The 72,089-nt window shown below is 36.1% G+C and overlaps 6 protein-coding genes across 6 annotated transcripts; 4 read left to right on the top strand and 2 right to left on the bottom strand.

The window, feature by feature from the left end:
- Window positions 1-21,575: 21,575 nt before the first annotated feature.
- Window positions 21,576-29,122, bottom strand: LOC136997940 (uncharacterized). Its single transcript, XM_067349415.1, has 8 exons — window positions 28,978-29,122; window positions 28,846-28,894; window positions 24,040-24,258; window positions 23,358-23,765; window positions 22,713-22,939; window positions 22,452-22,611; window positions 22,269-22,365; window positions 21,576-22,144 (listed from the first exon to the last, which is right to left on the bottom strand). The coding sequence occupies exons 3-8, from the start codon at window positions 24,236-24,238 to the stop codon at window positions 22,066-22,068; spliced, it is 1,170 nt and encodes a 389-aa protein (XP_067205516.1). The 5' UTR covers window positions 24,239-24,258; window positions 28,846-28,894; window positions 28,978-29,122; the 3' UTR covers window positions 21,576-22,065.
- A 3,872-nt stretch (window positions 29,123-32,994) lies between these two features.
- Window positions 32,995-34,692, top strand: LOC136997709 (uncharacterized). The gene has a single exon (XM_067348767.1). It carries the CDS (start codon window positions 32,999-33,001, stop codon window positions 33,689-33,691), a length of 693 nt encoding a protein of 230 aa, XP_067204868.1. The 5' UTR covers window positions 32,995-32,998; the 3' UTR covers window positions 33,692-34,692.
- Window positions 33,819-35,481, top strand: LOC136997652 (uncharacterized). The gene is made up of 3 exons (XM_067348670.1): window positions 33,819-34,495; window positions 34,712-35,353; window positions 35,397-35,481. The coding sequence occupies exons 1-3, from the start codon at window positions 33,819-33,821 to the stop codon at window positions 35,479-35,481; spliced, it is 1,404 nt and encodes a 467-aa protein (XP_067204771.1).
- LOC136997708 (uncharacterized) lies at window positions 35,316-37,388 on the top strand. Its single transcript, XM_067348766.1, has one exon. The coding sequence runs from the start codon at window positions 35,544-35,546 to the stop codon at window positions 36,324-36,326; it is 783 nt and encodes a 260-aa protein (XP_067204867.1). The 5' UTR covers window positions 35,316-35,543; the 3' UTR covers window positions 36,327-37,388.
- Window positions 37,389-38,044: 656 nt separating this feature from the next.
- Window positions 38,045-39,533, bottom strand: LOC136997707 (uncharacterized). Its single transcript, XM_067348765.1, has one exon. The coding sequence runs from the start codon at window positions 39,138-39,140 to the stop codon at window positions 38,046-38,048; it is 1,095 nt and encodes a 364-aa protein (XP_067204866.1). The 5' UTR covers window positions 39,141-39,533; the 3' UTR covers window position 38,045.
- Window positions 39,534-51,520: 11,987 nt separating this feature from the next.
- LOC136997710 (uncharacterized) lies at window positions 51,521-52,716 on the top strand. The gene is made up of 3 exons (XM_067348769.1): window positions 51,521-51,736; window positions 51,808-51,973; window positions 52,047-52,716. The coding sequence occupies exons 1-3, from the start codon at window positions 51,536-51,538 to the stop codon at window positions 52,130-52,132; spliced, it is 453 nt and encodes a 150-aa protein (XP_067204870.1). The 5' UTR covers window positions 51,521-51,535; the 3' UTR covers window positions 52,133-52,716.
- The last annotated feature ends 19,373 nt before the right edge of the window (window positions 52,717-72,089 follow it).

Here is a 72,089-nt window from a genome sequence, read left to right on the forward strand (position 1 = left end):
TCTTATTATACAAAAATATATCGATATTCGCTTGACACATGAAAGTAAATGTTCCAAAGATGATTCTAAAAGAATCAGAATGCGTAATAATAAGCTAACGATTTTCAGTGGTCAATAATAAATAATACATATATTAACTGATTTATAAGCGTTATGTTATATAAATAAAAAACATTTTATATAGAAAATATTGTTATTATTAATATAAACATTTTCCTCCTCTTCTCTATTTATATCGTTCTCCTGAAATCTTCATCTCCCCACTTAACTCTAAAAATCAACAGCACATGCGCGATTGAATAAGGATGCTGATGGGTCTCTCGTTTTCTGTCTCTTTCTATCGGCTCACTCATTTTTACCTAGCTCCCCTCTACTCTATCTATATAAGCTCTTTGGTCATAACGTGGTTGTATCAGAGAGAAGACTGAGAGTGGACATGCCCACATTTTTCGTGTTTCTGTGGGCTAGCGCCTCTATGTGCACAAAACGTGCACATTGAACTACGTAGCCAATGTCCACGAATCCCGTAGGTAATGTCCACGATCTTTTGGGTCTCTTCCGTGCTATGTCCACGACTTTTTGGTTCCGATATGTGCTATATCGGAAATATGGCTACTGTAACGTCCCCATATTTTAGCGAGTAGATTTCCACTCGTAAATTTTTGTTTTAAACTTTCTAGTTTATCACCTCTTGGAATTATCGCTCGCTGTATCAATAGTGCCCGACACATGTCGCCAGAAAGGCGCAACACGAAACCTTTCGCGTAACGTAAACCCCTTGTTGCGTTTCAAAGCGTACGACTGTAAATTATCTGTCGTCACTCTCAAAACTTAGGTTCGGATATCACCTATGGTTTTATGTTAACCATACCACTCTCAAAACTTAGGTTCGAGTATCGCCTGCAGTTTTATATAAACCATGCCTCGAACATCCGATATTCAAAAGCGAGATTACATCCATGTGCGGTCCTATTGCATAGGACAAACCTTTGTCTCTGAAGATCCAGAGGAGTATAAATACGGGCCCTGCGAAGCCGCCGAGTCAGTCAGTATTCAATTTTTCAGTAAGCCGTCAATATTCAGTCAGAGAGTCAGTTTCGGTCAAGTTGTTAGTTTTCGCAGTCGCAATTTCAATTCTAACTCAGTCTCGGTCTAATTCTAATTCTAATTCTAATTCTAGTTCTAGTTTCGTCCTAGTTCAATACGGTTAATTTAAGTTCGGTTTATCAATTTTATACGTTCAATTACTTAATCCGCGAACTGCGCGTTCCATTTCTAGAACATAAGTGCTTATATGTTTGTAAGAATTCTTATCTTATAAGTTCATTTGAGTGTAATTTCATTTATTAACCAATGTACTCTTATTTTCATTTATAATTACATTTATTTGGTTGCTTTGAGAATTTTATCTTTAATTTCAAATCCTTAAACATTATTCCAATTTAGCGTGCGATCCTTAAATTCCAACGAACAATAAAAGGTAAAGACGTGTCGCGAAATAACTCTAGTGCAGTGATTCCTCGACCGCAAGATAACCAGCAACAATGACGCATCTGAAGATTCATCTCTACACGACTATCAGCCTGCTATTGGAAGATCGATCCTGGAACCGATCGGGCGCCTTACAATTAGATTGAGTCATCACTGACTTCAGGTACCATACAAGTCGACACCGGTGAGTCCGTTCCAAATTTATTTGCATGGGAAGGTTTAAAGTTAAAATCTGAGCAAGAGAAAATGCCAGATACCGAAGTAACATCTTTGCGCCCAGACTCAAATTGTAATTGTCGTTTCGTGTACTGTATCTTGGATAACGCGTGCTTGAATAGAAATACTGGCACGATATTGTGCCTCAATTGTTATCACGATTTATCAGAACCAACGCGCAATGATTTTGAACACGTCCTCGGATATCATTTGAATATCGGTTCTATAGTTCCATTAGCAAAGTGTCGTGTTTGTGGCCAGAACGTATCTCAACCTTTTCCAGTCCGTCACTGTCTCGCGTGTCTCAATCATTTTATAAGCCTAACAAATCAATTAACTCGAGAAGGACGAAGTGTTGTTAATCTTCTTGACCCTACCAGCGTTCTACTTGGCGGAGGCCCGGAATACGTACGTTAGTTATAACCAGCTTATTAAATCAACCGTCTGATTAATCGAATCCTAAATAATTGATATGTGTGTGGGGAAACGTTACGCTTGTCGGTCGCCTCGATTGGAATATCTTTATAGGTACTCCTTAGCTAGTTGCGTTCGTGAAACCAGCTTCGTGAATCCTACGGCAAAAGAGCGTCTTTGCAAAAAATGCATCGCTAGCGAACCGAATATAAAAGTTTATTCGTAGTTTTAAATGATAGGCATTACGCATCCGTCGGGCGTCGCCGCCCAAGATTACATTGCATTATTTGCCATCGCTACCTCGCGTTGATTCAACCGATTTCCGAGTGTCACGAATGCGAAGACAGGTACCTTAATTATATGCAAAATCTCGCTGAAAACGGAGAAAGTTTTTATGATCAGCGAGACCCAATGTTACTCTCTTAAATTTTCGGTCAAAATACATTTGATGCATTCTAATGGTATTAAGCGATTCTTTTATTTCAACTGCAAGATAATAAAACTTAAATAATTACACGTCAGTCACAATGGTTGATTACTATTTCTTACTACGTTGCTGTATTATTATCATATTCATTTTCTTGTGGTCTTACTCGGATTCATTATTCGTCTCTATCTAAATTAACTATTCATTAAAATACGGTCCTAATTATTACTATACACGTTGTTTTGCAGAGTCGCAACAAAATATCGATGCGATACTCTGCTTTCCTTAAGATTTATTATTTGAATTTATTATTCATTAGAATACGGTCCTAATTATCGTTCATATACGCTGTTCGTGTAAGGAGCAACAAAATATCAATGCGATACTGCTTCCCTTACGATCTCTCATTCAAATTCGCTATCCATTAGAAAGGGATTTTGGTTACGATTTTTATATTAAACACAACATTTGTGTTTCACGTTCTTTTCTGATCTTTTACTTTTCATTGGTTCGTGAATCTTACCGATTGAGTCTCGCGTAAAGGTGCGAACACTACGTGTTACCGCCAGGTCTATATAGTTGCCCCCCCCCCCTAACGCAAATCGTAAAAACATTTATATATTCGGATTGTACATTGTTTGTACATGAATGTACTATGATTTTTATTGTTTGTACATTTTTCGTTAATTTAAAAAAAAATTACAAAGTTTTCGTAACTGTGCCAATGATAGTTAGCCCCCTCTATGTCGCAATTACGTCACGTAAACTATAACTTATGAATTTATCGTGCTTAATCGTTTGTACGTCGTTTGTACATTATTAATAATCGGTTAAATTTATAATTCCAACATTTGTTTTTGTTTAAAACGCAAGATAAATAATTTTTATTTGAATATGGCGGGTACGGAGTACGGAGCGGGTGCGCATGCGTGTGCGTGCGTATGCGCGCCTGTGCGTGCATATGCGTGTATGTGCGTGCGTGTGTGTGCTGCATGTATCGTGTAGGTGTGTATGCGAGTGAGTGGTGGGTGTGTACGCGCGTGTGTATATACACAACACAGCATATACCCACACATATGCACACATCCACTCACACACACAGCATCACATTAGACGGCATTATATCACGGCTATGTCATCACAGCATAGCAAAAGTTAAAAGTTAAAGACTTTTAAAATATCTCTAGACGAAAAACTATTAATTTTTAAGCTTTGTTTCCATTGAGACTTTCGATCAGCATCAATAAATGATACTGCAATTTCGGCGAATTTAACCACTTTTCATAATGTTTGTGCGGGGTCCTTTTATAGAAATCTTTTAATTATGATTAAAAATTATTTGAATCAATTTTGAAAAGATAGATTTCCTCACAATGTTTTTAGTTCGTGCTTTACGAAACAAATAATTATCGCTAGCCAATCAAAATCTTTGTCGTTGCGACAAATGTAGACATCTCTCGTCAATGCTGCTCTATGTTTTTTTCACAATGTTTTGTTCATCTCCACTCTTTTAAGGTTCACAGTAGTCATATATGTAGTCATCTATGGCTTAGTTTACACCGATTGTTTAGTACGCGTACCAAATACTAAATCTGCTTCTCCGATAGGTATAAATCGTTTAGTGTAAAATCTACACCAATCAAAGAAGCTGATTTAGTACTTGGTACACGTACTAAACAATCGGTAAATATTCGCGCACATGATCCCCTTTTAATAAAATTTAGAATAAATTACATTGTCTTGTTGGCATTTGATTCTATTGATGTAAAATATTGTGATTTATCCATAACCGCTGTGGATAATATTTGTATTATAGAATCGAATGGACAAGTATTTCTTGCAAAATAGGGTTGTTTATCAATTAAAATCGGTTGATTGACGTTATAACCATTTTTTAAAAGCATTAATTTTTTAATATCTTTAATACGATTGTTACGATGACGAATATCTGGTTCAGATTTGTAATAATAACTACATCTTTTCTTTACATTTTCTTTCTCTTCACTTAATTTTTGATCACTGATTTGATTATTAATATTATTATATACAATTTCTTCAATGTTAGGAGATTTTAAGAAATTTCGACAGTTTTTCTGATTTTCTATACTCGATAATATTGATGCTGATCGAAAGTCTCAATAGGAACAAAGTTTAAAAATTAATAGTTTTTTGTCTAGAGATATTTTAAAAGTCTTTAACTTTTAACTTTTGCTATGCTGTGATGACATAGCCGTGATATAATGCCGTCTAATGTGATGCTGTGTGTGTGAGTGGGTGTGTGCGTATGTGTGGGTATATGCTGTGTTGTTGTGTATACACACGCACGTACACACCCACCACTCACTCGCATACACACCTACACGATACATGCAGCACACACACGCACGCACATACACACATATGCACGCACAGGCGCGCATACGCACGCAGACGCATGCGCACCCGCTCCGTACTCCGTACCCGCCATATTCAAATAAAAATTATTTATCTTGCGTTTTAAACAAAAACAAATGTTGGAATTATAAATTTAACCGATTATTAATAATGTACAAACGACGTACAAACGATTAAGCACGATAAATTCATAAGTTATAGTTTACGTGATGTAATTGCGACATAGGGGGGGCTAACTATCATTGGCACAGTTACGAAAACTTTGTAATTTTTTTTAAATTAACGAAAAATGTACAAACAATAAAAATCATAGTACATTCATGTACAAACAATGTACAATCCGAATATATAAATGTTTTTACGATTTGCGTTAGAGGGGGGGCCAACTATATAGACCTGTTACCGCCACCGCGCCGGGACGTGACACTACAAAGTGTCGGTAATGCATACTTGTAAAACATGATTATGTATATCAATCAGATTTGAAATATAAATACACACGTATTGTAAATACATGTATTGTAGCATTTATTTTTGCATTTACAGTTTATTTAGCAAAAGATCAGTTATTTTCAATAACCTGTGTAATTTGAAAATGTACATTTAAATTATTTTAATAAATTACTTCTATAATTTTGTGTGTGTGTGTGCGTGCGCGTGTGTAAATAAAATGTTGCATTTTTGTCAATATTTAAAAAGATGATAAACTCTTATAGATATTTCATACAGTAATGACCAATAACTTATTTTGAATAGTAAAAGCCAGGGTTGGGAGTTTACACGTAAACTATAATAGATGCAAAAATACTCGCATATTAAACACGAATGCAAGCTAAACAGTAAAAACAATCTTTTCATCTATAATTTGAGAAGACTATAGTTATGAACCGTCGCAAGAAAGTGTGCAAATTGTAATCTTGAATTTTAGAGTACAATTTACGAAAAATTACGACATAATGTAAAATAAACAAAGATATACATTTTTAATTAACAATCTAACACATATAAAGGAAAGACTCAAATGATAGCTATCACATAATATAATAGAAGGGCATTGAGAGCCGTCGGGGATGTTAGTGCGGAATTTTAATTTTTCTTAAAGAAATTAATTTATTAGTCTACGTGAGACAGTTAACTTTGTACACCGATTTCTGGTTCGAGATACTTAAAGTGTATGAAAATTTTAGTACATTGTTCTCACATATGGAGAATCAGTATGTACTGATAGGAATTATTAGAAAGAAAGGAAGAGAGAAAAAATATCAGAGAAAGCTTCCCGGCTTAGCCACTCGCGCCCTGATATTTTTTCTCTCTTCCTTTCTTTCTAATAATTTCTATCAGTACATACTTAATCAATAGACCATGTTATTTCATAATCGGGATATGATGCTATTATTTTTCCATCACAATACAAATATTTATGTTTTCTTAACAAGCTTGCCAATCTTTTTACCAAATGTGGAAAATCAAATGATGCGTAATATTTTTTTTCATTATGTATAAAATATGTCTTATCTGAGTGCACACCAAGTTGAGCATAAGCGCTTTGATGGACCTTGATCGCACGTTATAAGTCGTACATTAGCACCCGTTTTGCTCAATCTATCTAAGCATTCTTTCATTAAAATCACTATTTCTTCCGCTTTCATACATTTTCCTGGGAGAAAATATGCTAGCGGTTGAAGCCATGGATGAAGCGCATTTATACTATCCACACAAAATACAAATACGCATTTTGTTCTTTCACTTTTCCTTCCTAAAGGCCCAAGATCAACGAGTCCTTCTATTTGATCCAGACTAAATGAGTATTCTTCATATGATTTTATATACATTTCATCCCATTTTAAAGCACAAACTCTTTGTTCTACAGGCAACTTTGAAATTTTTTCCTGCAATTTGTGGAATAGAACATCACAAAATCCTGGTATTATATTAAATTCTTCGTGCCATCTTCTAATAGTTTGTTCTGCAGGAAAATTGCAACCTGCCTTTTGTAAACGACGCAATGCAGATGCCGAATAATAAAAAAGCTACTTCAAAAGAGTTTTTTCTTCCTCTGTATATGCCGCATGTGGAGTATAGAGTTGTTAATTAATCATTGCTTTTGCAACGGGATGCAGATTTTGTTCATTAATTAAATTTTGTATTTTCTTTTTGTTATTTTTTTTATTTATTTTTTTCTTAGGTACTTGGCGACGTTGTAAACGCAATTTTAAACGCTTTATAGTCTGCCGCAAACGAATATTTTCACGTTTTAAACTTTTAATTATCTTTTCTGGATTATATTCTTTTTCACAATTTTGTCATTAACAGATCACACTTATCAATGTTTTCATATCTTTCAGGTTCTAAATGCATCCATTCTGTAATATCTTCCTCTTCTAATGATTTGTCAAAATTTAATTTTGCTGGAAGATAAGTTTGTTTGAATCGATCTAATAATTGCTTATTTATTTTATCATTATGATCGATATTAAATGATGTTCCTGCAATTGCGTTATTATATGTATTTCCTACTTCTTCCATTTCTTTTATTTGGTTTTGTTCTTTTTTTGCTCTTTGCATCTCTCCTATTTCCATAGCTGCCTCAGATTTTTCTTCTAAATTTATCAAATCATTAAATCGAATTGGCACAGCATCGCGTTTTAATGTTTTCTTGCCTTCTCCCTTAAATGAGTTAGCATTAAATGATCTGCACACAGACCAGCACGACGAAATGAATTGACAGTCCATTTTTCTAATTTAATATTCCCTAAAATAAAGTAATGAAAAACGATTGACAAATAGTAAATATTTTGAAAGTACTTTCAAAACATAATTATTTTATTTTCAAATAATAAATGAGATAATAATTGAGGGCGCGGATCAAAGAACTCGCTCTGCGCTCAAATCGTGTAAAAGTATTGTCTAAACGTCTCAGAGCATGACAATTTTGAAAGTCGCAGAATTAATTTTTTTTTAATATAGACTTGTAGAGTACGACGAGACGAAACTTTTTTTTTTTGCTTTTTTTTGTTCGATGCTTATTTTTAATAATAAAAATAAAAAACTGAAAAATTTTTATCCCCAAATTCAATAAGATTTTAAGATATAAATCGTCGTAATTTGGCCAAATTTTATTGAAATCATTTCAAATTTGGTATACGCATGCAGTATAGTCTAGCGATGCCTACAAAATAATAAAGAAGCTGAAAATCGCCTATTGTTTAATAATAATTAATTGCAAATTGAGGCCAATCGGTAACCATGTTTTTTTAGTTTCGCCGACAAAAAGTATCGAGGGAACTTGAAATTTGGAACAACTTCCAGTGATACATTTGTTCCTCACCACTGAAGGAAGATTTCTGGAAATTTTCAGATCGATTCATTGAAAATTTGCGGATATATGCATTTTATAAGAAAACATGCGACGCCAGCAATGATAGCTTCGTGAGCGCTGAGCACCATCAGGCAGCGTACTCGTCGTTCGGTTTTCCAGGACTCGATTTTATAATGATTTTTTACAACTTTAACTATTGTTATTTGTTAAATTACTATCGTCCTAAAAACCGCGTCTCTGGAGTGTATGTGAAATATTTCGAAATAATAATAATAAAAGTATTTAATTAAGAAACCGTATAAATAATAGTTCATCATTTCGATATTTCGTGGGAAGTGAGCGATTGTTCAAATGTATAACCATTAAAAAATCATTATAAAATCGAGTCCTGGAAATCCGAACGGCGAGTACGCTGCCTGATGGTGCTCAGCGCTCACAAAGCTATCATTGCCGGTGTCGCATGTTTTCTTATAAAATGCATATTTCCGCAAATTTTCAATGAATCAATCTGAAAATTTCCAGAAATCTTCCTTCAGTAGTGAGGAACAAATGTATCACTGGAAGTTGTTCCAAATTTTAAGTTCCCTCGATACTTTTTGTCGGCGAAACTAAAAAAACATGGTTACCGATTGGCCTCAATTTGCAATTAATTATTATTAAACAATAGGCGATTTTCAGCTTCTTTATTGTTTTGTAGGCATCGCTAGACTATACTGCATGCGTATACCAAATTTCAAACAATTTCAATAAAGTTTGGCCAAATTACGACGATTTATATCTTAAAATCTTATTGAATTTAAGGATAAAAATTTTTCAGTTTTTTATTTTTATTATTAAAAATAAGCATCGAACAAAAAAACTGCAAATAGAAAAAAGTTCCGTCTCGTCGATCTCTACAAGCCTATATTTAAAAAAATTAATGTTGCGACTTTCAAAATTTTCATGCTCTGAGACATTTGGACAATACTTTTACAGGATTTCAAGCGCTAGGCGAATTCTTTGATTCGGGCCGTCAATTCTATCTATCTGTTACGCTCGGTCGACCCGCTGAACTTATTTTTAGCCGAGCGCGCGTCACACAGGTACAGCGTTTCGTGTGTGCGTGAGATGTGCTTGGGCTCGAAATCCCGCTGATCTTATCCGCACGCGCTTATATTGTACTTTATTGAACTATTCTTTAATGTTTTTTTTATAAACTTCTTATATCAAAAAGTTTAATTTTTTGTGAAATCTTTACATATTCAGCAAGCACTAAAATACATATTGATGCGCGAAAGATGCCGAGATCATCTCTCTATTGCGCAATATATAATTACCAGGAAAATATCAGAATAACAAAAGTCTTAATTTATTTTATCCATAAATTCGTAATACGTTCTTTAGCCTATTAAAAATCAAATATCAAATAACTTTGCTCCACAAGATATCAAAACTCGAATTAAGAGTATCATTTTTAAATCATTTTGTAAACAAATTTAAGATTGCTACTTTTACTTATACATTCGACAGCAAAATTAAAGTATCACTCATTCTGCTCTCTAAAAATAGGCAAATTTCGAATGAGTGTAACTTTGTCAAAAATGATCATAATGAAATATTCCATATTCAAATTTTAAATTTGAAATCTTTACTTTTCAGATTGGTACTTTATTAAAGTTACTGATTTTTTACGAAACTATACGGATACAAATAAAGAATGCAAAATGCGTTAAATTTCAAAATTTTTGTATGAACTTTGCAAAGTTCCATGACATAAATTAAAAATCGCACACAAATGCGGTTTATAGCTTTTGAAAGTGTTAATATTGAAACAAAAATGATTTTTTTTACTTTAACATTGAATAATTTGTTGAAAAAATTGCACAACGTTCAAACGAATAAATTAAAGGTAAAGATTTACGCTTTCAAATACTGATCTTAAAAGTAAAGCTTTCAAGTTGTAAAATGCTTCTCAGAACATTTTATTATGCCTACTTTTGACGAAGTTATAAATTCTCTTGAAATTTGGAGGGCAGAACGGGTGATGCTTTAATTTTGCTGTTAAGTGTGTATACATCAACACATTATCATTGGATATATTTATATCATTTAAAGAAACATTTCTTATTTTTATAAACACGATTTCAAAAATATGCAAAAGTATGCTTTTAAAAAATAACTTATAAACAAAACTTACCACTGTTGCGTCCATAATTTTTGTCTTGTATCTTGCTTTGATGGAAATCTAAATAAATGTGAACCTGTAGTATATCGTCCGTTACGACAGTTTTTATAAGCACATTTATCATAAATTGTTTCCATTGTCCACTGATTATTTATTATACTTTATTTAATAAATGTTAAATATGTTTCATAAACTTTTTAAATATAAAACTAAAAAACTATATAAATTAAAGGATAAAGTTCCGATTAGCGGAACCCTCCGATTTTTTTGAAACTACACTATTTTTTGTATTTTTGCACGTTGATTACGAATATGATAATGAAAATCGCCGACAAGGTCATTTTCAAGGTCAAAACATTAAAAAACTGAAAAAATATCACTTTTTTAACATTATTTCAATAAATATTGACGTAACAAACAAATGTTTCAAATAAAAGTTGTAGTTCTTGTAAAAATACATTATTTATGTTCTATGCATTTTTTGTGTAAAACTGATAATTTTCGAGAAAATTGACGTTAAAGATTAAAAACTTTGGTAAACAGGTAGGCCTTAGCTTGCATGCGCATGCCGTTCAAGAATGTAGCGGCGTGTGTGCGTATACAATTTATGTATATTTATTAAATCTTTGCCTTGCTAAAAATCTAATGAGTCTACAATATACTAGAAATACTAGATACTGAAAAGATTAGCAAGATCCCAACGCAAGGTGTGTGCGCGCAGAAAGTTTATATGAATTAAATCTTTGCCTTACTAAAAGTATGATGAGTCTACTATATACTAAAAATTTTAAATACAGGAAAGATTAGCAAGACCCCAACGCAAGGTGTGTGCGCGCAGAAAGTTTATATGAATTAAATCTTCGCCTTACTAAAAGTATGAGTCTACAATATACTAAAAATATTAGATACTGAAAAGATTAGCAAGACCCCTACGCAAGGTGAAGAGCATATTGTGTTTGAAAGTTATTTTAAAATTTTATAATAGTGAATAGCCATGTAATAGGCGGGGGGAGGGGCAGAGCCCCTCCCCCTGCACCCTCCTCCCCGCCAGCGCCTTCTGCTCCCTCGGGGGGGCTTCGCCCCCCCTAACCCTCCTTTTTTCGTCCCCCCGAACCCCCCCTACCTGTTTACCAAAGTTTTTAATCTTTAACGTCAATTTTCTCGAAATTTATCAGTTTTACACAAAAAATGCATAGGACATAAATGATGTATTTTTACAAAAACTACAACTTTTATTTGAAACATTTTTTTGTTACATCAATATCTCTCGAAATAGTCTCAAAAAAGTGATATTTTTTTCACTTTTTCTCACCTTGTTTTGACCTTGAAAATGACCTCGTCGGCAATTTTCATTATCATATTCGTAATCAGCGCGCCAAACTACATAAAATAGTGGAGTTTCAAAAAAATCGGAGGGTTCCGCTAATCGGAACTCCACCCAAATTAAATAACAATTAAACAGAAATAAAAAAAAATATAAAAACGATATTTTATAAAACGATAATATTGCAAAATGAGAAATGTGAAACGAAGCTGCACGGTAATACACAGACTTTCCGTTGCACACTTACTATGAGCGTAGCGTATTTATCTCAATTTTTACCGAGATGCTCGCTGTTTACTTGTTTTGCTAGGACAGTGCTCGGAATTTGTTGAACATTTCAGCCGATTTCCGCGGTATACCCCTTTTTTGTCTCCATACCGCGCTTGCTGCAGCCGCTAGGGTCAACGCCGCCGAGCGTTAGGAGCGGCACTATTTAATTATGAGTGGATTCTTCTCCCTATTTATTAAAATTTTAACAAATTTATTAAAATTTATTAAAAATAAATTTATTATTAAATTTATTAAGTGAAAATATTTCAATAGATTTCCACGTCACCCATGAGGTACTAATGCTGACGCGTTTTTTTAAAAGTGGTTTTTCCAGTAGATCCGCTCCACTGAAGATAAAAATGCGTCAGCATTAGTATCTCATGGATGATGTGGAAATCTATTGAAATATTTTTACTTAATAAATTTAATAATAAATTTATTTTTAATAAATTTTAATAAATTTTTTAAAATTTTAATAAATAGGGAGAAGAATCCACTCATAATTAAATAGTGCCGCTCCTAACGCTCGGCGGCGTTGATCCACTGATCTCTATATTACACTGGATGGCGTATGCTGTACAAAATGTGTGTTACGATTTGAAGACCCGGCAGCCATATTTGATACAGTAAAATATGCATCTTTCGGCGGTAAAATTCAAATGACGGTAATAATATAAACAACGATTAAAAAAATATTTTTATTGTTCACAAGTAGAAAAGGTAGTAGTATGAGTAAATGTGCATAAATATAAAATAATATTAAAAAATATAATAATTCTAAATGAACAATATATAGGAAAATATGTTAAAAATATGTTTTGTAGAAAAAAATTAAAAGTCGATGATTTTTTTCAAAATTTTTATTTTCAAACTTTTTGCAATAAACGCAAACTGATTTGTATTCTCCAAATAATGTTGGAATACTACCAATGCGTAAACATTTCTTATTTGTTCCTTCTTAAAAACATTTTTTTTCAAAGTGGTCTGAACATAATAAAGAATGATTCTTTGGTACAAACTTTGATCCGAGATTCATGTTCTGCAACCATAACTGCAATATTTCCTTATCTTTCAGAGGAAACCTTCACAAAAAATATTCCACAATATTAATTTTGAAAAAGATATGACATTAAATGCAATAAAAAATTTACATAACCTGTAAGGCATAAATATGTGGATATGTAACTTATATACTTACTTATGATGTGTTCTACCCTCGATCCCTTGTTTTGAACCACAATATGTACACGATGATACCATTTTTGTAGCATGAGTAAAAATTTTGTTCAACTAACTCGATACGACGTACATACGACAGTTGGAATCTCAACCTCAACTGACCTCAACAGTGGACGCTACCATATTTGCATATTTTACTTTATCAAAGATGGCTACCGTAACAAGCTGTCCTATTCGATACGCCATCCAGTGTAATATAGAGATCAGTGCGTTGATCCCAGCGGCTGCAGCGAGCGCGGTGTGGAGAAGAAAGAAGGTGTATACCGCGGAAATCGGCAGAAATGTTCAACAAATTCCGAGAACTGTGCTAGGAGATTGTTTTATAAAACTATAATCTCTCTCAGGACTGTCGATGATATATATATACTGTGAGTCACAAAATTATTCGCTCAGTCGAGAATGCAACAAAGATGAATGAAATAATGAGACAACAAAGGACTTTTTGAAATTTTTTAATTTGGAAATACATAATTTACAGTTCAATATAACAGAATTGTAAAAAAATTTGGAACATTGTGGTTTATAATTACAGAAAAACAGGTTATAACAATTCTTTACACGTTTCCACGTCACAAAATTATTCGCTTATTTTGTAGAAATTATTATTTTAATAAAATTTATACTTAGTGAGATACCCTTTTTGTTTTATAGCTTCGGCAAGTCTTTTTGGCATCGATCCTACTATTTTTTTCAAATAATTGCTGTCTATTTTTTGCCATTCCTTTTGTAATCTATTTTGCAACTCAGTTTTGCTTGTAATAGAATGTTTGCGAATTTTTTCCGTAATACTCTTCGAACTGTTTCGTGGGAAACTTCTTTTTCAGAGAAATTTTGAAGAAGTGAGTTTATTCGGGGAGCACTTATCTTCGGATTTTCTTTAACTTTTCTAACTACAAACGCTCTTCTGAAGAATTTAATAATTTCTTTCTACCACGGCCTGTTTTATTTTCTATTTGTCCTTCTTCTTCGTATTGTTTAATAACGTATCGCGCCGTCAAATAACTTTTACAAACAATACTTCCAATTTCTCTTAAAGATTTACTATTTTTTCAATAAAAAATAATTAATTTCCTAACTTCAAGATTTGTTTCTTTGCTTTTTCTGCCCATGATAATGAATTATTGAAACGAGAAGTTAAAAATTGAAATCGATGCTTACTGAATGCTTTTCTATGCTATACTGACTATCTTAAGCAACAATCAGAAACAAATACCCATCGAAGTTAGTAAACTGCATTTGTTTTAGTCGGTTCATAGCGTGAGCGAATAATTTTGTGACGTGAAATCGTGTAAAGAATTGTTATGACCTGCTTTTCTGTAATTATAAACCACAATGTTTCAAATTTTTTTTACGATTCTGTTATATTGAACTGTAAATTATGAATTTCCAAATTAAAAAATTTCAAAAAGTCCTTTGTTGTCTCATTATTTCATTCATTTTTGTTGCATATTTTTATTTATCAATCTTTTATAAATAACATTTTTTAAATAATTTTTGACAATATCTGATTTATAAAGGATTGGTAAATACACAATTTTTAAAAAGAGCAATTTTTAGGGTAGTCATATTTTAAAAAATAAACAAGTATTCGATCCGACCAATATAATTTCAAGTTTTATGACACGGTTTTTTTCAATTGATATACAATATTTGTTTTAGAAAAAATTAAAGTCTTCCAGAACAAGCACACAAAATTTTGTGTATGTGTAGTGTTAAGAATATAGAATTAGATTTTAAAACTTAATTGTTAAATGAAACTTTGTGCGGTGCACACTTGCTTGCGGTGGTTCATGACTATAGTCCTCTCAAATTATAAATAAAAAGATTATTTTTACTGTCTAGCTTGCATTCGTGTTTAATATGTATTTTTACATCTATTATAGTTTACGTGTAAACGCCCAACCCTGGCTTTTAATATTCAAAATAAGTTATTGGTCATTACTGTATGAAATATCTATAAGAGTTTATCATCTTTTTAAATATTGATAAAAATGCAATACTTTATTTACACACGCGCACGCACACACACACACACACACACACACACACACACACACACACACACACACAAAATTATAAAAGTAATTTATTAAAATAATTTAAATGTACATTTTCAAATTACACAGGTTATTGAAAATAACTGATCTTTTGCTAAATAAACTGTAAATGCGAAAATAAATGCTACAATACATGTATTTACAATACGTGTGTATTTATATTTCGAATCTGATTGATATACATAATCATGTTTTACAAGTATGCATTACCGACACTTTGTAGATATAGCACATATCGGAACTAAAAAGTCGTGGACATAGCACGGAAGAGACCCAAAAGATCGTGGACATTACCTACGGGATTCGTGGACATTGGCTACGTAGTTCAATGTGCACGTTTTGTGCATAAAGAGGCGCTAGCCCACAGAAACACGTAAAATGCGGGCATGTCCACTCTCAGTCTTCTCTCTGCTAATACAACCAGAGAGAAGACTGAGAGTGGACATGCCCGCATTTTACGTGTTTCTGTGGGCTAGCGCCTCTTTATGCACAAAACGTGCACATTGAACTACGTAGCCAATGTCCACGAATCCCGTAGGTAATGTCCACGATCTTTTGGGTCTCTTCCGTGCTATGTCCACGACTTTTTAGTTCCGATATGTGCTATATCTACAAAGTGTCGGTAATGCATACTTGTAAAACATGATTATGTATATCAATCAGATTCGAAATATAAATACACACGTATTGTAAATACATGTATTGTAGCATTTATTTTCGCATTTACAGTTTATTTAGCAAAAGATCAGTTATTTTCAATAACCTGTGTAATTTGAAAATGTACATTTAAATTATTTTAATAAATTACTTTTATAATTTTGTGTGTGTGTGTGTGTGCGTGCGCGTGTGTAAATAAAATGTTGCATTTTTGTCAATATTTAAAAAGATGATAAACTCTTATAGATATTTCATACAGTAATGACCAATAACTTATTTTGAATAGTAAAAGCCAGGGTTGGGCGTTTACACGTAAACTATAATAGATGCAAAAATACTCGCATATTAAACACGAATGCAAGCTGAACAGAAAATACAATCTTTTCATCTATAATTTGGGAGGACTATAGTCATGAACCGTCGCAAGCAAGTGTGCAAATTGTGCACCGCACAAAGTTTCATTTAACAATTAAGTTTTAAAATTTAATTCTATATTCTTAACACTACACATACACAAAATTTTGTGTGCTTGTTCTGGAAGACTTTAATTTCTTCTAAAACAAATATTGTATATCAATTGAAAAGAACCGTGTCATAAAACTTGAAACTATATTGGTCGGATCAAATACTTGTTTATTTTTTAAAATATGACTACCCTAAAAATTGTTTTTTTTTTAAATTGTGTATTTACCAATCGTTTATAAATCAAAAATTATTTTAAGAATATCTTATTTATAAAAGATTGGTAAATAAAAATATGCAACAAAAATGAATGAAATAATGAGACAACAAAGGACTTTTTAAAATTTTTTAATTTGGAAATACATAATTTACAATTCAATATAACAGAATCGTAAAAAAAATTTGAAACATTGTGGTTTATAATTACAGAAAAACAGGTTATAACAATTCTTTGCACGTTTTCACGTCACAAAATTATTCGCTCACGCTACGAACCGACTAAAACAAATGCAGTCTACAAACTTCGATGGGTATTTGTTTCTGATTGTTGCTTAAGATAGTCAGTATAACATAGAAAAGCATTCAGTAAGCATCGATTTCCATTTATAACTTCTCGTTTCAATAATTCATTATCGTGGGCAGAAAAAGCAAAGAAACAAATCTAGAAGTTAGGAAATTAATTATTTTTTATTGGAAAAATGGTAAATCTTTAAGAGAAATTGGAAGTATTGTTTGCAAAAGTTATTCGACGGTGCGATCAGGGCCGCGTTTGTAAAATTTGTGCCCAGGGGCTTGTGATCTTCGAGCGCCTCGATCTAGCCTCCCTCTCCCAATGAGTAAACAGTAAATAATTAACATTTTAAATATTAATATAACTCTACCAAAACACACTTAAGAAGATAATTAAAAATGGAACATTTTTTTATGAATATATAGAAGCTGCGGCGCCCCTGACGCTTCGGCGCCCAGGGGCTCAAGCTCCAAAAGCCCATAGGTAAACGCGCTACTAAGTGCGATACGTTATTAAACGATACGAAGAAAGACGAATAGAAAATAAAACAGGTTATGGTAGAAAGAAATTATTAAATTCCTCAGAAGTGCGTTTGTAGTTAGGAAAGTTAAAGAAAATCCGAAAATAAGTGCTCCGCGAATAAACTCACTTCTTCAAAATTTCTCTGAAAAAGAAGAATTCCCTGTGTGTTACAATGAATCAATTTAAAAATTTCCAGAAATCTTCCTTTAGTAGTGAGGAACAAATGTCTCACTGGAAGTTGTTTCAAATTTCAAGTTCCCTCGATACTTTTTGTCGGCAAAACTAAAAAAACGTGCCCAGTGAGAAATGAAGTGTCGATCCGACATCAAATCGACGTCGATATGCGGGTTCGAAATGGGATCGAAGTTGACATCGACATCGATCTGTTTTTGTCTTTCATTTCGATGTTTTATCGACTGCGTAATCGACGTCTAGTCGATGTTGATTTCTATTGAGCAGATAAATATTACGGGAAATAATTAAATTTAATATATATATATAGTTAGACAGAATCAATATTTATTTTAGACAATAAAAACAATTGCTTTAATCATTAAAATATAATAAACTAGTCTATATAATAATACTTAAAAATTGGCTAAAATTTTGTATTCCGTTATTTTAATCATCGTTTTAGAAAATAAGTCATAGTTTATATATTAGTAAATAATGAATTGATTCTAACAAAAAAAAATTATTTTTTTTTTCAAAGATAGTTTCTCTAAATCAAAAGTTCCTTTTTCCTACAAAACAACATCGCTCAATAAAAAATGTACATTTCTCCAAAAATTAGAAAAACTTTTGACTTTAAAAAATTTCAATAAAACAAAACTTGCAAAATTTTTACTCTGTTATTAAAAAATAAACGTATTTGAATATTACAGCGCTTTTCAATGAAAAATTAATATAATAACATATCTCCATTTAGAGTAAACCAATCTTTCGAAAAAATTAATGACTTATAAAATTATAGCTAAGGTCTTCACTTCATAAAAGCTTCTTTTGCCAAATGCGCATCATTGGCGACTCTCATGCAAATTATAAATATTTCAGCACCAAAGTGTTCCAAATTGTTGACTTTTGTGTTTTGTGTCTAATGAAAAAGTAGTACGCACAAGAGCCGCAATTTTTGTTAGATATATAAGTTGTGACGATGCGTTTCACACACCGTCCCTAAAGCACCCAACCGCCAGAAAATAGGCTCGACGTCTATGACGCCCACGAGCGCTCGCGCCCATGCGACGCCCCAGCGTGGGGACCGCTCCCACCGCGCGATCGATACTCACAGGTGGGAGACCCGAGCCGGGTATAAAAGCCGGCTCGGCCAGCATAACGGCACCTGTCCCGATCCGAAGTCCTGCCTAAGCACTGCCTCAGGGAGCTCCCGAGGCAGTCAATAGCATTTCCGTTCCCGCCGAAGAGAGGTTGCTCCCTCTTCGAAGCCAGAGTGCTCCCGGTGTTCGGCCTTCCGCTACTTCCGTCGACGAAAAGAGGTTGCTCCCTCTTCGAAGCCAGGGTGCTCCCGGCGTTCGACTTTCCGCTATTCCCGCCGACAGAGAGAGGTTGCTCCCTCTCCGAAGCCAGGGTGCTCCCGGTGTTCGGCCTTCCGCTACTTCCGTCGACGGAGAGAGGTTGCTCCCTCTTCGAAGCCAGGGTGCTCCCGGCGTTCGACTTTCCGCTATTCCCGCCGACGGAGAGAGGTTGCTCCCTCTCCGAAGCCAGGGTGCTCCCGGTGTTCGGCCTTCCCATACTTCCGTCGACAAAGAGAGGTTGCTCCCTCTTCGAAGCCAGGGTGCTCCCGGCGTTCGACTCTCGCCGCTTCCGCCGACGAAGAGCGGTTACTCCCTCTCCGCGACCGGAGTATTGCCGGTATTCAGACGCGTAAAAACTAGTACCCCCCGCACGCGAATTGTAAAGGCTTCCGCCTATCCTTCGCGACGCAACTCGCGCAGCCGCGCAACCATTGTAAATAGTAGATAAGATGAAATAGTAAAGACTTTGAGTTAGATCAAATCGAGTTACATCAGTCTGGACTTCCCCTTCTCTCGAACCCTGACTCCGGCGAGCCGATCCGCGGCGTCGAGAAAGGAGCCCCGTTACAATAGATGCAAACATAATAACTGACATCACGGATGGATCTGAGTATAAAAGAGTTAATATTGACAGAGAGCAGTATGATCTCACGCTTATGCTGAGTACTGATGGAGCTTGCATTAAAAAAAGTTCGAAGGTTGATTTATGGCCGATATCTTTCATGATAGCCGAGGTTCCACCACGTCTGAGGCGTCTTTTCATGGTGTATGTAGGGATATGGTATGCTGAATCAAAGCCAGAAATGAATACGTATCTAAGACTATTATGTTTAAAACTCCAGTCTTGCTTCGAACAAGGAGGTCTCACTTGGACCTATACTAAGAATAACAAGATCTTTAGAAGTAAAGTAAGAGCTCCTTTGATAGTAGCCGATGCTCTAGCCAGAGCAATGATTTTAAAGATGCAAAATCATAATAGCAAATATGGGTGTCAGACGTGTGAAATTAAAACGCAAAGGATAAGACAGCCTCAGCCAGGGAAGAGACATCGTCGTGTTTATAAATTTAGTCCCCATGGATGCATTATTTGAACAAAGGAGAGGATGTTTGCATTTGGAAGGCATGCCGAGATTGCTCATAAAATTATTAAGAGTTTAAAAGGAAGAACAGTGGTGCATATCTTGCCAGGAGCAGATGAAAGTACAATAGTATTTGATGAATTTATGCATCTATTGTGTTTAGGTGTAATCAAACAGGTTCTTCTTTTATGGACAGAAAAGTCAGGCGAGTGGAGCATTAAGAAGTACATTGACACTATTGATGATTTCTTAGTAAAGATGAAACCACCTAACACATTTGGTCGTTTACCAAGAGAACTGAAAATTCGCAAATTTTGGAAAGCATATGAATATTTATATTGGGGACTGTTTTATTCTATCTTCGCTGTAAGAGATTTCTTACCTGATAAATATTTTCAACATTGGATATTACTTGTTATATCCTTAAATTCATTACTGCAAGAGCAAATACGTATTGACCCTGATTTAGAAAGGACAGAGGTTTTACTTAGAAGATTTGTAAGTGAATTTGAAAATCTGTATGGAGAGGCTGAACTTACTTATAATTTGCATCAGATTCTGCATGTAGTTTTAAATATTCGACGATGGGGTCCAATATGGGGCAACAGTGCCTACGCTTTCGAAAGTTTTATTGGAATTCTGGCCAAAATGATTCCCCACCAACACATAAACGTTACATAAACGTTTAAAAACCGTTTTTCGGTTGTTGATCTGCTGAATGGTTTGTTTCCCAAACGATAAGAACGATCGGTGTAGAGCGGTAAGTTAAAAACGTCGCATGTACGTTTCGGAAACGTTTACATCCAACTATATTTGCACATTCTGCATTGATGAGAGACAAAAATTCTCCAATTGTCTACAGCCCTAGCCCCTTAGCGTGCACTTAGCATCATCGGCACACAGCGGCTATTATGCAAGTTTTTATCGATAAGCGAGCTCGACACTCGCATTTATTCTTGCGTAATAACATCTACGACCATTCATGCAATCTGATTGGCTCTGTATGGGGTGATCCGATTCGAGGTTCTTACGAGCGGCGTGCAAGGAAACAATTTCATTACGGAAGTGCAAACGCTTCACTACAGTGCACATTTCATTAAAGTTGCAATTATTGTCAACCGTTCCAGTTACCTAGACGCTGAATTCTTTGTGCGCGGATTCGCCATTGTTTCTCATTTATCGTGGATACAGTATAGATAAGGACAGGTTTTTAACTCGCATCACATTGCGTCATTTTCTCTTATAACTTCTCTAACCTGCCTTGTGATTTCCTTATATAACCTCTCATCTGCCTCAATTACATATTAAGAAGAAACCAATAATGAATGGTAAGTGTTATTTTTGTAATTTTTTAGCGGTACATTTTTATTGGATATAAATATATGTGTGTGTGTGTGTGTGTGTGTGTGTGTATGTGTAGTATAAAGAAACGTGATAATAATATTTTGTACATCACAATACTAATTGCTCTATTATTTAATGTGCCAACGAAGAATGCAACATTCTATTTTTTAAACCGTCAAAATTCAGTGAAAGATATTAGAAATTTGTAGTTAAAATCCCATACAGCACACAAACGTTGAATCAATATCTAAAAAACGTAGAATTGCAACATTATGAATGTTTCAGCAACGTTGCGAAATATAGATTCAATGTTGAAAAAATATTGAAGAAATGTCTAATGTCCGCTGAATTGCAATGTCTGCAAGACAAGAAACATTGATTCAATATTGATTCAACATTTAATCAATGCAGAATTTATATATATTATACATTATAATAATGTTTTGAAAAATTGAACAAAATAAATGTTTAAAATTAATTTTTATTTAAATATATATATTACATTGCAGCATAATATATTTTATATTATTTTATATTATATTTTGATAATTATATATTATATCACTTGTTTTTTATTGAACACACAAATCATCTTAAATCGTCATAAATATTATCTTAAATCGTCATAAGTCATCTTAAATCGTCATAAATCATCTTCGGCATCATCGTGATTGCTGCATATCTGCATATTTTTGTTTTCATCAAGTGAAATAGAAGATTTTCTATAAATAAATAATAATTACATACATTATAGCAACACACTTTTTTATAGCTAATAAATAAATATATATTTGCATATTTATACATATTTATTGTTTATATATGTATATAAAGTTATATACATACTTTCTCTCTCGACGAGCTTTGGCCTGTACTAGCCATTTCGCTATAAATTTGGCAACTTCCTCCTCAGTCACGTCCTTGTAATGAATGCGGACAGTTTCTATTATAAATTTAATCAAATTAATACCAGTTTTCGATAAGCTGACAAATACTAAAAAAAATTTATAGTAATAATAAAAAATTTACTAAGTATGATTTTGTACAAAGTCAATTCCTGGAAAGCCTTTTTCTTTTTTATTCCGGCAAAACTGTACATTTCGGCCAAAGAGTTAGACATCAATTTTTTAAGTATATTAATAGTGCAAGAATGCACATCAACACCTCCTAGGCCTTTTAATGTATGTACCTATGATTATAAAGATAAATAATTTCAGAAATGTTCGAAGTGTTCTTGACATCGATTAACATTATTATTTTTAAATTAAATTGAGTTAGAAAATAACATACCATACTTTCAAAAAACTCATTGTCTTCCAATTTATTTTCTAGAGTATTAAGTGCTAATTCATCGCACAAAGGCAATCCCAATTCTTTTGTATTTAAAGTGTTAATATCCCCCTCACGTTTGTAATAAGAAATTAAACGACGTTCTTCAAGAATCTCCATCCTTTCATCTATCGTATTTATTTTATATAGAATAATATTTAGTTTGCGCAAAATTTCTTTTTGAAAATCTGTACAAAAAAATAAATTTTAAGTCTTTTATATGCAACAATAATAAAAAAATAAATAGGCTAATCAATATCAGCAATAATAAATAATGATTTCGTGTAAGAAACAGTTATCGGTTTAAAACATTTTGCATATTTCATATATTATTAATAATTTCTAAAAAAGGGATATTTTATTATCTTAAAATGGTATTTTTTTTTTATATGATAAAAACATATATTATAAATATTTAGTCTGTCTCGGTGTCCAAAGAGAAAACAAACAAATAAAAACTCAAATCATAAAGATAACTTAGTTGTAATAAATATTAAAAAATGATTTTTTTGCAGATTTATTTCTGCTTAACAATTTCTCCATTTAAAAAAGAAAAGTTGTAAAAAATTATTTGTTTTTATTATTCTTAACTGACAAAATATTTACCTGTATTATATGATAGAGATTGTTGTTTCGAGCATAAGATGTCAGATTCAATGTTATCAGAAGATATCTTTGAACCATGTTTTTTAAAATCATAAAGTGATGAACTTGCCATAAAAGTACTGTTTTCTTGAAGTTCATTGTTACACTTCTGTTTCAATATGTTTTCCGGTACGCTCGAAATAGTGTTTGACTGTTCCTTTGCTATTTGCAATATGGGCAAAGGCGGTATTTCTTTACAGGTTTTTTTTTGCTTGTGACATGATTCATTTTCGAAATCAGAAGTATAGTAATTTCTTTTCTTTGCTCGCTCACGTCTAGATATTTTTTTTTCAATGTCATTTTTCCCAGAATCAATATCGGAAAATTGTTCAGCGATTTTCAATTTTTTTATGCCATTTGCATGTGTATCTAAAATAATATAGTAATTAATGAAGTACTTGCCTATTGCTTACCATACAGAAAGAAATTGACAGCTGATATAAAGTTAAAAAGATACAACAAATTTTTCTCTCTCTTTATAACATCAATTTTAGCGAAAATTTTCTACTAGTGGGGGAAAAGTACACATAAATGTAAATGTCAATATACACATCATATATATATATATATAAACACATTAAAAAAAAAAAAGGACATTAATCAATAAGTTAAAATGTGAACTTAATAATGTTAAATACAGTACCTGTTGTACCAAAAATTCGTAATATATTATATGACGGCCATATTAATGGATTCGGATCTTCTTGATTAAAAATAGCCTGATTAATCTTTGCTTGTTTTGTATAACTTGGCCAATAACATTTTTTATTATCACAATAAATCCATGACGTGGGGGCAAGTTGGATCCCATCCTCGAACTCCACAATCGAAAATATTCCCATTTTATTTATGAATTAAAACACTATGTAACAAAGATAAAAAATACTATTGTTAGACCAAAATAAACTTCATTATTATAAGTAATAAAATATGATGAAAATCGAGAAACAGATATTATATTTATAATAGTATATTTATAGTATATTTATAGTATATTACATAGTATATGGATGTTAGAAGAAATAATCAATAAAGTATGTAGATAAGAAAAAATGTATATATACAATAAATTTATTCGCGTATAAATCATTAAATTATTTATTTCAACTAGTGAGGATTTTATGAAAATTGGATGTATGGATTCGAGTACGTTTTTTATTTTGAATCTGTTGATATGTTTGGTTTGGTTGATAGTTATTCTGCAATTGGCGTAATTCAGAAATATGTTGAGGTTTATTTTCCAAATACATTTTTATGTATTTGTCCATATTTAATGACCATGAATTCTGCGCAAAAAAATTATTATAGTACTTTTAATATCAATAATCTGTACATATATATATGTGTGTGTGTGTAATTTGGATAGATATAGAATTGATGCTAGATCATAAAATTACATGAAAAATTAATATAAGAGATAGCATATATACATGCTAGATTATAAAATTACATGCAAAATTAATATAAGAGATAGCATATATGTATACTGAATTTAAAATTATAATAAAAGTATGTAGCAAATTAATAATGTACATTTTGTAGACTTACTTTTTAAAATATAAAAAAATTTTTTGTTTTTCAACATTTTACAAAAGGAAAAATTGTCTTAAAATTTGTTCAAGAATATGGCATTGCAAGGACAGTACATTGTTTTGAATCACCCTGTATATTTATATTGCAAAAGTCTCGCATACAAGCAAGCAAATGCGCGTCAAGATTATTATTATTTTTACATTATGTAGTATGTAATAGCGGAAACATAAATAATTTTTTATCGTACCGCATCAGCCATAATTTCCCTGCTATTTTTGATATAGGATATACATGTAAGTTTACATCTTTTGTAACAATTGCGATATTAAGCATACGTGATGCTATTGGAGACGAATATACGTTTTCTATCGGTATTAATTTTGCTCCAATTACGTAAATTCTATTATCATCATAGCTTTCGATAATATTAGAAATTACTATAGCTGTACCATCATTTAAAATACAAGTATTATTTCTTTTATCTTTACAATGTATTGCATATAGATCGTTAAAACATCGTTTATATTGAACTTTTACTCTAATTTCATCAGAGAGTGGTCCATTAAAATGCACATTCTTAAATAAAAATTTATTTCCTTGCAAAAATCGTTTACTTGTTGTTGACTCATAACCTACTATTAGATTTTCTTCATATCTTCGTACTAACTGTTGAAGGGGTTTTTCATTTTTTCTTAAATGTCTCTTTATAGTTGACATATAATTTTCGAAGCGAAATGCACTAAACATATCTAACGGACCGAACTTCTTAACATCGGCACATATATGTAACATATTATGTATGTTATAAGTGACATATTCTTTGCCGTAGATAATAGAAAACGTTGTGACAAAATGCTCTAATAAACTCTGTGCATAATCTGTATATTGTGTAATCAGAGTAGGATTGACAAGAATCGTAATAGCTACATGTAGTGTAAGAAAATAAACGTACATATTTTGTGATAAATGATTTTTTAATACGATTGGCCCGGTATGCAGCAAAAATTGTCTGTATTCAGTTGCTTTCCATTGCAGAGCATGTTTGAGACCTCGTGGTTTTCGAACAAAATCATTTGGACATCTTTTTTTAAACAATTCTAGTATTTCCGATATTTTCGCAATTGTACGTGAGCCTAATCGCACATTATTGGGTCCTTTTAACCAAAGCCACAATAATTTTTTCATCACCCCCAAGCAAATTAAATGCATATAATCTAATGGTACATTTGTTACCAATCCAAAATTGGGAATTTCATTTAAAATAGATATACCACTTTGAAAATTTTTGTATTCTTCATTCTTAAACTTGTTGTCAGTTCTTAGAGCATTCTGTAATGTTCCTCCCGGAAAGCAAACCTTTGATTCAATCCACTCCCTTCGAATAGTGCATTTCCGACAACAATTGTAACCAGTATGCTGTTTAATTGATAAAACATAAGCTGCAGCAGGAGCGTCACAAATTAAAGCGGAGATATTAATTGTAATTTGTATGTTATTATATAAAAATCCATTTCGATTTAATTCGACAGCTTCATCAACAAATGGTCGCAAAAATTCTTCAGCATGTGTTGGCTTATTTTTTCCACAAAAACATCCGACAATATAAACTTGTTTAGAAACATTATCCGAGCATAAAATTGGCCAAAAGACTGAGCCCTCAATATTTTTTGACAATGGCAATCCATCAATATTAATTAAAAGACAAACAGTTTCATCGTTTCTAATGTTTTTACGATGTTTCAATAATGCTTCAAGAGCTCTTTTTAAACCAAAATGATAATAATTGCCTCCACTTATAGGCACAATATTTGTCGTTCTAGGCGTTTGTAATAAACTTCTGCTATCTTTTGGAAAGTTACAACTTGTATGCTTATTTAAGATAGGTAATAGTGCATTAATGGCATTATGAGGAATTCTAAATTTAATGGCCCATTCTTGAATTTCGCGTTTGAATTCGATTTTATTATCTAAAAGAATTCTATCGAAGTTTGTAGACAAAGAATTATTCAAGCTATTTGAATTGCCTTCGCTATAACTTTTATCATTGTTACTGTTCATTGTCATATCATTGTTATTATCGTCACTAATGTTAAGTACTACTTTATGATTGCCATCACATTGAACCGATTCATTAAACGTTTTTTCCTCCAACTAAATAGCATTTCTCTCTCTAAATATAAGTAAATAAAGATAATTAAGTAATGAATGTAAATATCTTCAATTAAACTAAAAGAACTTTAAATTAACATTTTATAAAAGTAATCTGACTATTAACGATATCATATTAACATAATCTATAATAATTGTTCATGACAAAAACAATTTTTTTTTAATTATACTTAAAAATTACATTTATTTACATCAATATGATATCACAGACGTTTCGGCCTTGGCTTAGGCCTTTCTCAATGTGATTAAAACGGTTTTGTTACATTAAAATATGGAGCGTGAAATTAACATAATATCTTATTAATACAGTTTTTTACTATAATCTAAAAAGTAATAGTTTCTGACCATAGTTGGTTTATATCTTGACTAAGGTTTTTAACACTCTTTTACAAAGTCTCAACTAAGTTGAAATTGAGAATTGACACATGGCTAAAAAATGACCATCCAATTTTTCTTAATAAACTCTTATTCTTATTGGGACTCCTTTTACATTCACTGATGGTTTTTTTGAACAAGTAACATATAATTCATCAATACTGCATCGATCGCCGGATTGCGTTTATATATCACCGTTTCAACATGCGTCGGAGAGAAATTGCGAATGAGAATAGATAATGCGAACATTACTTTTTAGATTATAGTAAAAAACTGTATTAATAAGATATGTTAATTTCACGCTCCATATTTTAATGTAACAAAACCGTTTTAATCACATTGAGAAAGGCCTAAGCCAAGGCCGAAACATCTGTGATATCATATTAATGTAAATAAATAAATAAACGCGAACATCTAGCTTAGGTTCTTAACAGCTTTATACTCTTCTTATCTTTTAGGATAAAACTAAAGAGCCGATTGATATATTTTTTTAATTTTAAAAATTACACTTTTATTTACTCCAAATATACACATAATCTAATGGTATATTTTTCAGTAAATATTATTAACAGTGACATTGCATTGTTATATTTTCCACTCAACAATGTAAGTGTAATATAAAATATATTGTATATAACAGTTATATTTTTGAGTAGAAAATTACAACATTAATGTATACTGGATCGAAAGAACTAGAAAATAATTCATCTAACAATTCATCATTAAATCATGACAAATATAACACATACTGTATTACTTCATTTTTGGTGTAAATATTATTCTGTACATCAGACCAATGTGAGCATTCTGGCATATTTAATAACATATCGTAATCAAACTGGGTTTCCTGATCGATTATACGTCTTAAGTGCCGTTCTGAATATTTTTTTACCTTTTTATTCGGTTGAGTAGTCATTATATTTATTTTCTATTCAAAAATTAATTAAGTAATGTGTATAGAACATTTTAGATCTTAGAAGTTATTTTATATATACAGATTGGACCATTTCAATCTATCTACATTCTTTCTTATCTTGGTTGACAAAAACCATATATAAATATATAGATAGGAACCAAAAGTTACATGTAAAAGTTTATATAAACTTCTCTAATCTTTTAATTAAGATTACAAATAAAAGTTTCATATTATAAATAATATGTAATGAGCATGCACATAACCTCTTTATCATTCTCATTAGCATCCTTTTTTCCAGTACAAAAATACAAAATACAGCTTTTTGTAATATTCATGCATAATATACATAACCTCTAAAACCGGTTAATTACATTACTGTACTTTGAAAGTTATACATAGATTTATTGAAAAAACAGGAAGAATAACATAACAAAAAAGAAAAAACGAGAAACTTACAAGTCTAGATGTAATTATGTGTGAGATAACTCTTTGGGTTTGAAGCACTCTAAAAAAAAATTAACCACACTGTTATTATTTCATTTCACAGAAAGACAAATCATGTATATATTTGATATAAAATATAAATACCTGCTTTTAACTCTTTTCCGATATAGAAATACTTTGAACAACGCAGTAGATAATTATATCGCACTATACACACCACGTGCACACAAAAAGCGAACTTTGAAACGAATTACAGAACTCGAGTTAGTTAGATTAGATACGGTGTGACTCTGAGAGGTCTGCCCTCTTACGGCCATCTGGTTCGGAGCAGAACAACGAGTTGAGTCGATCCGATCAAACGGTTAGATTAGACCGACGACGTGCCTCATTATTTAAAAGAAGGATCATGTGTGTGTGTGTGTGTGTGTATATATATATATATATGTATACACATGACAAAATTATTATTATATATTGCTCCTTTAAAAAAAACCAACAAATTAATATACATATTTAAATTAATATATTTTTTAGAATTTTACATGATATAATAAATTATATATATATATAATTATATTATTATTTCTTATTAATAATTATTGTAATAATTATTATATTATTTCAAAAGATAATAATTGTTAAATGTTGTTTCTACGTTATAGCAACATTTAATAATCAATATAGAAAACTCAACATAGATTCAATGTTGAAAAAACCTTTACACTTCAACATTCAACATTGCAACGTCTCAGCAACGTTATTTCAACTTTCTGTGCTGTATGGGAATGGTACGTATATATATCCGTATATATATCCGATATTAAACTTCATTACATTTATTAAATTCTAAGCAAGTAATGAGTTATAAAACAATATAAATTAATTTAAATTAATAAGGAATATTATTCCTAATAACTGCTTTTAATATATACAAATGACGATTTATAAAAAGAAAATTAATTATAATAATTGTAACAACATTCAATATACATTTATTCAAAAATTCAGTAATCTGTTGTAAGTCATCAACAGTGTTCAGTTCAAGAAAGTAGATATTAAAATTATTAATATTATTACATTTTATAATCTTTTTATTAAAATATTAAAAGTAAGCAAAAACAGTAAGCAAAAATAGAATTGTATATTTATTTGAATTAAAATTAAAATTAAAATTATATTTAAAATAATGGATTATTATGGTATTTACAATCACAGTCGTAATATTAATAAAAATCTGGAAGTATATATACACACATTTTTAGGCATAATTGCATTTGAATTATGTAACATCGAGTCATATAATTTATAAAATTTTTAGATTGTTGAGAAATCAATAAATGAAATTAATGGCACCACTTTTTATGCCTCCCTCGAAACAATAAAACTTTTGTATGAAACATTTTTCAATAATAGCCTCAGTTTTCGAAAAATTTCAATGAATCGTTTAAAATGAGATATCGTGTATATGTACTGAATCTCTGTTATTTTACTAATTACAAATGATTTATAACAATATTCTTTTGGGGTGAATTATGACTGTTTTTTTTGTTTTTTCCCTGAAAGGTATACATTTTTTTAAATATAATTATTTGAAATGACTGATTTGCACAAACGATCTATTGGAGAACGTAGGCTAAGAAGATGTGCCAAAGCTGAAACTGAAAAGGCATTTGCTCATATATTAGAAGATAATGAAGACATTTTGGAAGCAATTACAGCAGAATGTGTAAATTATTGCACTGAGAATAAAGATATCTGTCAAGATTCCATGAATACCAGTAAATCTGTACATAGCAATGAAGATTTGCAGTTTTCAAAGCAAATAAATGATGAACATGGTGAATATCTTTATGTGAGACATGATCTGCAAGCAAGTATTAAATCACATGAAAGCTCAGATAATGAAGATGAAGAAAACGATGATGATGAGAGTAGTTATACTATGATGATTCTAACCCAGGGGCAATGAGGGGGGTGCGGGTGAAGAGGGGAAGAGGGGTATCGGATAACAGTGGAGGGGGTAATAACGTCATCGTTTTTAGAGGAGAGGGGGTAAATGTGGAGTGGTAGGGGTATCAGATTACAATAATTTCCGGAAGATAAGGATTGTTAATACAAATCGCGAGATAAGGATTCCCGGAAAAGATAAGGATTGTTTATTGGAAAGAGAACTGTTTACATCCTATGGTTTTTTTCTACACATCAAAGTAGAGCGCCATGTTGTTGGAATCGCAATGTTTATAGTATGTAGGTTCGTGCAGGTTTACGGATTGCGTCATCGCTGTATTTTAGAACAAAAGCCCATAGCAACAGGCAGCCACGTCAACATTTTTCGGCGCCATGTTGTTAGATTTCAATTTTGTATGCAACAAAATAATTCCCGGAAGAGATAAGATGAGGATTGTTAATACAAATCGATAGTTTTAATCAGTGTCGTGTGCAACAAGCGGGTATATAAAGCATGTGAAAAAGAATAGGGAACCATCAGTCGTTCGAAATCATTGTGAAAATCACTAGTTCGCTGTGACGTTTACTAGCAACGATGTTTTGCACCATGTCAACCGTGAATAATCAGATCAACGAACAGCAGAGTGCGAAGAAGCTGCAATTACCCAACGTGTAAGTTGACTCTCTTACTATTTGCACTTTTAAACTCACCGCCATTGTTACACTTTGAACTCACGCAAGCTTTTATCCACAGAAATAAAAGTAATTCACCAAGTAATTCACCAAGAAGCATGATCACGCCTCCCAATTTGAGCAATTTTAGCTAGAAGATACCCGTTGACAAAAACCGGCTATAAATATCTGGATATCGGAATCAATATTTCTACGCCGAGCCACATAGAAATCGCTCTCGGTGACAACCATGGCAGAGAGATACATTTTACATACAACATGTGGAAGATCCTCCTGGATCAACGACATGCCATCCACCATTTCTTTAACAATGATGAAGACAAAGCACATGCATCATCTCAAACCATCGAACATGTCACGCTACGGTTTGGAAAGATAAATAATCTAAAAGTGCTGCGTCTGGAAACATCAACGGTGTGTTTAGCAATGTCACACAACACCATATATAACATGATCACTCTCGAGTATTGTGTGGATCGTATCGTTCAATCGTTGAACAACGTCACTAGTATGGTCGACATCAAGTTCACACACTTTCGAAAAATCGCGAGCGGTGCGAAGGATCCCATCGCGGTGATACGTGAGAGCGAATCGTTCGATAAGAATGATATAATCGATTGTGAGCTGTTAGCTCAGGTCTTTGGATCGCAATAATTCTAGCATATCACATACTTTATTGTTAAAATATTTTCACCATCATAATGTATTTATTAGATGCATCTGTTTAATAAATATTATTTCAATTAAATTATTTTTTATTATCTCGACTATATACCTTTCTCACCCTATCCGCTATACCGACTTATCCTACAACGCGCGCATCAAAGTAGAGTGTCTGTTTAAATCGCGTCATCGCTGTATTTTAGAACAAAGAGGTAGCATTTGAGCGCTGTTTCTTAGAGGGTGTGATAAGGATTGTTAATACAAATTGTAGGCATCGCCATGTTGCTAGATGCGTCATCGTGTTTGGAGGAGAGGGGGTAATTTTGGAATGGTAGGGGGTATCAGATCACAATAATTCCCGGAAGAGATAAGGATTGTTAATGCAAACATGAACCATCGTTATGCTTATAGTTAGTGTCGTGTGTAACAAACGGGTATATAAAGCGAGTGAGAAAAATATGAATCTTCAAAATCATTCGCAATGGAGAAGGAGCGCGATCTTACCGTACGAGCAGCGAATATCAAAACGACGGGAGAGTTCCTTCCATGGGACTACGAGTGCAACGAGTACCTCGATTCTCTCAAGGAACAATGTCGCAAGAGGCAACGCACCGGAGTAGTCAACTCTCTGGTGGCGCAAATTGCGCGTCTGGAGGGTGTGAGGGACGCCCTGCACGAGCGTTTCGTACCCATCGGTGCTGGATACGGTGGATACGAGAAGAAGGGCTACACGTGGAAGGAGATCGAGACGGCGTTTAGGAACCGTGTGCTGACCGGTGCGATTATCAATCAAAACTACATCGATCCTCATGAATTTTTGAAAAACGTGTGAAATACGGTTATCGAGCGGATCCAGGGCGTCATGGTGGAACACAACAGCGTCAAGATTAACACTGCGTTCAACGGGGAATTCGTCGCGGGCGACAAGACTGCCGTGAAGACCATCGCCACGAAGAACTGCGAGCTCTTTCCAACATCTGATCTACAAGAATGGTACACGAGGCATGTGGTTGACACCATCTTGACATCCCTGGAGGAGTTTCAGGAACGCGATAGTGGATGGACGTTGTCGCGTATCCTGAATCTCACCGTCAATGTGAACAAGTTCAATCCTCTGCGCGCGGGATGCAACATCGAGTTACCGCGGAAAATTATGCTGAAAAGGGCGGTAGTCAATGTTAAATCAAACGATAATGCATGCTTTGCGTGGGCAGTCGTAGCCGCTTTATATCCAGCGGAAAAACATCCGGAAAGAACGATAGAATACCCACATTACTCGACGGTGCTCAACCTGTGCGGCATCGAGTTCCCCATGACGCTTCCGCAAATAACAAAATTTGAGAAACTAAACGCCATCTTCGTCAACGTCTTCACCACCGAAGACTCAAAAATCGTCCCTCTGCGGCTCGCCGACGACAAAAAGGAGAAGCACGTCAACCTGCTCTACGTGTGTAAAAACAATAATGCACACTTTGTATACATCAAAAACTTGTCGCGGTTGGTGAGCTCACAACTGAGCAAGCACGCAAATAAAAAGTACATTTGCGATCGGTAAGTAAAAACACATTTATAGAATAATTCGAAACTTTATTCACAGTATTAATCATACAAATTATTACAGGTGTCTACACTACTTTTATACACGGGAGAAATTATCGGCGCACAGCGTCGACTGCGGGAAAATGAACGACTGCGCCGTCGTTCTCCCCAGCGAGGACGACGAGTGGCTGACGTTCCGGAATTACAATCGAAAGGAGCGGCTCCCGTTCGTAGTGTACGCCGATCTCGAATGTACGCTCGAGAAAAAGGTGGATCAGGACGGTACTACTTACGCCTACCAACATCACAGAGCCTATAGCGTAGGATTTTATGCAAGTTGCACGTACGATAATTCTTTATCTAGTTTTAAGTCGTATCGCGGTGAGGATTGCGTGGCGTGGTTCGTCAACGAACTTCACGATTTGGCGCGCCGTGTGAAAGCGATCCTCACCACCGTCGTCCCCATGGCGGATCTTACGCGGGAGGAATCGGAAAAATTCCGTAGCACCGCGACGTGCCACGTGTGCGAGAAACCGTTTACACCGGACGATACGCGGGTGCGCGATCATTGTCATCTCACCGGGCGTTACCGCGGTGCCGCACACTCGTCGTGCAATCTAAATTACAAAGACTCCCACGTTATCCCGGTGATATTTCACAATTTATCCGGTTACGACGCGCATTTCATTATTAAAGACGTTGCCAATGCCTTTGAAGGCAACGTCGAATTGTTACCGCTGACGAAAGAGCGATACATTTCTTTTACAAAAAATGTTAAAGATACCATGGATCAAAAATCAAAATTGTGTATAAAATTACGGTTTATTGATTCGTTTAAATTTCTCAGTACAAGTCTCGACAAATTGGCATCATATTTAACTATAGATAAATTAAAGATTACACGATCGGAATTCAATCATTTATCCGCGGAACATTTCAATTTGCTTACTCGGAAAGGTGTGTTTCCCTACGAGTACGTCGACAGCGTCGACAAGCTCCGGGACACAAGCCTGCCATCGCGCGAATCGTTTTACAGCTTGCTCACCGGAGAAACGGTATCCGAGAGTGATTACGCGCACACGACAAACGTCTGGCAAACATTTTCAATCGAAGATCTAGGCCAATACAGCGATTTGTATTTGAAAACAGACGTTCTTTTGTTGGCGGATATTTTTCAAAATTTTCGAAACATGTCTATAAAGAGTTACGGTTTAGATCCCGCTCATTACTACACTCTACCGGGATACACGTGGGACGCTATGATGAAGTACACGCGCGTAAAATTCGAGTTGCTCACGGACATCGATATGGTGCTGTTTGTCGAGCGCGGTATACGCGGCGGTCTCAGCCAATGCTCCAACCGATACGCCGCCGCCAACAACAAATACATGCCATCCTACGACCCATCGGAACCGTCGTCGTACCTAATGTACTATGATGTAAACAACTTGTACGGCTGGGCGATGTGTCAACCGTTGCCCTACGCCAAATTTCGATGGGTCGATGATGTCGAAAACTTTAACGTAATGTCCGTTGCATCCGATTCGGCTACCGGTTATGTGCTGGAAGTCGATCTCGAGTACCCGGTGAATCTTCACGATGCGCACTCCGATCTGCCGTTCTGCCCGACGCGCGATAAGCCGCCCGGCAAGCGGGAGATCAAATTACTCGCCACGCTGTGCGATAAGCAGCGTTATGTCATCCACTACCGTAATCTGCAGCAATGCGTGCGACACGGTCTGCGAATTGCAAAGATTCACCGCGTACTGCAATTCGCGCAATCTCCATGGCTTCGCGGATACATAGAACTAAATACACAGTTTCGGACACGGGCGACAAACGATTTCGAGAAAAATTTATACAAATTGATGAACAACGCGGTTTTCGGCAAAACTATGGAGAATGTGCGAAATCACACGGATGTACGACTCGTTACACAGTGGGAGGGACGGTACGGAGCGGAGGCTATGATCGCGAAACCGAATTTCCACAGCCGAAGCGTGTTCTCGGAGAATCTGATTGCCGTAGAGTTGCGAAAACTCGAAGTGAAATTCGACAAGCCGATCTACGTGGGTATGTGCATCCTCGACATATCCAAGACCTGCTTGTACGAGTTCCACTACGAGTACATGGCGCCTCTCTACCGCGACAATTGCAAAATTATGTATACCGATACCGACAGTCTGATATACCTTCTGCACTGCGAGGACGCGTATCGGGATATGAAACGCGATATATCCAAATTCGACACGAGCGACTACTCCGAGGACAACGTTTACGGTATGCCGCGCGCCAACAAGAAAGTACCCGGTCTGATGAAAGACGAGAACAACGGCGCGATCATGACGGAATTTGTCGGACTGAGAGCGAAGATGTACGCGTTGAGAGTCACCGGTCAAAAAGACACCAAAAAGGTTAAAGGTGTAAAAAAGAGTGTAGACGCTAGAACGATAACGTTCGACGATTACACTCGGTGTCTCAACGCCGAAATCGAGCTGACGCGGCGTCAATCGTGCATCCGCTCAAAGTTGCACGAGGTGTACACCGTGTCGGAGTCGAAGCTCGCGCTCAGTCCGTACGACGATAAGCGGTACGTCGTATCCGGTTCCACCGACACTCTACCATGGGGACATCACGAGATACATTTGTAAATAATGCGTAGTAATTTATATAGTTTAATATTTTATGTATTATTGTTATTAGTTTTTTAAATGTATATATTGTAACATATTGTAGTAATAAAGAACACCATTGTATATATATGTATAATAGTTTATTATAATACAATGTAAAATATACACAGTTTATTACAATACATCGTCTTTATTTATCCAAGAGTTGTGCGAATTGTCGAATCCCAACCACTTTACAAACACCTTATCGTCCTTTCGGCGCAACACCTTCTCCACGAGATAAACGTCGGGTTGAGCGGTCTTGAGCAATTCGTGCTCGTAAAAGCCTCCCGCGACCTGATCTCCGCGATAATCTTTAATCAGATACGTCACAGGATTGGTACGTTGCACCGTGGCGATCTTAAACACCTCCGTCGACCAATTCGGCGTGTATCCTTTCTCGAATACAGTTTTGAATTTGCTCACGCGCACCGAATCACCCACCCTGAATTTCGCCGGTGCGGCAATTTTTATGTTACTGTACACGGTGTTCAAGAGTCCCTTTGCGATCGCGGGAGTGACATCGATCGGACGCATACCGATCGTACGATGTTTACGACCGTTGTATTCCGAGACCAATCGCGGTAAATCGTCGATCCACTTGTACGATCCCACGAGTAAAAAACTTCCACATTTCGTTCTTCAACGTGCGATTGAATCGTTCCACCACCGAAGCCTTCATGACCGAGTATGTCGAATAATGATTGATGCCGTGTTTCTTGACAAGATTTTGGAAATCTCTGTTGTAAAATTCTTTTCCATGGTCGGTCTGCAAGTTTTTCGGAATTCTCTCCCTAAATATCGCGGAAAATGCTTTGGACGTTTCGATTCCACCTTTGGTCTTTAAGGGCACGGCCCACGCGTACTTGCTCAGCACATCGATAACGGTTAGAATGTAGTTGCAGCCGCCGTTGGATCGCGAGTACGGTCTCATCTCGACAATGTCAGCCTGCCACAAATCGTCGTATCCTTTCACGACGACTGGCCGACGCGTAAAGTTTCTTCTCGCCGGTGCATGGAGCTCGTCCACGAGCGATCTCCTCTCCAGGCTCACCGCTTCCTTCTTGCTCATTGTGATTCGTTTTGCTTCTTCTTCTTCATCGCATCATCGTAGTATTCGATGAAATTTTTGCAGCTTGTTACGACAGTGTACTAGAAGACTCCGAGGAGGAATTTTCGGTGTTTTTGAAAGAATCTATCCTACCGATATTGATGCAAAAGTTGTGCTCTTCCATCGAGTAGCGCCACACTCTCGTCGAGGAGACCTCTCAGATCGTGAATCTGTCGTTCCAACGCCATGTATCTGGTCTCGATGTAATCGTCGTGGTCCCTCTTCCAGGTCCGCTCGGTATTCTCCGAATCTTCGAGTCGCGAAAGTACTTCTCGCTTAAAATTTTCATGGAGCATACGATCTCGATTCGCACGATCGCTCATAAGCTTGAGGTGATGATCCAGATGCAGCTTGTTGACAGCGTCGGTGTCCGCTTCAGGGTCGGCGAGATGTCTGATTACGCGTGACTTGGCGTTGAAAACCTCACCATCCTTGCAGAGACAATTCTCGCGCACGTAATTCTTCGAGACTCCGCCGCTCTGTCTCGTCACCCTGACGCTTCCTCCTCCTAACTGTAGTCCGAATTTGTTGATAGACATTCCTGTAGCATCACACGAGCAATACTGGCGATAGTTGAAAAGCTGTGATTAATTTATAATCAGACCGGCTTCGCGCAGTTCTTCGATAATCGAGAGAAACTCGTTATCGTGCGCGTTGTTTCCCGCCTGACGGGAGGCGTCCAGCAATCGAAGGCGATCCACCAATTCGTTCGGATCATCCCAGTGCACGTAATCGACCGCGTTGTCGGTCACAGTCATGGTCTGTGGTACGTTACACTTGGGTAACGTGCGACCCACACCTCTCCTGTCGAGATGTGCAACACCTCCACCTTTCTTAGATATCAGAGGTGTGATGATATGTTTGTATTTGTATCCTTTGTTTCCCAAAACAGGTAAATGCGCGTTATGACCGCGTCTGTGAGCGTTAGTAGCGAGTAGTATGCTCTTGTACTTTTGTTTGTCATCCTCCGTACACAGCGTATCGTCGGGAAGTCTTTTGAATATTAATTCAAACAGGCCGGGTGTGCCAGCGTATTTCACACCGTCCACGATCACATTGTCGTCTTTATCAATGTCGAAGACCTTGTCTCCGAGAAACGTTCCCGCATCGTTAAAGTATACACCGTACACGTTGTCGATCCCTCTCTTCTTGTCACCGCTCAAGAGCTCCCCGATGTACTCTTGACCCAGCGGACCCATTTGGCCGTACAGAGCTTCCCGACCATCGGACGTTTGCATCGTCTGTCTCACGGATGTTACGAAAGACGGGTCCGTGGTTTCGAACACGTTTTCGGTCGGTAAATATGTCGGCGCTTCAAACACCAATTTTTGCGGCTGGAACGGAGTCGAGGCTTGTATCGGTGGCGTCAATGGGGTCTGTATCGGTGTCGTCAACGAGGTACGCTTGATTTTCTTCTTCTTCTCAGAGCTTGTCCGCTTTCGTTTGATGTCCGGTTCGTTTTTAATCTCGAGATCGTCAACCGAATCATCGTCACCCTTGATGTTCTCGACGATTCGTTTCAACGGCTCTACGATCGGTTTCAACCGTTTCTCCAATTGCACCTCTTGCTCCACTCTACCCGTCTTCAACGTCCGATGCTTCTTGCGAATCGACTCGCTCGTACGAGCGATTTCCTTCGCGATCTTCTCCCTCTCGTCGATATCTTTCGTGTCGAGCGTCATCGTCAACGTCTCGAGAACAACTAACCATTCCGCGGTACCGCAAACTCGTTAAAACCACGTCTGTAACGTCCATCGTTAATCGCACTATCCTTGTCTATCACTAAAAATCCGTACTTGTGCTGCCAACATGCGTGACACAATGTACCGAAATCTTCGTACGTCATGTCCGTATTCACATGATCGTTGTAGACGTGCTTAAGGTTTGTTCCATCCTGCTTGAATATTACGAATAAATTCGCGTTGTCGCGCACGAGATGTTTCGGTATTTTTGCATACGTTTGGCATAGATAAAAACAATCGACCTTCGAATGTCGACCCATAGCAAAGTACTCACGTATCGCATTCTGCTTGTCGCACGCTATATCGTCGAAGACGAATACGGAATTCGGTAACGCCTCGCTGTGCGGTACAATTGCGTTGTTGTCCGAGAATGTAAAGTAGCCGATTTCATCGATCGATCCGAGCAATCTTTCGAGATATCGATACTTTGGTTGATTCAACGATTTCGAGTACACGTACACGTTTTCGAAACGTACACCGTTCGGACTTTCCAGCAGACTAATCATTACATTGGTTTTACCGCAATTCGAGGGACCGCAAATGATACCGCGTATCGTGTTTGGCAGCATTTTACCGTGTCTGCACGCCTTCTCACAAACCCCTTGCGTCTTATCATCCATGTTTTTCACACGGATCGTGTACGGTTGTTGTACAAATTTCATTTTTTTTACCAGACTCTTTCTCATCCTTGTTATTACGCGACGAGTGCGCAGCATCGGTTGTTGGAAAGAGCGGTGCTCGGATATTTGTCGCTAGATCTAAAATATCTCTATTTCCATACATGATTCGGACATTATCCTGAAAAAAAAAATATTGTTTCAAACACACGATTAGCGATACACGTTTGCGACATTCACCTCCTTCCGTTCCTTCTTATTATCCCGGTTATTCATTGTACTTTGTCGTCCGACAAACTTTGATATTCTACTGGTTAATGATCGATACGCGCCTCCTATTTATAGGTGAGCGCTGTCGAAACACACCTCAGTTGGAAATATGATTTACACGCGATACGTTAGAATTCGCGCTCTATGAAACGATACAAGGGTGCCGGTTTACTGAACAGTGTGATAAATCGACTACCGTTGGAGCTGCATATACCCGGCTACCAATTTTGCGGGCCGGGGACTCGTCTGCGGAAACGACTCGCGCGAGGGGATCGAGGTATCAATCCGTTGGACGCGGCGTGTCGCGATCACGACATCGCGTACTCGCAAAACCGCGAATCAGCGGACCGCCACGCAGCCGATCGCGTTCTCGCCGATAAAGCGCGGGTGCGGATCACCGCTGCGGACGCGACTCTCGGTGAGAGGGCTGCTGCTACCGCCGTATGGGCTGCTATGAAAGCAAAGACGAAATTGGGGATGGGTATGACAAAGAGAAAGAAGAAGAAGACCAAGAGGAGAACGCTTCCGACGGCGAAACGCGGTGGTATGTTACCGTTGTTACCGCTCTTGGGAGTCATCGGTTCGCTTGCCGGTGGAGCGGCGGGTGTTGCAAAGGCGGTGAACGACTCTAAGGCCGCGCGACGACAACTCGAAGAGACGAAACGTCACAATAAAGCAATGGAAGGACGGGGGATTTATCTCGCTCCGTACAAGCGGGGCAAAGGATTGAAGAGAAAAAAAAAAACGTCGAAAAAACGATAGAGATGCCCACGGGTGCCACCACCAATCTACAGTTGTTACAAATAGCGAAGCGTATGCGAATACCGTATTTCCGAGGTGTCTACATGCGTAACGCTTTACCCGACAAGATACATAAAAATGAGAGCGGTATCGTAAATTTGGACGATGTCGACGGGCCGGGCACGCATTGGGTGGCGTACGCCAAGAGAGACGATCGCGCCGTATACTTTGACAGCTTTGGCAATTTGCAACCGCCGAAGGAGCTTACACGCTACCTCGGAGACACCGATACAACGATAACGTACAATCGCACGGTCTATCAGACGTACGATCAAACGATCTGCGGACAATTGTGCCTCCTGTTCCTTCAGAAAATAGATATAAAAATCGATCCGCCATCGATCGACATCAGTCGTCGATGGAATCTCGGCAATGTCGCTGACGCTCACTCTAAGCGGTAAAAGCAGCGTTCTCACGGTGGATTATTTTCCACCGATAGACTTGAGCGATGGAGACTACGAGCTCGGCCTAACCACGATGGAGACCTACAACACGATTCCGAACGTGACGGTAGCGAACAATAAATTTTATTTCGACGACAATGACGAAGAAATTACAATTCCCGAAGGATCGTACGAATTGGACGCCATTGCTTCTTATCTGAAACGCGTGATACTGCAAAAACGAGGAAAAAGTGAAGAACAAGATTATCCATTGTCACTTCGTCCCAACGTTAATACCATGAAGAGTGAAATCATGTGCGCTTTTCGAATAAATTTCGCCAAACCGAATACCATCGGACCGCTGTTTGGATTTTCGACGGGTCGTATACTGGAACCGAGAAAGTTGCACGAATCAGACTCCTCGGTAAACATCGTCAACGTAAACATTATTCGAGTGGAATGCAGCATTACCGCGGGTGCGTACGCCAACGACAGGTTGGTGCACACGATACACGAATTTTCACCGAACGTACCTCCGGGATATAAAGTCTCGGAAACACCGGCGCAAATCATTTACCTTCCGGTCATCGCGAGGAGCGTTACCGATATCACCTTGCGCGTGGTGGATCAAGACGGACGATTGATCGATTTTCGCGGAGAGGAGATTACCATTAGACTGCACTTGCGGCGACGTGGTGCGAGGAAATGCTCGTGTTGAACGAACAGCGAGTGATTGAGAGAACAACAAAAATTGGGAAAACATCGCCATTCAAGAGGCTCAGTACGACGAACGTAAACTTTTTACAATCGTTGGGATTCGTTGTGAGAAACGCTTAAAGAGATGGATATACTTGACATCGCTGACGAGCCCGTCTTCGACGAGCGTATCGTGAAATATGAGATGCACACGTACAATCCGTACGCTAACACGACGTTGGGACACAGCGACGAGATACGAATACCGATACAGCAACAGGATTTGTACACGTTACCGTGTGAGAGTTTTCTCTACATTGAAGGAAAACTCGTTACTTCTGCCGATGAGAATAGAGATAACGTGTGTATAATGGGTAATAATTGTGTCGCGTTCATGTTTGATGAAATGCGATACGAGCTCGACGGAGTTGAAATCGATCGTAACAGAAACGTTGGAATAACGAGCACGATCAAAAACTATGTATCGCTGACGATGGAGAAGAGTAAGACGCTGAAATACGCATCGTGGAATCCGGATGGAAATCCGTTGCTCGATGGAAACTTTAATTTTTGCGTTCCGCTCAATACTCTTTTAGGATTCTGCGAGGACTACAAACGGATTGTAATCAACGCTCGTCACGAACTTGTATTGATACGATCGCGCAACGATAATAATTCTCTCGTTGGACGAGTCGGTACGAATCCAACGATCGAACTACTCAAGATACAGTGGCGAATGCCGCATGTATCTCTGAGCGAAGTCAACAAGCTGTCTCTTCTTCGAACTTTGGAAAGCGGAAGATATCTGAGCGTGTGCTTCCGTTCGTGGGATCTGTACGAGTTTCCTCTGCTGCAGAATACAACGAAGCATTCCTGGGCGGTCAAAGCTGCGACGCAATTGGAAAAACCGCGATACGTAATCTTTGCTCTCCAAACCGGTCGAAAAAACGTACTGTCTGAAAACGCTACGCAATTTGACGCTTGTAAACTCACCAATGTGAGACTGCATCTGAATTCAGATTTTTATCCGTACGACGACATGAATTTGGATTTCGACAAGAGTCGATACGCTATACTGTACAATATGTATGCGCGTTTCCGCAAAGCCTATTATGGACAGGACGATACGTATTTGGACATTGATGAATTCTCGAAAGCCGGTCCGTTCGTAGTCATAGATTGTTCGCGACAAAACGACTCTGTCAAGAGCGCCACCGTTGACGTGCGAATAGAATTTGATTGTAAGGAAAATATACCGGCTAACACCACCGCCTATTGTCTCATTATACACGATCGAATGGTCGAATATAATCCGCTGAACAACATTGTGCGCAGACTCGTATGATTTTTTTTTTTATAAATTGGAGATGCGTACGCGGACATGTCAGTTTTCCGACGGTCGACGATGATGTCTGACGTACCAATTTTCGTCGATCTGCAAGGTTACGCGTTCAACAACATTTTTATCGTGAAAGAGGTAGCGGTACTTCGCGATGGCGAAACGTTATCTCATTACGTATTTCGTGAACACGTACCGTGGTATTTGTTAACAAAATCGGAAAAATCGCTGGCGTGTTGGTTACGGATACACCACCACGGCTTCCGATGGGAAGATGGACACGTCTCGTACAGTCAGATGAAAAGTCTTATCAACAATGCTATTGGTACGGAACCGCCTCTGATATACGTAAAAGGACTCGAGAAGAAAAAGTGGCTGTGCGAGATTTTGGAAGATGATGTAGAGATCGAAACGATCGATGCGGATTACGAAGATATCGCACGTTTGACGAACTTGGATGTAATCGGAACCTTGCGCTGCGCGTATCACACGAGACATTGCGCTATGCGGAATGTTTGCAAATTGTACAAGTGGTGGTGGTTTGAGCGTAACAAACGTGTAAAACAACTATGATTTATTCTAATAAAATGATGTATATCACACTCGTATGACTTTTATTCCACCTTTTACCCGTTACATAATCCACCATGTAATATGACCTATCGCTTATCTCGTACATCTTTCAGACATTTATTGAACGTATATCAAACGTCTTTGAACGTCAATCGAACTACTTTTAACATCTATTGAACGTCTATCGTACGCCTCTTGTACATCTTTGAACGTCTATCGTACGTCTTTGAACCTCTATCGAACGTCTATCGTACATCTTTTAACGTATTGTTGAACGTCTTACGTACAACTTTTAACATCTATTGAACGTCTATTGTACGTCTTCGAACATCTATCGTACGTCTTTGAACATCAATCGAACTACTTTTAACATCTATCGAACGTCTATCGTACATCTTTTAACGTATTGTTGAACGTCTTACGTACAACTTTTAACATCTTTTGTACATCTTTTCAACATTACTTAAACCACTTTTAACATCTATCAAACGTCTTTTAACGTTTATTACTACAGCAAAATTGACGTTTTTGCGTCGAGCTGTATATAAGGTGCGCGGAAGAGAGAAATTTATCAGTCCAAAGTGTGCACGCGGTGGAGAAAAAAGTATAGAAAAATGGAGCGTGATCAGAATAGAAAAAATTCCGAATACGAGAAGTGTAAGGATTGCGGAGTGTACCACAAGCCGATAGCTGTGGTCGAGCCTCGTCCGAGAACGACTCAAGCGCCTCCCGTCCCTCCTCGTAATCGTGAAAGGCGTTAAAGGCTCGGTTGAAACAATTTTTTTTTTTTTGTAAAAGATGTATAGATGAAAAAAAAAATATGAATAAAATTTGTTAATACTAATCTTATTGCGATTTTTTCTCCTTTCACCTACCATCCTTAAATTACATATTAAGTTTAGATTAGAGTTCCTATTAAATTTATATTTTTACCGCGGATAATTTGTATTAAGAAGAAAACATAAGTATATTATTGGTGTTTAGAATAAATGCATAACTTAAATAATTCACTATATTATTCGCCACAATTAAAAGAAAAAAAAAATGATAGTCACTGGTTCGCTCGTTTCCTTCTATCATGTAGTGTAACATGACGCGCGCGCTTATCTCGCAGTAGGCTAGGTCGGTGAATAAGATGAGGCACAGGAATAATAATTCAAATTATTTTATTGATAAATAATATTTATTAAAAATAATTAGTTCCGCATACATGGTTCAGTGTTGTATACCCCGTTATCCCGGTTCTACAAAAACATTGTTCATTCTTTTCTTGCACCGAGGTGTTGCATACTCCGTTCTCCCGGTTCTGCAAAATGTGTACGATCGATGTTTGATGTTGAGGAGTTGTGTGTACTTTGTGCGAATGTATCGCTGTCGGCACCTTCTCCGGATGCATTTTTCTAATTTTTTCAAGTATCGCGGATCTATACCGCTTCGGTATCGTATAATGTATATAGTTATAGTAGCTTGAAGACATCGTTGATTTTAGACTATCCTGAGCACATAACGAGCACAACTTTTGCATCAATATCGGTAGGATAGATTCTCTCAAAAACACCGAAAATTCCTCCTCGGAGTCTTCTAGTACACTGTCGTCAATTTCACTCGTCCATTCGATAAATTGATGGCGAAATATAGTATCTGGAATATATGGTTTAATGAATGCAGGAAATGTTGTATACTTTTCAATTATTTCCTCACTGCTTTTATACTTCCTTCTACATCCCCGACATGTTGTTAACCAATCTGTGAGAGTACTCAGATTTTCCTCTCGTAAGGCGAGACTGTCTTCCATCTCTGTAATAAATAAAAATTATTAAAATAAAAATATCCAATTAGTTATTACACATTCGAAAAATGTGTATTAAAGATATTTTAAAAATGTGTACTTTACCTATTTCAGTTTGCACAAAGTGCAATCTTTCCTGTACGGTGGGGGCCCGTCGATGTGGTCACGCTGCCACGACTGGTTGTAGTGCAACGAGCACCGACGATAACCTTGCACTTCCGGATCCGCTCTTAAATGATCCGGTAGCCTATCCCACACGTGATCCACAAACCGAGCAAAGTTTTTTATAAGAATCACTTTCGGCACGATTTCTAATTGCTCCGCGGACAAGCTCAGAATGTCACGTTCGTCCAATAGCGCGATGAACATTTCGACTGTTATACCACTCGTTCTTCGCGGGCCTTATATACCCGCTTGTTGCACACGACATTGATTAAAACTATCGATGTTTCATATTTGCATTAACAATCCTTATCTTATCTCTTCCGGGAATTATTGTGATCTGATACCCCCCACCATTCCAAAATTACCTCCTTTCCTCCAAACACGATGACGCATCTAGCAACATGGCGATGCCTACAATTTGTATTAACAATCATTATCACACCCTCTAAGAAACGGCGCTCAAATGCTGCCTCTTTGTTCTAAAATACAGCGATGACGCAATCCGTAAACCTGCACGAACCTACATACTATAAACATTGCGATTCCAACAACATGGCGCTCTACTTTGATGTGTAGAAAAAAACCATAGGATGTAAACAGTTCTCTTTCCAATAAACAATCCTTATCTTTTCCGGGAATCCTTATCTCGCGATTTGTATTAACAATCCTTATCTTCCGGAAATTATTGTAATCTGATACCCCTACCACTCCACATTTACCCCCTCTCCTCCAAAAATGATGACGTTATTACCCCCTCCACTGTTATCCGATACCCTTCTTCCCCTCTTCACCCGCACCCCCCTCATTGCCCCTGGGTTAGAATCATCATAGTATAACTACTGATGAGAATGAACAGATAAAGTTTAGACAGTGGTTAAGAAAATGGAACCTGAAACACAATGTTACAGTAGGAGCGTGCAGAGAGCTTCTTGCAAAATCAAAATCATATTATCCAAACTTGCCCTTAGATCCCAGAACTCTCAATGAGACACCTAGAGTAACACCAGTTTTAAAATTCAGTAATGGTTCCTATTGCCATGTTGGATTAATTCCAGGACTTGAAAGACGTCTAAAAAGTTCTGGACTAAAAAATTTATATAGAAAAAAAATAGGATTGGATGTTAATATTGATGGAATAAATGTAACAAAAAGCTGCATCACTGATGTATGGCCTATTTTATGCAGGTCCTTGGATCTAGTTGATGATAGACCGTTTGTTGTTGGAATTTTTGTAGGATTAGGTAAGCCAGACAATTTAGAGAAGTATTTGCAAGACTTTATTTTAGAAATACTAAAATTGAAAAGTGATGGACTGATTTGGAATGGTGTGATGCATGCAGTTTATATCAGTTGTTTTATTTGTGATGCTCCCGCAAGACAGTATTTAAAATGTATTGTTGGTCATGGTTCATATCATGCCTGTGAGAGATGTATTCAATGTGGAGAATATGAATTTAATAGAATGTGTTATTCCACTGATACCCACACACGACGTAGTGACGAAGATTTTATAAATCAGTCAGATTCTGAGCATCATATTGGAATATCGCCTCTTTCAATTTTACCTATAGGAATGGTAACAATTTGTTCTTGATCCGATGCATTTGGTGTTAGAAGGTGTTATGAAAAGATTTATGAAATTTGTTTTAAAAGGAACAAAATCAGGAATGCGCCTTAGAGCAGTAGAAATTGTTGAAATTAGTGAGAGAATGAAAAACTTGCGTTTTCATATTCCATCCGAATTTGCTCGTAAACCAAGAAAAATGGGACTAAACGAGCTTGGAAAATGGAAGGAGACAGAATGGAGATTATTTCTTCTCTACATTGGCTGCATCGTTCTCAAAGATATTTTATCTCCCACCCTTTACAATTTATTTTTAATTTTGCAATGTGCAATGATTATTTTGTCTACGCCACGCTTTAGTGAAGACGAGTCATATATAAATTTTGCTCAGAATATGCTAGACCACTTTGTTAAAATTTGTGCACATAGAGGGGTATTTGAAAAAAAATTTGTTGTTTATAATGTTCATAACTTGCTTCATTTATGTGATGATGTGAGGAACTTTGGCAACCTAACTGATTTCAGCGCGTTCCCTTTTGAAAGTTATTTAAGACAATTAAAAAGATTACTGCGAGCACCAAGCAATCCCATGCAACAACTTATAAGAAGGCTAGCTGAGAGAGATTATTTATATGATTACTCGCAAAAATCGCACGAGTTAATACCAGAAAGAAAAATACCTGGGACAAATAAATACAAAATTCTTTCATCTTCATTATTTACTTTGAGTACCATCTTTAAACGAGACAGTTACTTTTTATATGAGGAAAGCATTGCCACTGCTAAATCCATTCGGAAACTTCGAAATGGAAACACTGTCATTATTGCTGACATTTGTGACGTAAAAAAAGATTTTTTTGTTTATTCATGTGAATTCAGTAAGCTTGGTATTTATAATCTTGGAAAAATGTCTTGGTATCGTCGGAATGTTACTGTGCCAATTGAAGCTGTAAAGACAAAATATATAGTTCTATCCTGCAACACAAATATGATAGCTGTCCCCATGTTACATTCATTTTAAAGTTGAGTATACAATAAAAGTGTTTGTTGTACTTAGATAATTGTACATAATTGTACTTGGATAATTTTAATAAAACTGGTTTAATTTGTATTTATGTATCAAAGACTAATCAGTTGATTTTTTAATTCTTTGTAATTATTTTGGATGGTATCCTTGGAAATAATTTTTTAAATTAATATCTTTTGAAATAATTTTTAAACAAGCCTTGTTCTTGCTTTTGTCTTTTTTTTTCATTTCTGTTTTTTTAGCATTTTACTTCATGCTAATGTGCCTAATAATTTTTATTTTATTACTAAGAGTGTGATGGCGCAGCTATAGTTCCTGCATTATGTACATAATGTCCCTGCATGAAATTGTTTTTTCTTTTTCTGCATTATGAAAATGTTCTTTTTATTTTTGCATTTTAATAAGTTGAATTAGTACTAATTGTAATATTTATTTTTAAATCTTTGTTTTTTTTTTTAAACGTTGCTATATTCTGTATTGTATTAATATTTTCCTTTAACTTAAGACATTTCATTGTATACATGTAATTTCAGAAAAAAAATATGCTATTGCCGATCTTATTAATACTATGGGAGACGATTCATTTGTTGAAGTAAGTGTTGTTGCGTGGAATTGGATCAGTGACGATGGCTCGAAATGTGTTTATCCCATGTACCTACCTCCAAAAAAACAAGCAATCGCAATTCAAAACTGCATGGAACCCAACTCTCAATTTACATCATATTCTTCAACAATACGTTACTGGTTTGGTAAGTTATTCTACATATTTACATTTTAAGTATATAATTATGATTTTATTGCATTCTTAAATTGTTTTATTTATTATTCTGTCATGCTTTTTATTTAGCAACATATGTAGAAGCTCGAGCAAGATTAGATCGGGCAACAAATTATACAGATATTGAATCTGAGATGGAGAAGACAAGCAGGGCTATGCGCAAGAAAAAACAGATTTCATCTGATACATCAGATGACAATTCTAATGATACAGATGAAGAATTGGAGAATTGTCCAAGAAGGAAAGCAAGAAGGATAAAACCAGTAGTAATAACAAGAAATTTAAAATCCAACCGCCTCAGCTCCCTAGCTTCAATTTTTTGCCTGGTAATAAATATTTATCTGTACAAATAAATACTTATTTGTAAAGAAATTTTATTCTTTGAATAATCTGTTATTTTATTTTCAGATATATCCAAATCTGCTCCGAGTGTATCAAAATCTGTTTCTTCTATTTAAAATGGAGTAGTTAATGACAGTGAGTCACAAGTTTCCCAAGATGGTAAATCTTATATCCTTTTATTATTCTTGATCTAGTAACTGAAAGTGTTTTACATAGTAATGATTCTTTATCGTACAAATAAAAACGTGGAAAACAATCGATGTATTATTAATAATAAAAAATAAAAAATTGAACAAAAAGTCTTAGATAAAAAAATTAAATTTTTTTAAGTTCAATATTATTTATGCTATATATTATTTATTTTTATTATTTTTTTTATATACTGTCTTTAGTGCACGTACTTTGCTAGCATTACTTATAAGTAATTTCTTAAATATATCTATTTAAATGAAATACATAAATTAATTATTACAATATAGTTAAAACTACAAGATATGAAACCTACTTTTCATATTTCATTTTTTAGAAAATCATGTTGATTGCAGAAATCATTATTGCCATATTTATTAATTTCTAGATGTCAATGTAAATAAGATAACTCAAAAGAGTAAACTATCTTCTAAAAAAACATTGAAAAGAATAATTTCTTCTGGAAATAAGAGTAAAACTGGAGGTATTATTATTAGTATTATTTATATTTATTATTTAATTATTCTGTTATGATAATGTTTTTTTTTTAAATCTCTTTCATGCAAAAGGGACTTTAGAGAAACAATTATCAAAGACATCAAGTCAATCTATTGTTGAGAAGAGTGGAGGTAAAAAAGAAAATAATGAACAGGACAAATCTAGTATTTAATTTCATTTTTGTATTATAATACTGCAATTCACATGATATTAATTTTATATCTGAGACTTTTACATTAATGCTATGATTTTCAGGTAAAAACTTCAATAAGATGTCAATGACAGAGTATCTCACAGAATTTAATGCTACGAAACAAAGCATCAAAACTAAAACAGGTATACTAATCTTTTTTAAAATAAAGTGATATTATGGATAAGTATAGGATCTTTACACTATTTACTAATATACTGAGATGCATTAATTCATCATAAAGTTGCATCAAATTTTAACATTTAAAGATAAACGAATCTAAATATTTGTGTATTATGTACGATTTTGAATTGTTTGTTAGTTAATGAACTAATTTGCCATGTGTGAAAGGTTAAATGTAAAAAAAAGCAGTAGCTCATACAATAAGTAAATTTGTTAGTAAAAATATTATATTCTTAATAACATAGTCATGGCTTAAATATCTAGATATGATGCATTTGCTTAAAATTTTAACATTTCACGCAAATTCATATATTGAATCATTAATGCATCATAATCTATGATACATATAAATGTTTTTACTGTGAAATTAATGAAGGAAATATCTTTTGGTATGATATTACTTGCAGGGAATGTTAGATTGAAACGTGATGGTATTAATACTTTCAACAAAATTGATATATCAAAATCAAGCTCCTCTAAAACACTTCAAGAAAATGGTTAGTAATATTTTTCATTTTAACATTGTGATAAACATAAAAGAATATTTTATACTCATTTTTTTACAGCTAACAATGACGAGATTTCAGTCTCAGATGAAGATAATTTTAAGTCTTATGATCGAGAAGAAGATATGTTCGACAGAACATATGAGTCATCTGCAGATATTAATCATAACAGCTATTCATCTGATTGTAAGTCAGTCTGTATACACTTTTTTTATATAAATTATAATTTTTTAAATTCGGTGTTTTATAGCGAATTCAGAAGCTGAAAAGGACGATCCAGTTCAAACAGACAAGACCGCTAAAATAGATGGAAAAATAAACACCATAGGCATTTACTATATTTTGAATTATATTTATGAATATTATTTTATTTGTATAGTTAAGTTTAATTTAATATTTCTGAGTTTTTAGAACTTTTAAAGCAAATGTACGAAAAAATCACAAAAATAGAACAAAAGCAGGCAAACATAGAAAATAATATCGAGGAAATTAAGCAGCTTGTACTTTCTAAAACAGAAACTTTGACACATCCTAAAGATTTACCAAAGCTGCCTTTACAGACTTATGCCGATTCAAAATACTTGGAAGAAAAAATAAGTCAAAATGAAGCACGAAAAGACTATATTGTAAGTGTAAAAGGATTGATTAATTATTTATTTTTCTTTAATTTTTATTAACATTCTTATATCTTTTTCAGATTAAAAGACTGTGTCTAGCTTCTAAAGGTACTAGTGACAAAGAATGTGCCAAACGAGTGATGGAAAAATTAATGTCTAATCATGTTGATACTTTTTACAGTTGGCAAGGAAGTGGTGGGAAAAAAGATTCATTTAAAAACACTAATATAATGGAGGCTATAACAGGTATATTTTTATTCTATTATGTGTATATTCACTCTGTTTGTTCTATCAAGATTAATTTTTATTTTTTTTTTAGTTGCAATGAAGAAACTTCGACATGATATAAACATGGGCACAGCTCAAAATTCAATAAAAGAATGGCTAAAATCTAGAAAATTGTGAAAAACAATTCTGTTTTGCCTGATGAGTAAAATTGAAGCACAAATTTTATAACGAGAAAATGATGTTTCATATATGTATTTTATTTCAATTTTAAGTAACTTAAAAGTATTATATAAATTATTAAAAGTATTATATAAAAAGTATTATATAAAAAGTATTATATAAAAAATAACAAAATGTATAAGTATATGTATATATATATAAAATTAAGTAAAAGAGTATAAGTGTGCAAATATATAAAATAAATAAAAGATATATAAATAAAAGTATATAAAATATAAAAAAATATTAGCAAAAACTGTATTTTAAAATGTTTTCAAGAAAAATGTTTTGTTATATCTCATACAGTATGCATATATCCAAAAGATGTTCAGAGGACATACCGAAGATATTGTATCTCTCAAAGATATCTTAAGGATATCCTCTAAACGTCTTTTGAATATACGTGCTGTATGAGATATATATATTTTGCTTTTTAGAACACGTTTCTAAGAAATATTTTATTAACGTTTTCACAAAACGTTTATTAAACGTTTGCATGAACTCATGAGGAAACGTTTTAGCGGTGGACATTTGTACGCTTTACGAACGTAAACGTTTGAACATCTCTCAAACGTTCACATAACGTTTATGTGTTGGTGGGGTTCATGGATCAAAACATGTTGGAGCAGAGATTATAAATAAAATAAAAATTTTCCAAGGAATTCAGGCCATGATAAACAAAAAGCAAATTCAGTCAGCTCATACTCCTGATAAATGTTTGGGTAAGAGTTATTTATCTTATCACTTTCACTGAACATGAGAAGTATTTAATGGATTCCATAGACATCTAACAGATGTCAAAGTCTTTGCCCGAGCCAAAATTAAAGGTCAGATATACACATCTCTGTTTTACAAAACTACAAAAACGATAAATTATTGTGTACGCTGCAGAGTTGCTGAAAATTCAGTTGTTTTTGGATCAATAAAGTATTTCCTTAGATCTCGGCTAAACATTTTCTTTGTACTTGAGCCGCTTGAAATTGATCAGGCTAGAATTATATTTCATCAAGAAACACGAACAAGAGTTGACCACATTCTTCCAATCGCAGAAGGAGGGCCTCCTATATTGTTGCAAGTCAATCATATCATGTCAATGATGAAAGTATTTCTAGTAAATAATCACATATGTATCGTTCCAAAAGTTATTAGAAAATGTCTGCTTTAAAAACGTGAAAAGATAGTTTACATTTTCTTGCTTTCGTATATATCTATGGTAACTCAACAATAAAAAATTTTTTGGAGCAATTTAACAAGGCAGCTACAATTTTTTCTGGAGCACGTCAGGATTTTCAATTTAGCTATGGACTTCTCCTGAGATTTGTCAATCTACTTGTTATCATATTGTACTAAAAAATAAGTAGTGAAATAATTGGTAGTTATATATATTTTTAATGTATTTTAAATGGCTATATGTGACACAGCACATCACATAATAACTAGAGCCCAGCAGGAAAAATGTGCTATGACAATTGTATCTTAAATGTAAAAATATATAACTTGGTAAGAGCGCTCACACAAGAATTTGTATATTTCACGTTATTCTCTTGATATAAAAAAAGTTGTTCCAAGTTACTAAACCGACAATAAATAAATACCTCTTATTAATTGGAATTTATGGTTGTTCGTTTTATTTCATGATATTTATCCCCTCACGGCCGACATATTATGATATTAGGCACCGCACGTGTGCTCTGCATGGAAGCAAAAGTTAAAGTCGTGATGCAGAGCATTAGGAAAAAAATGAATTTCTGATGCCGGATACGAAGATAATTTAGTTCGGCCAGTTTCTGTGTTAAGGCTGTTTTACAACTAAAATAAAAACAACATGTTAAATATATATATTGTTCAAATAAATCCAGTTCGATATTTTATATATAATCATATATATAATAAACTACGTGGATAAGTGCTTTATATATATAATTATATAAGTTTATATATAAACTGTAAGAAGTTATATATAATCATATATAATCATATGCATGACTGTATGAATCTTTATGTACATTTATATATAAATATATATAATGAAGGACTTAAATATAATTATATATAGAAGTCATATAAAATTATATATAATTATATGAAAGATTATACAGGGTGTCTGGTAATAATCGCCCCACCGCTCATACGCAGGTAGGGCAGATCAAACCGAGTAGAAAAGTCCTCTACCATTTTTTGATTTACGAAATAATAACGGAGATATTAACGAAAAAGAATCAGCGAATCCGTGCGAGTAAAGCGCGCGCGGCGAGAAGGACGTCCCAGCGCTACGCGGTCGCTAGGCGCGCGATGAAGCAGTGGGAGGAGCGGTGAGCGGCTATCAATAATGAGCGGCGCGTAATCTTACAGCACGGCGTCGAATATTTTCTTGAATTTTCTCACACGCTCGCTCTCTCTCTCTCTCTCTCTCTCTCTCTCTCTCTCTCTCTCTCTCTCTCTCTCTCTCTCTCTCTCTCTCTCTCTCTCTCTCTCTCTCTCTCTCTCTCTCTCTCTCTCTCTCTCTCTCTCTCTCTCTCTCTCTCTCTCTCTCTCTCTCTCTCTCTCTCTCTCTCTCTCTCTCTCTCTCTCTCTCTCTCTCTCTCTCTCTCTCTCTCTCTCTCTCTCTCTCTCTCTCTCTCTCTCTCTCTCTCTCTCTCTCTCTCTCTCTCTCTCTCTCTCTCTCTCTCTCTCTCTCTCTCTCTCTCTCTCTCTCTCTCTCTCTCTCTCTCTCTCTCTCTCTCTCTCTCTCTCTCTCTCTCTCTCTCTCTCTCTCTCTCTCTCTCTCTCTCTCTCTCTCTCTCTCTCTCTCTCTCTCTCTCTCTCTCTCTCTCTCTCTCTCTCTCTCTCTCTCTCTCTCTCTCTCTCTCTCTCTCTCTCTCTCTCTCTCTCTCTCTCTCTCTCTCTCTCTCTCTCTCTCTCTCTCTCTCTCTCTCTCTCTCTCTCTCTCTCTCATTTTCTTCTGTATGACACGCCGTTTTACTTTATAATAAAAAATAAAATTCCATTTTTAATACAAAAGTTTCAAAAAAATACATGTTTTCAGAAAAATATGTAAAGAAAAATTCAAATCTTATTAATAAATTAAAATTATGTCGAAACATAATTTTAATTCATACATTTATTATGATCTAGACATAATTTTAAATTATCGAATTACTATTACATCGCGACATAATGTGTGTGTTATCGAATTTTTGTTAAAACAATTATTTCTTGACAAAAAAAATTATTACTTTTATATTAAATGGAATATTTTTAATTGCTATTAAAACGGGTGTGCCATACTTTTTTCTTTCTTCTCTCTGTATCATGATATGGAAAATATTATCGTTTCCACACCACCTTGCGGTAGATAATACGGCGCATTTTTTTTATAGTGGTATCCCCAGTAGGTCTAATCCACTCTCATATTTTTTAATGCAAAAATTGTTCGAAGTGCCTTCCTCGTTCTCGTAAGCAGAGTTCGGCTCTTCGAATAATATTGCGCGATGCGTGATACGCCATATCTGGCGTGATGGTATTAAAAGCAGCGCGAATTGCTGCTTCTACTTCAGCTTCCGTACCATCACGCCTGTGATCGACTAAACTTTTTATGTGACCCCATAAAAAGTAGTCCAAAACATTTAAGTCTGGCGATCGCGCCGGCCAAATGATTGGGCCACCTCGACCCATCCATCTGTCCGGATAATGCGCGTTTAAAAATTCGCGTACTTGCCGAGAGAAATGCGCTGGAGCTCCGTCGTGTTGGAAAATCATGTCTGCTCTTACTTGAACAGGAACATCTTCAAGAAGAGCAGGCAATTGATTTTGGAGAAAATTATTATATGTTTCTCCATTTAGACGAGGCGGTAGGAAATAAGGACCGATCTGAAAAAATTATCAAAATAAATGATTAAAGAAAGAAAATTTTCTTTAGCTTTTACTAACAATAAGTAAAAGTTTATTACTTACAATTCGGTTCCCAAATACTCCTGCCCATACATTTATCGCCCAGCGATATTGGAATCTACATTCTCGAACGGCGTGCGGATTTTCTTCTGCCCAATATAAAAAATTATGGCTGTTGAATACACCATTCGGTGTGAATGTTGCTTCATCAGTCCATAATATGCGGTCGGGGAAAAAATTATTCCGCCGACACTGAGCGAGAAATCCTGTGTGTTTTGCCGAGTTAATAATTAATATTTAGCTACATGTTTTAAGGTGAAAACACTAAATAAAGATAATAAAAATACCTTCACAGAAGTAGATTCGTTGTTCCGCATCTCTCGGCAAAAGCTGTTGCACTCTCTGATAGTGATACGGGTGCAATTCGTTTTGACGCAGAGTACGGTGCACCGCGTATCGCGAAAGTTCGAGCAATCGAGCCACACTTCGAATGCTGGTTGCGGGGTTTTCTTCAAATTCTTGAAAAATTCTCTCCTCTTCATTAGCAGGCAATATGACGCGTTTATGTCCTACAGAATTGTTGATTTCCTAATCTATGAGAGATAAATGTTAGAAGCGTGGGGTCTGAGTAGTTTAGTGGTCAGAACATTCGCCCGGCAAGCGGAAGACCCGGGTTCAATTCCCGGCTTAGCCACTCGCGCCCTGATATTTTCTCTCTCTTCCTTTCTCTCCAATAATTCCTATATGTAAGTTAATGTTTCTCGATATATGAGAACAATATACTTATAATTTCGTACACATTAGGTATCTCGATCTGAGATCGGTGTACAATCTAACTGTCTCTTGTAGATTAATTTATTTAAAAAATTCTTTATGAAAATAAATTAAAAATTTAACACTAACATCCCAGATAGCACAGAGATGAATAGAAGTTCATAAAGAATTCATTTTAAAGAAGTCATACAGAATTAGAAAAATGAATACCTGAAGAATTCTAAAAGAATTAACTGCAATCAGTTGTCTTGAAATATTCCCCAAGAATTCCTTATAATGAATACTTTGCGATTCAGTATTTTGAATACTTCGAGATTCATGAGGAAGTATATTATTTATTTTGATTTCGACCAGATGGAGCTATTAGATCATTCGTTACTGTGCGACCTCCGCGAGTACAAACGTTTCTTACGTTTTACATGTGTAAAACGCAAAATGCTTCTTCCGATTCATTTCGTATAGTGTGGTATAGTGTGTTCTACCGAGCAGTCACGTTTGTATGTTCTGTGCCACTGCAATATATAAAAACGGACAATTTATATTGAATGTAAGTACGGTTGAATTATTATACTATATAACCTTAAAATAATTGCGTGCAGTAAGATTTTTTATTTTCATTGTTTTATTACATATATACACGTCGTCGAAATACATTAATTTTATAAAACTTTTTTTTGTTAACAAATGAAAAGGAAAGAAAGCTGAATAAGCCCGAGCTAATATAATTCTCAATTGCTCATATAATTATTAATTGTTGAATTTTACAAAACAAACGTTTCGGCTCGTCTTTACGACCATCCTCAGTGTTTATACAAATAAAAGTTACATGAAAAATAATGCAAGCTTTCGAAAATTTGTTACATGTCGTGAAACGTCAAAGCCTTGAAAATATGTTGATAGTTTTGAGATTGACCAACATAATTTGAAAGCTCCGACGTTTCACGACATGTAACGAATTTCCAAACAAGCTCGCATTATTTTTTATATAATTTCATTTTATTTGAAAGATCAGGTCATCTATAGTGGCTTCCTATTAACAATAATAAATAATCTATAATGAACAATAAATTTAATAATCTATATATAATTCTATGATTTATTGAATTTCGTATTCCTTTCTTTCTCTATGTCTCGATTATAATGTTATATAATTTCATATATATTATTTTTTACAGATTTATCAAACTCTCTTAAATTAAAAACAAAGCAATATCATAGAGTACAAAAAATAGAGGTAAGTACTTCTATTATTGTACATATTTTTGCAAATAAAAATGAAACGTCGAGTGAAACCATTCACTGAATTATCGAGATGGCAACGAAATAGACGTTTACATCAAAGTATCGACGAATTAACTAGTTGTAAAAATTATAACTTTGAAAAAGAAATTAATATGAATAAAATCTCAAATGAAAAACGAACCATTGAAAAGTGTCCAATGGAAAATCCTTTTATTCATTCATAAGTTACAGGTTTTAGTGACATGTTAAAATATTCAAGCAATTCTTTTAATAAAAATGTACAAAATCATACATCTTCTAATGAAGATGTACAAGATTCTACATCTTCTAATGAAGATGTACAAGAAGAAAATTATTTAATTGAAAAAACATTAAACAATAAAACAACCAATTTTGTAGATTGTAATGAAACATTCTCATCAGAACTACAATTCTGGGCGATTACAAATAATATATCTAATGATGCTTTGTCAAAATTATTAAAATTATATAAAAAATATCATTTTAATAAAAATATTCCAAGTGATGCCCGGGTATTTCTAAATACACCGAGAGAATGTGTCACTAAAACATGTGGTGTTGGAGAATTTCTTTATTATAGTCTTCAAAAAGCTATATTTGAACATTTTAAACAAAACATGCCTGATTTTATCAATAATTTTATAACGATAGACATAAACATTGATGGACTACCAATTTCTGAAAGTACAAGTAGGCAATTATGGCCAATTCAAGGCAAATTCATCAATACAGACGAACCTTTTATTATTGGAATTTACCATGGCATGTCAAAACCTTCTTCTGTTGACGAATTTTTAAATGAATTTATTAATGAATACTGTATTTTGCGATACAAAGGTTTCCATTGGAATGATAAACATTATTTTCTTCGACTTAGAGCTGTAATCTGTGACGATCCAGCTTGTTCATTTCTTAAATGCATTAAATATTCTACTGGTTATAATGGATGTGAACGTTGTATAATAAGAGGGTGAATATGACGATAAAATAGTATTTTTAGATTATAACTGTGAACGAAGAACTGACGATAGTTTTCAGAATAAACTTGATCCTTAATAATAATAATAATAATAATATTGTAACGGGGGGGGCGTTCCTCTTTCGAAGCACCGCCCGCGGCACCCAGACATTGTCCATTGTGCCTCCCCTCATAAACTTACTTATGAGAGACCTGTTTTTCTCCAAAAGAGAATCAGATCCCTTACCGGCAGTTTCCTGATCTGCTCGGGCCCAAGTAGTGCTGAGCCCAGCATCTTGTGTCTCAACCCTGCCTGTGCAGGACAGTCGCTGAGCACATGAAGGCTTGTTTCCTCGTCGTCTCCACATGCCCTGCACTTGGATGTATCACTACGCCCAAGCTTGTACATGTGGTAGTTTAAGGTGCCATGACCCGTCAGTATGTGTACCGCTGTGCTGGCATCTTTCCTACTCAGAGCCCTTATGCTTCAAGTCAGTTCCCTATTAGGAGTATCTCCCATCAGAGCTCTAGCCTGTCTGCATTTGGACTCAGATTCCACTCTCCAGTGTCTTAGATGTTCTCTGCGGAATCATTCTTTGATCCTCCCCTTTCCTAAACAAAAGGGGATTCCCAGGGCCGGCCCCGGTCCTACCATCGTTAATTCTGAACCCGCTTTTGCCAGCTAGTCCGCACAATCATTACCCTGGATGCCCGAGTGACCCGGCACCCAGGTAACGGTAACTTCTCTCTCTCTCACCAGTTCGTTCAGAACGCACCTGCACTCCCGAACCAACCGCGACGTTATTGTCGGAGCCCCCAGCGCCTTGATGGCTGCCTGGCTGTCCGTACAAATTCTGATGTGCTCTCCCGCTTCTACCCTACTCCGTACGGTCCGAGCACAGCTTAGGACAGCCACAATCTCCGCTTGGAATACTGTGGCATAACTGTCGAGAGAAATGCTCTCCTTCCATCCCTCTCGATTGCCAAAGAAGCCGGCCCCGGAGCCCGTGTCCGTCTTGGAGCCGTCCATATACAAGACATTTCCTCCACGCACTCGAGCCCCTAAGTTTCCACCTTCCTTTTCCCACTTCTCCGGCCTCGGTATATGCACTTTGAAGCGCCTATCAGAAGCCCGAATAATAGGTATTCTGTCCTGTCGCATCTCGAATATCGGATCCAGCAGAACGTCTTCCGGCAGCCTCGTATGCCGGGCTCCCTTCTTCCATTTTTGTTCGCATCTCAAACGGTATGCCGCCATTGCTGCAGCAGCCACCACCACCTGATGAAATGGTTCGATGCCGAACATTACGCCCATCGCCGCCACTGGTGTCGTAACCATAGCACCCAGGGCCCCTCTTAAAATCAGAGCCCTGACATGCTCCAGCGCAACTTTGGCTGTTTTCTTTTGCACTCTAGTCCACCATACTACGGCTGCGTATGTGAGTCTGGGGCAAAGTATGGCTGTGTAGATCCAGTGTATCATACTCGGTTTCAAGCCCCAAGTCTGGCCAAAGGTCCTTCTACACGTCCAAAAATACTGGCACAAGCTTTTGCACCGATTACGAAGGTGCTCCTCCCAAAGCAATTTCTTATCCAGGATAACTCCCAAATATTTCACCGATTCGGTCGGAACTAACCTTACTCCTCCAAGAGTGGGTCCCACAATGGTGCCTACCTTGTATTTGCGAGTGAAGACAGTAAGACCGGTTTTCAGTGGATTCATCGCTAAACCTGTCCTCTGACACCACTCTTCTACAACTTCCAGTGCCCCCTGCATGAGCTCTAGAAGCGTCTCTAGGAACGGGCCTCGCACAAGTATTGCCACGTCATCCGCGTAGCCTTGTGCAGTGAAGCCTCTATCGTCTAGTGCCCTTAATAAACCATCTGCTACCAGGCACCATAAAAGTAGGGAAAGTACTCCGCCCTGCGGGCAGCCTCTTCCCACCCACCCACAGATTTCGCAGTTCCCAGCGAAGTCATCACACGCCTCCCTAGCATGCCCCGGATCCACTCAACGAGCTTTATTGGGACACCCCTTCTGGCGGTTTTCTCACACACTACCTTGTGCGGTGTGTTGTTAAAGGCGCCCTTTATGTCCAAGAAAGCACCCACCGCGTAGCCCCTCCTTTCCAGTTGCTCCTCAATAAACGCTACCGTCTGATATAGAGCAGTTTCGGTGGAATAGCCCGAACGATACGCGTGCTGATTCTTGTGGAGAGGGTGACTCCACAGAGTTGTCTCCCTCAGATACGCGTCCACCAGCTTCTCCAATGTCTTAAGGAGAAACGATGTTAGGCTAATTGGCCTGAAATCCTTTGCCTTGGTGTAGCTCGTTCTTCCCGCCTTCGGAATGAAAACTACCCTGGCCAGTTTCCATGCGCTGGGTGTGTAGCCCATCGCGATACAAGCCCTTAAGGTTCGGGTCAGTGGGCCCACGATCTGTTCCAGTCCCTCTTGTAAAAGAGCCGGAAAAATACCATCCGGTCCCGCTGACTTGTAGGGCTTAAAGGTGTTAATTGCCCACCTGACCTTCTCGGGCATGACAATCTTGGCCGCCATTCGCCAGTCCGCTTGTCGGGCTCTTCTGAGTGAGCCCGGCTCCTTATATGCAAATAGCTCTCCCTGCTCCCTATGGAAGCCCAGAAAGCTCACTTCCAGTAGATGCTCCAGACATTGCTCTCCAGTCACCACCGTCCCATCAGGGAGTGCGATGGCTTCCAAAGTCGCATCCGGGTTCCTAGCGAGGATCCTGCAGATTCTTGCCGTTTCAGGCATTTCCTCTACTTCCTCGCAAAACTTTCTTCAGCTTTCCAGTTTCGCCCTAACCACAGAGTCTCTATATTCCTTCTGTGCCCTCCTAGAGAGCTCCCAGTCATGTTGGCGGCCCGTGTTCCTGGCTCTGTTCCAGGCCCTACGAGCCGCCACTCTGAGACCCTGCAGTCCAGAGATCCACCAGGAAGTTCCTCTACTATTTGTAACCGCCCTTTCGGGGCAGTTACTTTTGTAGCAGTTCACCAGAGACCTCTCCAAGTAGTCCACACAGGTCTCCAGTTCGTCCTCTGTTCCGTGCCTCTTAGGGAAGCCTTTGAGACTGTTGGCCAGGTCTTCCCTATAGGAGTCCCACTTGGTTTTCCTCGGATTCCTGAATTTGACCTCCTTCCCCCTAGCCTTAGCTATCCTGAAGGAGATCTGCCTATGGTCAGAGAGCGAGGGCTCCGTAGAGACCCTCCACTCCACTACCTCCTGTATCAACTGCCTGGAACAGACAGTGATGTCGAGCACTTCTCTTCTCGCTATAGTGCAGAAAGTGGGCTCGTCTCCTGTGTTGAGGATCTCCAGATCCGTAGATGCTAGAAACTCCAACACTTTCCTCCCTCTTTCATTGGTGTCCGAGCTTCCCTACACGGTGTGATGCGCGTTAGCGTCACATCCCATGATCAGGGGAAGCCGTTTCTCCTGGCAGTATTCTGCCAGTTTTATCACCGGTACAGGCGGCACCGCCTCCCCCTCGTCATGAGAGAAGTAGGCCGAGCAAATAACCATTTTCTTCCTGTCACCGGAGTCATCAGTAAAATTCACTTCTAAAGCCGCAACGTCCCTGGAACACAGGTGAGGTATCAGCTGGGCTTCCATGCCTTTGACGGCCACGCAGGCCCTGGGCCGGTCCACTGATGGAGCCCTAAAGAGCTTACCGCAGGCCGCCAAACCCCTGATGCAACCTCGGATTACCCAGGGTTCTTGCATCAGTGATATGCATGTTTGTCTCCCAGCTTGTTGCCTGGCCAAAACAGCCGAGGCCCCTTTGCTGTGATACAGATTAACCTTGGTGAAGGCTATCCCTCTCGATCCCGCCATTTGGCTGCGAGACCGTTTTAGAGGGGTCCTCCTTATCCTCTTTTACCCCCCCCCCCCTGGGCTCCACTTACCCGAAAGACAACCCTGTCGAGCCCAAAGAATGGTCTGAAGTCCAGTGTCTTCAATTTGAGGACACTGGACCCCGGGACCCCGAGGACCAGGTTCCCACTCTCCCTGGTGGCCCCTACCCCCTCCGCAAACACTTTCCAGCTCCCGGTGATGAGACCCGGGTTCTGCTTCTCCAGCCGCTTCAGGACCGTGGCCGCGCCCCTGGAAAGTCCCGGGACCCAAACCACCGCCCTGTGCTGCTTTTGAAGCGCGTCCAAGCCCATCACTTTGAGCCTGGCGCCCTCCCACGGAGTGATGCCGCCGATCCGCCCCACGAGCCAATCCAGCGACGCCCCATCCGCGCATCTTACCACCGCCGCACCACTCCTTAGAGAAGTGCCGTGGAATCTGGGCACCGGACCCTCCTGGATCCCGTCGATCTCCTCCAAGATCACAACCCTCAACAGAGTCAACTGCTCAGCAGTGATCCCTGTCTCGGGGTAGCCCTCTGCCACAATTACCCTCGCCAGAGGGTCAGCAGCGTCCGAGTAAGCATGTTGCCCGTCGCGAGTCCTTTGCTTTTTCAGCGGACGGTCGCCCGATGGAGGGGTATCCTTGGAACCCTTCCGACGTTTACCGTCTGCGTGCTCCTTCACCACTTCCACCGGCGTACAGGGGGAAGCCACGGGAAGAGAGCGAGCCCCTTTCAGAGCCGCTGCTCTCATCCGCTTCGCTCTCCTTCTTTCGGCCCCGCACCGATTCTTCCTCGCTGGAGGTGAAACCTCCTGCCGCGCAGCCGGGCCGGCCTCACTTCCGGAGCCCTTAAGGGTCCCGTCCGTCACCGTTCTAGCTCCTTCCTTCGGAGACCCGTCACGCGAGCCCTTCCGACTTTCCACTTCGTTCTCTACGTTTAATTTTGAATTCGAATCCATAGTGGTCCCACGAGTAGCTAGGGAACTACACGGTCCGCCCACGCAGAGCCCCGCATGCGTGAATAAGGCTGGATACTCTGGGGTTTCGCCCGGTTCCCCAGAGGCATCGTTCGCGACACTGCTCCCCCAGTGACATGCAGCCATCGCCACGATGGCTTACAACTTAGCTTGGGGAGCTGGTCCGCGGCAACGGTCTTTCCTTACCCTCCACGGGGTCTTACTTTCGTGGGGCCAGGTTATAACCGCCACTACCCAGCAGCACTGAGTCCCCTCAGAAAACTCACACCTACTGGGCATCCTCCTATCCGCCATCTGGAGACGCGCCCGGTGGGTAGCTCAACCCCCAGGAACTTGATCCTTATCATCATACTAAAATTTCTCCAGTAGAAAGACTTGGAATCGGAATGGTTAGTGCTTTTCCACTCGATTATATGCACTTAGTCTTGCTTGGTGTAATGAAAAGATTATTATTATTTTGGACAAAAGGTATCAAAGAATGTCGCATTAACAGCCATAATTATAAAGTATTGAACGAGCGATTATGTTTAAATCAAAATGTACCTTTCGAAATATCAAGGAAACCGAGATCAAATTTAAATGAATGTAACAGATGGAAAGCCACGGAATTTCGTTTTTTCCTTTTATATTTGGCTTTTTTCATTTTGTATAATGTTTTACCGGATAATTATATTCAACATTTCTCTGCTCTTCATTGTGCTATCAGAATTTTATGCGATCCCTTAAATTGTATACAGAACAAAAACTATGCAGAAAAATTATTATTATGGTTTGTGCAGAATTTGAAACGCTTGTATGGTACTAAAAATGTTGTATATAGCATACATAATTTGATACATCTTGCTGATGACGTAGGTACATTTGGAATGCCATTGGATGATTTTAGTTGTTTTCTATTTGAAAACAAAATGAAAAAAATAAAGAGGTACCTACGCAAACACGATAAACCATTAGCACAAATATTCAAAAGAATATCGGAGGAAACTGTACTTTCAAATATCAAGAATTTTGAAAAGAAAACATATCCATTATTAATAAAAAAAAATAAGGCTAAATTGACCATTCCGTTCCATTATGATTGTTCTTACGAAGAATTAGTTTTCGAAAAGTTTACTTTACGTACAACAACGCCAAACAATATATTCTATTTAAAAGACAACAGTATATATATTATAAAATATATCGTAACGCACACATTAAATTCGGAAATCTTCTGTATAGGATATAAATTGACAGTTTCTGATGTATCCTTTTATCCAATAGAATCAAACAAATTTGGTGTACATTTAATTAAAAATGAAGATAAAATATTACAAAGATTTACAATTGACAATATTAAAGGGAAAGGTATGAGAATAATGTTAGAAAATTCTGTTTTTGTATTACCACTTATACATTTCTGTTCACTTTGATTTCTTAAATGGACAAACATTATATAATATTCTGGATAAAAAAATCTTTAAACGTATATATACTATATTATTTATCACTATATTATTTTTTATCATTTGGTCTTCTTATATTGAAAAATATGTATATTTGTCTCCTATACATAGATATGTATCTCTTATTTTACACAATATGTTCTTATATTATGAGAAGAAAAAAAATATGAATCTATAGTGAGATGTTGATGAAAGAGATAAAAGAGTTGAAAATTCATTAATTACACATGTGATATTGTACATTTACATATACATAATACACATATACAATAATCAGAGTTAAGGAAAGGTTATTCTGTAAAAATAATGTGTTACTGTTACCGTTCTTTTGTTTAAAAAGCAATTTGTTATCGTTACTTGAAGGTAACAATTAAAATTTCTTATATTTCCTTATATATAATCTCTTTTTAATACTACAATAAGATTAAATTAAATATAAGAAATATTTATATCTTTTCTAGTACCATAGTAACAAAGTAATTAGTAATTAACTATTATATAAAAAATCTGAAATTTTTTTTATATTATTCTGTATATTATTTATATATATTTATTCTGTCAATATGGAAGTATAAGAATGGTATATTAAAATTAACAAATGATTGCAGATGTTTTATGTTGTTCATGTTGAAAATTGGTTTCAAACCATCCCAGAAAATTGGGTGGATAAAGAAAAAAAAATTATCCATTGGCCTACTGAAAAAAATTCAATACTCACAATGTGGATAAAAAAACAAATACCATATGAATCAGATTGGAAAGAATACAATTACGATTGTTTGTTTGGACCATTCGGTAAATAAGAATCTAAAAATTTTACAATCCAATTTTATAATAACCAGCATAGCCACAGCAAATTATTTTTGTCAAAAAAATACTTTATTAATAATAATATCAAACGTTTTGATCTGATAACAGACTATTTTCAGTGACATCAAATAAATTCATATTGCGTTAAGAGACGTTTCACTGCAAATTTATTTATATGTTGTATGTTATATCACTGAAGATGGTCTGTTATCAGACTGAAACATTTGATATTATGGTTAATAAAGTATTTTTTTTGGCAAAAGCAACTTATTGTGGCTCTATACCCTTTTGTTCTTAAATAAATTCGAGCCTCTTATATTAACTTATAATATGTGCACTCTTCTATAATTTTTTATTAATTTTTCTATCATTATTTTTATAATTTTTTGCAGAAGATTATCAGAATTGCAAGAATTTCGAAAAACAATGTACAGGGTATTCTTCCCAGGACGAAGTATTATATGAACAATACACAAATAACGAGCTGTCCCAAAAACGATCATGAAAAAAAAATCCAAAATACTGTTACGTCCTGATAGATGTAGAATTTTTTCGTTGGGCTCAGCGATCGACGTAAACGGGCCTGACCGCACGAGCCGAGCGGCACGTTTAGGACTTGCGACGGGTCAGCGACTGGAAGAGTCGTTTTTACTCCGTCGACAGGTCAACCGCTCGTGGTTCCCTTTTTGGGTCAAGGAATTGAATCCCTTTTACCCGGGACGGAACCTTTGTGCGCAATATGAAAGGGAAGGTGTGAGGGTGTGACGAACGAGGAGGGTGTGGTTAAATGAAAAAGAACAAAAGTTTAATTTACTAAAGACAACATTTTAATTTGATTAAATTTATAATTAGGATACAAAACTCTTAATTCTTAATCACATGTGTTTGTAATTTTATTTGTGTTGTCTTTACAATAGTGTGTGTGTGTGTGTGAGTGTTTCATTTTTCCGGAGGGAGGACAGAAGAAATAATAAAATAAAGAGGAATGAACTGACTTACTCGTTGCAGGATAGTTTCGGATCGGGTTGAATATGTTCGGTGGTTCTGAGCAGGCGCCCCGTTGAGGGATGGTGTTGTGGGCGTCGGACCCTTTTGTAAACGTGCGAGCACCCTGCTGCGGGATGATGTCGTCAGGGTGATGGACCCTCTACTTGAGATGCACCACTTGGTCGCGACAAAGTATCGACTTTTTTTATTTCGTGGCCCGAACTACTCGAAAAACTGTCTGAAGAACTTGGCAAAACTTGCTTGCTGAACTGAGTGACTAATTGTGTATAATTGCGTTTGGAGCCACCAAAACACGGGTTTTTATACCCTTTCCTTGGGGTGGATCCATTTGGAAAATCTTAGGTTTCTGAAGCGGGGATCGAATAGGAATTAGTCTTGTGAGAAGATTTTTAATGTGGGGGAGGGTGGCGTCATTTTTAGCTAATAGGATTAGGTTTAGGTAATTAAGTTACTTGGAATGGGGGTAGGAAGAAAGGGGCTCTAACGAATAAGGAATAGCGTCGTTTCGGGTCCATATGCGATGGGGGTAGGTTTTTGAGGTGGCGTAACCCGGTTGATTAATTAGTATAGATGGGGTGCATCTCAGTGTCTTAAGATCTAGGTGGGCGTAGTCTTTAGACCGTACGACGGAATGAAGGGTGGTCTATAGAGGTGCTTGCCCCGATTCCCGGCTTTCGGATTGGAGGGTTGAGAATCGGTATATGAGTTCGCGAGGCCTTGGGTCACTGATCTAATAAATTTGACAGTTTACGACTGTCGCGTGGCCCTGGGGTCGCGTGGAGAGTGCGATTAATGCATCTCGGTTTCCCAGACCTACTGAACACGTGCACCGTATCAGGTGTCATGCCTTCTAGGCGTGCGACTGTGGTCATTGCCCGATCGTCACTCGGTAAAACCCTATCTACTAGGGTTCCCGTAGGCGGAATCCAAGTATATGGCTAGCTGGTGCCAGTTTTTATTTCTTACTTTAAACATCTGGAGTCGACTAAAGACTCCTGTTACCGCAAGTTTTGACTTTTATGATTTTTCTGACGACGATAGGCACGCTGACCGACCAGGTATTTTCAAATATCTATCCCCCTTGCTATTTTTTTCTGTGAGAAAGTTCGAGCTCATGGTGTTTCGTGAGAAAAACAGCTCTGGCGTTATAATATTCTTTAAAAGTTTTTGTTAGTCCCGTGTTTACTAGGTCTGGTATTTAATAAAAAGAATCGTGAAGTCTGGTCAGGACGTAACAATATGATGACACTGATACTGAACAATTCTCAGAATCTGAAGGTAATGTTATGCATGTGAGCTTTCTGTAGATGTGGATGTGTGTGTATGTGTGCGTGTTGACGCTATAATTTTTAATAACAAATATTTCAATTGGACGAGATTGAATTGAATTAAATGAGATTTTAAAAACTTTAATATCAACATAAAATATTATAATATCTATATAATTGATGTGTTAGTACATGAATAATTATTTAATATATATAAATTACTTTTATACTTTTGTAAAATTTTATTTCTGTATACTCTTAAATGTTTTTACTAGGTTTTATTTTAATAAAATTAAATTTGTTTGATTAAATATTTTTAATAAATTGATTGAAAAATATTAATTAAGTTGAGTACAATTGTATTTTTTCTTAATATGTATGTAAGTATTTAAATGTTGCTATTTTTTCACTTTTTAACATATATATTTGGAGAATATACACATTTTATACAATTTTATTTCAATATTTAAAATTATATAATAATTCATAAATTAGATTTAATAATATAATAGATTAGATTTAGATTTAGTGACATTATCTATAACAGCACAGTTTATTGAATATCTAGAAAATTGAGTAAATGTCCCAGTGTCCATTAACTTTTCTTGATATTCAGTAAACTGTATGTACTGTAAGTACAGTAAAACGGTATATATTGTTAGGGATTATTGGAATATGTTTTTTTGATTTCACAGTTATTTTTATGTATGCTTAATTTACAGATGATAATCCACCAAAAATGAAGGCTAAATGCATTAATACATCCAAATCTAAATTATTAGAACCATTGCCATTAACATCGAATTTTGTATTTATTGGTAAAAAGAACATTACTTTCAATTTTTAAATGTATTTATAAAAAAATTTTTATTTAAATTATATTTTTCAGATTCGTTATCGGATGCAATTTCCAATAACGTATCAAGATCAAAACAATTAACAACGTTTGAAAATGTCATTAATAACAACACTTCGAAATGTATTACTCTTGTCACAAAGAAAACTTGTGACAAAAATAACACAATGCATAAAGGTAAATACATGCAATAGTGTAAAGGATCCCGCACAAAAGGAAAAGTGGTTTTGATTAAATTAGCTGGTTTTTATATGTTGTAGTTTCTAGATCGTACATTAACATAGATCAAAAGTTTCAATGAGCACAAGGTAAAAAAATGATCAGTTTAAGCGTTACATTTTTTTTTAATTTTTGAAAATTATCTTTAAAAAATGTAGCGCTTAAATTGTTCATTTTTTTACTTTATGCTGATTGAAACTTTTGATCTATGTTAATCCATGATCTAGAATCTACAACATATAAAAAAACATCCAACTAATTTAACCAAAAAACCACTTTTCCATATATTTTGTGCCGGGACCCTTTAATATCTTCAATTTTTTTCTTAAAATATTTATAGTAAAAAATGTTTTCCAAAGTTTTATCAAAAGAGCGTCATGATATGATTTGATTTCACTAACTGAAACCACAACTTGTCTTATATACATTGCAAACATCACTATAATGTGTAGATACATAACATATGTATAGTCGAGAAATTCGATTGTATATATAGTACATATGTATGTATATACATACATATACCTTTGATAGAGTCAAAGATACATATATGTTCCATCATTTGTTTAAATTATTATGCAGATGACAATTTCAATTCGGAAAAACAAACAGAATTATTGTCTGGACCTATAAACACTAATGCGCCGATAGTAATTTTACTTAATGATCAAGGTGAGACAATTGTTCCATTGTAATTTAGGCATAAGCATATTATTAATATATTGCAATATAAATACTTCAGACTTTCAAAACAGTCAATATTAATAATTATGAAATATATAATTCCGGTTCAATTTGCACATATAAGTTTCTAGAAATCAACTTTCATTCTAAATCTATAAAATATTTTAATGCAATTAGTCTAAGATATTAAATGTATAATTGAAATTTGTATTTTCATATGATATTAATGATATGTTTATGTCTGAATGACAATATAACATTCTGAAGAATATATTTATTTTATTATATTTATTTGTAAGTTAAAAAGAGAAATAATAATGTAAGAAACATTCTACCTTTCTAATTTCAAATGACTTAAATGCTGCATACGTAAATGAAGAAAATAATATGGAAAGTTACGTGAATGAAGAAAATAACATTAACATTCCCAACATTAACGTTCTTAAAGGTAATACAAAAATTATTTTAAATATAAATACAAATAGAAAAAAATTATGTTTAATGAAATATCTGAACAATTGATAATGATACTTTCATAATAGAAAGTGATAGATTAAAATTATCTCATTTTTATACATTTAAGAGGATGCTGGAGTGGAAGCCGAACTCCGACGCGAAAGCGCCATCATTTCGATGGTACTAAAAAAGAAATGACATTATCGGCCTACGGACCTATGCCGCGTAGGTCCGTGTGTACGCATTTGTTTGTAGTGGTAACTCACTACACTGACGTGTGGTCTGTGTACGTGTGATCGGATAGTTTGTAAACAAACGATGCTTGCGCTTGTTTTCTCGACTGAAATTTCGTCGCAAGGCTGCAATATAATGTCCGAGAAGACATAGGCGTATACAAGGTGTCAAATAAATATGAATTAAATATGACAAAATAATAAATTAAAAATATACATATAATACTATATATATCACTGAAAAAAAATGTCATATATTTTTCTTATTTTTATCCTTATGTAATAAATACAAAATAGCTAATTAATCAATTAATTAATATATATGTTCGGCGGGGGTATAACGTTCCCGCCGTAGCGAATAGTTACGCGAAAGTTGTTGCGAAGGCGACGGCGATATCGTAACAAATGCCGTCGTACGAAAGCAACGGTCTAATCATTAAATTATTAAGAGATAATTTATTCATGCGAGCAAGATCAAGCGACTCACCGTGTGCCGGAGCGACTTCCTGATTCGTGAACGGCCCGTCAATCGGTGGAGCTCAGGCCCATGATCTAGTCAGTCCACAGATCGTAGCAGCATGCAATTATGCTAGGCGTGCAAGGTGCAAAGACATGCGAGGTGCTTCTATTTTTCCCAATGCTTTTGCGTTATTGTCATTAGGCAACGACGGACGTCCGACTGTAGACGGCGAGATCGCTCCGCAAAATGAATATGTTTGCCTGTCTCGAGCGACTGACAGTGTGTCTCGTACTAGCGCCTGTATCTTACTGGAAAACAAGTGCGCGGCAGTAGTATGTTCCCCCAAAATGATTTTGGAGATATTCTCGCTGATTGACGGAGGGCAGCACGTCACGGTGAGCCGCGAATGTAAAGGTGCGTTACCAGATCGCCGTCAACCAACGAGATTATTAACAAAAGTAATTTAATTAATAAGCAACTTTAAACAATTGAATATAAGCAACAAAATGCAACACAAATAACTCGACGATATACTATACCATTCTTAAATGCTAAATTCTATTTACAAAATGAACAAATATTAGCGAGCGCCAAACAATATACATATACACATATATTGAATAAATAGTTATCTCTATTTTGTATTTTATATGATAATGGCTGAAATAATGAGAGTATATATCAATTCGGTCATTATATAAAATATAAAATAAAGATAACTATATTTAATATGTATATGTATGTATTGAATAATTAAT

The sequence above is a fragment of the Linepithema humile genome, chromosome 2, assembly GCF_040581485.1.
Source record: "Linepithema humile isolate Giens D197 chromosome 2, Lhum_UNIL_v1.0, whole genome shotgun sequence".
Classification (NCBI taxonomy): domain Eukaryota; kingdom Metazoa; phylum Arthropoda; class Insecta; order Hymenoptera; family Formicidae; genus Linepithema; species Linepithema humile.

Coding starts and splice junctions, on each gene's coding strand:
- LOC136997940 (XM_067349415.1), bottom strand. CDS start 24,238: ATGGGAATATTTTCGATTGTGGAGTTCGAGGATGGGATCCAACTTGCC. Junction 22,940..23,357: donor ATCTCTATCATATAATACAG/GTAAATATTTTG, acceptor TTTTTTGTACAG/ATTTTCAAAAAGAAATTTTG. Junction 22,366..22,451: donor TTTGTACAAAATCATACTTA/GTAAATTTTTTA, acceptor AATTTATAATAG/AAACTGTCCGCATTCATTAC.
- LOC136997709 (XM_067348767.1), top strand. CDS start 32,999: ATGGTGGAACACAACAGCGTCAAGATTAACACTGCGTTCAACGGGGAA.
- LOC136997652 (XM_067348670.1), top strand. CDS start 33,819: ATGAACGACTGCGCCGTCGTTCTCCCCAGCGAGGACGACGAGTGGCTG. Junction 34,496..34,711: donor AAATTGTGTATAAAATTACG/GTTTATTGATTC, acceptor ATCGTTTTACAG/CTTGCTCACCGGAGAAACGG. Junction 35,354..35,396: donor ATCAAATTACTCGCCACGCT/GTGCGATAAGCA, acceptor CGTAATCTGCAG/CAATGCGTGCGACACGGTCT.
- LOC136997708 (XM_067348766.1), top strand. CDS start 35,544: ATGAACAACGCGGTTTTCGGCAAAACTATGGAGAATGTGCGAAATCAC.
- LOC136997707 (XM_067348765.1), bottom strand. CDS start 39,140: ATGACGCTCGACACGAAAGATATCGACGAGAGGGAGAAGATCGCGAAG.
- LOC136997710 (XM_067348769.1), top strand. CDS start 51,536: ATGTACGAAAAAATCACAAAAATAGAACAAAAGCAGGCAAACATAGAA. Junction 51,737..51,807: donor AAGCACGAAAAGACTATATT/GTAAGTGTAAAA, acceptor TATCTTTTTCAG/ATTAAAAGACTGTGTCTAGC. Junction 51,974..52,046: donor TATAATGGAGGCTATAACAG/GTATATTTTTAT, acceptor TTTTTTTTTTAG/TTGCAATGAAGAAACTTCGA.